Source organism: Copadichromis virginalis, linkage group LG12 (assembly GCF_057382275.1).
Source record: "Copadichromis virginalis isolate Kocher_CV1m ecotype Utaka linkage group LG12, C_Virginalis_male_GT1.1, whole genome shotgun sequence".
NCBI classification, from domain to species: Eukaryota; Metazoa; Chordata; class Actinopteri; order Cichliformes; family Cichlidae; genus Copadichromis; species Copadichromis virginalis.
In genome coordinates, this window is record NC_140629.1 from 33,476,223 (window position 1) to 33,548,001 (window position 71,779).

Here is a 71,779-nt window from a genome sequence, read left to right on the forward strand (position 1 = left end):
GACTGAGAACACCCACTCACATCTGCAGTATCTGCTTTGTGACTCAGTGGATATCCCTCCTATCACAAGCACGCACACACAAAAACACACCCTTTTTCTCCACCGACTCCACCCCCACCATATCATCTTCCCCTCACCCACGCTTATACACCCACGCACTCCCAACTCCCACTCACACACGCCTGTGATACTGTCAAATACTTAAATGCCAGACGACCTTCCACCTACCTAGTGCATCCCACATGCACAGACGAAGTGAGAGGAATACACATATGCTATTCCTGAACACACACAGACATACACACCCACTTGTGGAAACAGACACGTACAATATCCTGCTGTCCTAGGGGACAGGGTTAATCCCTTTCTCGCTCGCACTTTAGCTTCTACTTCACTTCATGAGGCAAAAGATGACCTTTTAATCCATAAAACTTTTTGTCGGGTTACTCCTACGTGCCACAGCTTATTTATCCCTTTTCGACACATTGTTAAGATCTTACTAATGTTAGACTTGCTCAGGGCATTTTTTTTAATCCTTAATAAACAACAAAAACAACAAATAAAACGGTTTAAATTGCTGATCTATTTTATTTGGGTGATTAAGGTTAAAATTATTTTTAAAAAATATGTGAGATTGTCTATAGTGGGAAATGCAAAAATGCAATTTATTGCAAAGAAGCAATCTTTTATTATTATTATTATTATTATTATTATTATTATTATTATTATCATCATTTTTTATACCAGATGTTCCTTGTCACGTTCTACCTTGCCAGAATCTGTTACTTACATTCCCAACAGTGGATACTAACCACTCAGGTAACGTCACTTGAGGCAATTAATCACACTTTGCACTGTTTTCACATAAGATTTTTGATTATTTGAAATGAGTTAAAAAAGAAGACAGAACAATATGGCGAAGAACAGGAGGATGCACTGGAGGCGAATAACAAATGACTGCAGGTGCAGGGAAGGATACATAGAGAGATGGTAAGGCAGGTAAGCACTTGAAGACCACAGGGCCTGTAATAGATTTAATATACATTTACCAACCACATTTTTTAAGGACTACAAATAGACCACTTGTTGAAGTGATTTAAGTGACTTTCAACATGGCATGGTTCTTGGTTCTGGTGGATCAGAAACTGACGATCTATTGAACACACAACATGTCAAACCTTGAAACAGATTGGCTACAACAGCAGAAGATCACACGGGTGCCACTCCTGTCAGCAGAGAAAATGAAACTGAGTCACAGACATGAATCCATCTTGCCTTGTATCAACATTTTGGGCTACTGTGGGTGGTGTAATGCTGTGGGGGATATTTTCTTGGCACACTTTGGGCTCTTCAGTATAAACTCAGCATCATTTAAATGCAACAGCCTACTGAGTATTATTGATGACCATGTCCATCCGTTTATGACTACAGCATAGCCATCTTTTTATGACTGTTTCAAACAGGACAATGCGCCATGTCACCAAGGTCTCGTTTCTTGACCATGACAATAATAATAGTTTTCTGTCACCAGATCTCAGTCCAGTTGTGCTGCTTTGGAATGTGGTGGAATGAGAAATTCATAACATGGATGTGCAGCCAACAAATCTCCAGCATCTCAATATGGATTAAAATCTCTGGGGATCATTTCCAACATTGATGTGATGAGGCTATGTTAAGGTAGAATGCTGACTGGTTGAAAAGTTAGCATGAACAGGACAGGTGACAGTGGAGTTCGTTATAAAGAGAAAGAAGTGTTTAAAAAAACATGTAAATCAAAGATCAACAGGCATGCATGCACAATACAACCACTGACTGCAGTGTACAGTTTTTTTCTGTCATTTCCTTGACTATTATGACTTCTGTCTCCTCTGTGGTTGAGGCTAACAAGGACCAACACCAGCCCAAGCATAAACAAGAGCAGCCCTTATTATCAGGTGTTGTTTTGACACTGCGTCCTGGTGACAATAGGCTGCACAATTACATGCTCTGGTACCTTCAGACAGGGACCTGCAGCAACAGCATGTGCTGTACGCTGATCGCTGATTATTATCACTAGCAAGTGACATGAACATCACTGATCATCTTGGTACAATGTGTTTCTGGAAGACTCCAGAAACATACATGCTGCTATCTCAACATGTACCAACAACGCTGTGCATAAAGTGGGTGTAGATCAAACACACCCTTTACGACAGGGGTGGGGACTCCAAACCTCAAGGGCCGGTGTCCTGCAGATTTTAGATATCACAGGGTCAGCACACCTGAATCAAATAATTAGTTGATTAACAAGCCTGGAGAACTTCAAGGCATGTTGAGGAAGTAATTCAGCAATTTAAATCAGCTGTGTTGGATCGAGGACACATGGTCAAGAAACAAGACCCCTGCAGGATTCCGTCCCTAAATTCTACCATCTAGGAATGTACCTGAATAAGTCCAATTCATGGAGAGTTTACCCCACAAGACCCAGTGGATCTGGTACCGGATAGCCAAAGCTCTTAGATGTTTCACTTCCATTATTCAAAGGGTCAGAGATTCTTCAGTCACGTGGTGGAGCCACGTATGGTTGTAATGTTGTGGCTGATCGATGTATGAGCAATAGATTGTGGTAGAAGTGGCAGCTGGTAATGGCAGAGAGAGACTCATTTCCGCTACGTGTTACAAGTGATGAGATTAGTCTGCTGTGTGTACGAGTGTGTGTGACAGAAGGAGGGAGAGAGGGAGACAGTATAATTGGTGGATTAGAGAAAACACTGTATATTTTTGCACGAGCTTGAGTTAAGAGAAGGAAATTGAAAAGCAAGTAGGTTACGCGATGAGTGCATACGTGTTTATTTGTGAAACAAGGAGGAAGGCCCCGTGCTGAGCCAGACAGGCAGACAGCTTTCCACATCTCCCTCTAACAACACCTCAAGGTCAGCTGAGGTTAGAACTGCTGAGGCTGGAATCTGAGTCGTCTACTGCACAACCAATATCTGCTCAGCTTTGTTCCTTTTTTTTTTCCCTATCAGCACTGTATCCCACAATCCTCTGCAGTGATTAAACATCTGAAAGGGAGTGTGAATTGGGATGATGGGATAGAGAACGACACCGAGTATTTGAGTGTGCGTGTGGGTGAATATTTTGGGCCATGTGTGGAAAAAAGAAAGGAGGAGGCAGATCTGCAGACAGAGACAGATGTGACTCGATGGTTGTGAATGCCTCTGTTTACATTTAAAAATAGTCTTGTACACCTCAGCCACACCTCATTGCTCCTTTCCACTGCAGCTATGTCAGTGTAAGGAGAAATGTCAAACCAAAGGTGACGCAAAAAGGGAGGGAAGCAACCAGAAAAAATGTTTAAGCATATTGCAGAATGATTTTCTCTATATGTCACTGTCAAATGAACAGAGATAACCATCGATTCTGCCATCTCTCTGCCCTTTAGCTCCCTTTCTATTCTTATGTGCAACATCACACATCAAATCAGCTTTTAAAGCCTTAGATGGACTTTTTTTCTTTTATGTTTCTCTGCATTTAAAGAGAAGAGGATCAGCTCCAAGAACATATTCTCTGGAGTGTGTGCCTCTACGCTGATGTTATTGAATGAGTGATTGAAGTTCATCCATCGAAATCAGTACATTACAGCATAAAGAAGTCTAAAAGTTTCACTAGCTTTGGGCCAAGCTATAAAAACAGTATGTTTAACAGCTAAAGTTCTCACTAAACTATGTTGAAAGCAGATGAAAATCATTAGTAGTATTTCTGTCTGGTTATGGGGGCTGCTGAGTCTTATTATTCTCCAGGCATGCAGCAAGATAATCAGAACCTCTTGAGATGACATTATTATTCACAACCCACCACTTTTCTTCTGTCAACATTAAAATGTAGGTGAAATGTTATTTGATGTCACTCATGAATAATAATACAGCTGTACTTTTAAAGACTATATTTCAACTTGCAATAAGAACTGGATGACAGCTTTCAGGTTTTCAAGATTACTTTTTGACAAATAGTAAAAAAGGGAGGAAAAGTTTCACTTTGGTGTGACAAAAGCCTTTCTTTGCTGCTCTGTGGCGTATATTTCAAGACCTCATTGTAGTTTCCCTCCTTTGTGGACGTAAACCATTTTACTTATTAAGTATCTTTCTTCATTAGACAACACGAATCAAAATAAAAAGTAATAAAGGCAGTGGAATTAGAAATAAGGTATAAAATAAATGAAATTATTACTTCTCAACAGCACTTCTAAAATACTTGGGTCTTGAACTTAACCTCCTAAGACCCGAACTCTTCCACGGCATGCATTTTTAATTTCTCTTTGATATTTGGGCATATTGGGACCCGATGAATGTAAAAACAAAGAATTACCAGATTCTTTTTTTTTTTTACCAGATTTTTGGTTCTAAGAAAAATGAAAGCCACATATGAGGATATTTGTTTAAAATTTCGATAGAACAGTAGCAGTATAATGTCCTCGTAAGTGGATATCAGGCCCTTGTAGAGCAAAATTGAGTATTTTGGTCTAAATAACCCAAAATGTGATGTCCACATATGTGGACGCCAGGTCCTAGGAAGTTAACTGTTTTTTAAGCTATTCACAGAGTCAACACATTTCAAGTCTACACCACTACCTACAAAAGGTTTTGAAAGGTCTACATGTCACAAAGGGTCACAGTGATAATGAAAGAGTGTTGGCATAGTGTTATTTTCTGGTTAGCTTGGGCCTTTCTCTTTCCTGTATCTGTAAATCCTGTATAGGTCCTCTTACAGTCCAAAGACATGTTTGGTAAATTGGTGAGTGTAAGGTGTGGCTGCAAGGTAGATAAATATTTAGTGCAGATCAATATATATGTGAATATATGGGGAAAAGTTATACCTAGCTTAAAGTGTAAAGCTCTTGTGGGGATGAACAGAAAAGTATTTTATCAGCATAATATAATCTGCAGTATGATCATTGCTTTAACAATGTAACAGATAGCTTTAAGATGGCCTTAAGATGTTTATGCATACAAGTTATTATATTAATTTTGTATTTCAGGTGCAGTTATAACTATTTTATACATATTGCATATCTGTGCTTATTTGAGTTGATGTTCAGGTTCTTTAAAGGTCTTAAGCTTCATCTAGTGAGAGTGTCTAGGTGATACATGCTGAGGGAAAACTAGAACATAGAAGGAATTGCAATACATGCTTACAAAACACTTATATCAGGTTATTTTATATTAAGGTTTTAGTAGAGGTTCTTGGTTAAAACATTTATTTAGTAGAAGACATACACATAGTCTCAGTGAGCTTCTGGTCTAGTGAAAGGTCAGAAGTGCAACAGGTGAATTGAGAAAGAGCATTTGAGGACGAGACACAGACAGTAGGAGGTGAAGAGGTGACACAAAGAGCATGTGAGGTCAACACATACACACACATTAGTTAGATTTATTTAGAGGAGAGATTAGTTATGTCTCGACAAGAAAGAGGAACAATTCACTTTAAGATAAGAACGGAAAGTACCAGCCATGAAAATAGAAGATGATCTTCTAGGTGAAAAGTCATTCTGGTGTTGATCTGATCTATGTATAAAATGTACCGGTGACGCATGAAGGGGCGTCAGTAAACAAACCCTGATGTTATAAAATAATTGTTTGTGCTTTAGTAAGTCGAAGATCAATTGCTGTTTCCAGTGATCTTCCCACGTGTGAATTAAAATCTTCGTTTGACTTCACCCGGCCGGACCAGTGTGGTTATTTTTCGATCACCTCTTGTACCCTTTCTCAATTTTTGAATCTTAACACTCTCTGAGTGATCAGTGAGACTAGAAAAGCTCTATGAAGGCCATTTAAGCTAGATCTTTAATGGAGAAAGGTGTGTGGTTCTATAAGGTAATCACAATTATTTCGAACTAGAATCTGAATTTGACTTGGAGGAAAGAGTTTCACAGGACCTCTTGGTCAAAGCTTTTGCAGACTCATTCTGAATCACTGCTTAATAAAAATCCCAGGATGGTTTGCAAACTGAGAAATTAATTAAAGCAGCCTAAATGAAATGGAAAAAAAGTAGCATGAATAATCACCTTTGTCACAGCCTGAGTTTCTAAATATCTTTCACATGCAAAAAGAAGAAAATCTTACACTGTGGTGAGACCCCAAGAATTCTGACTGACACTTTCCTGCTACTTGGTGTCACACACGGACATAAATAAAAACCTCATCGTTTTTGTATCACATTTTACACAATCATTTCTAATTAGACATATTACAATGGTTAAAGGTTTGTAACAATATTTTTTACATACCACTCATAAAAAATACCTTTCAGTTTATGCTCAACTGCAAATGATTACCAACAGCAAAAGTTCTATCAGAGTGTCATGATGTGAATGAGTGTGTGGTATTCTTCCATTTGAGTCCTGTGAGTTCCTGTGTGCGCCCATGTGGATGAGGCTCTGGTTCCTCACCTGCTTCTCTCACCTGTAATCCATTGACAGCAATCAGCGACTCTTAAGGCCAGTGCAATCCTGCACTCTTTGCTAGTTTGTCAGCTACCTCATGGTGATAACTAGGCCTCCTTGTCTCCCACAGCTCATGGTTTTTGTTTGGTTTGGTTTGGTTTGTTTGGGGGGGGCCCTTGTACTTACTCCCATCTCCTTGTGTCCCTAGATCTCTTGCCTCCGATTAACCTCACCTGCTGTGTAATGTCCTGGATGCTGGCCACACCTGGTAACACTCTCCAAACCTGCTCGAAGCCCCTTTCCTGGAAACAGCACTACTCACTGGACTCGCCTGCCATCACTCCTGGATTCCTGGAGTCACAAGGTTGGAACCTCACCTTTCACAGACCCCTTCATTCAGCCAGACGCTCACTCGGCTACTCTCCCGAAGCCTCTCACATCCCACCTGAAAGTAAGCCCGAACCGATTAAACTCACCTTCGACCATCCGCACCACAGCTCTGGATCTAACCGCCCTCTCCGACAAGAGGAATGTAGCAAGGGTCTCTGACACAGGTCAGAGACCCTTGCTACATTCCTCTTGTCGCCTTTTGTACATGTTTCCTGTGCACAATAAAACCTTGTTAAATATCATCTTGTTTTGTCCATCGAGTCTGCTTTTGGGTTCCACTCCCACGTACTAGCCTTCTGGCCTGTGACACAAAGAGAGACAGAAAAGGAAAATGATGGCTGAACCAGAGATGCTTGCTGTTAGTGGATCAGAATACTGCGATTCGCATAGTTTTGAGGTTTGAAGACGACTTCGAGATAAGGGTTGTTTTGAGACTGCAAAGGCTCCCCCCCCCCCCCCCACCCCCCCCACCCCAGTAGTAACAGAAGGGAGACATGTTTAAGATTGTTATTTATTACATGAATGTCAAATGGGGCAAACTAGGGTTTCATAGAGTTGTTTATTCCATCTCACTCATGAATGTAAGTATTTTCTGAAGATTTGAAATACATAGTGTAGGAATTACGTGGGATAATATTGTCTTGATTATTCATTATCTTATTTCCAATGAAAGGAAAATATTACAATTTGCACATGAGAAAACAGCTGCAGCAGGTGATGCAGAAATAATAAAACTACTATTAGTATCAAAGGAAAATTTTTAGATTTCATCTATTATTGGAGATCGGAGAAGTGTCTAGCTCTGGCATCACTGGCCTATTGTTCAAAGCACCTTTTAAATGAAGAACGTGAACTCAGAGTTCAGTGAATTTCCACAAACTAACACAAACAAATCTTTGTGAGAAAGAACAATTGAGTCAAACTGAAAAGCTACAGAAAACGTAGCAGTGGAAAGGTGGTTCAGGATGTAAGAGCTAATTTCACACCAGCAAATCAAAGAAGCAAAATTAAAAGACAAATCAAATAAGACACATAACACATAGAAGAGGGGTTTAATAAGACAGAGTGGGTGGACAGAGGCTACAATCATCCTGAAAGTTTGCTGGTAATGAGCTGAGCAGAGGAAAAAAAACCTTCAGAGGTCTAAATAAAAACTGGAAAGATCTGTGAACTATAGCCTCATGAATTCTAAATTATTCTTGGGATTTTATTTGTAACGCTTAAAGCTGGAGTTTGACACACAATATTTCTGACCTTCTGCCTTCAAACGTTTCAGTTTGCAGTTTACTTATTATATGATCAATATCATGCACATGTAGTAACTTCAGCACATTAACAATTTGCATAACAAAGCAGTTAATCTGCTATGCAGCTGCTATCACGGAAGAATGAATTTGATCCAGAAAGTGAGATCAAGGGGTGAGCTTGCTGTAATGCCCACTTGGGAAACAGAAGACTGAGAACAATGGGTGTGAGGGAGAGGGAGGTCTGTGAAAGTGAAATTGTTTTCCAGAGACAGATTTGTAAACCGCTGGAGCAGCTTGTAAGCAGCTTTCACTCAGATGAAACAATACCAACAGAGTCGTACATCTGCAGGCTTTCAACGCACGTGCTTTCAGAGGATGTTTGTGTTTCACTTATGGCTAATATTTGGTGTTTTTTCCTGATGGAAGCAAAGCATCAGACCTTCTCTTTTTATGTACAGTATATGCCCTTTGCTGCTAGTCGCAGCCTACAGTGTGTCTCAGAGCAGTGTGGGTATTAGCAGTGAGCTACTGGAGGGATGTAGGGGAGCCATGCTAGGCCAGCAGGGCTGTAATGATGATCTTCACCATGAGTGATAATGAGTGCTAAGGTAATCCTCGCCTGGGACCACAAGCAAACACACAATAAACACACCATTCTCACACAGTCATGAACACAATGTCACCAAGATACCGCACAAGCACTTATCTGGAATCACCCCCACACTTTGCCTGGACTTATCAGTCTGGGTACTGAGCATGCAGGGAAATCGGAGGCGCACAATCTTGCCCCTGAGGGAGGGAAACTTATGGCACCCCAAAGACTGTTATGGTGACACCCCCCTCTTGCTTCTTCTTCTCATCCTCTTTTAACAGCTTTATTCTTTTATCACACAGGCAATCAGATAGATAGTGGTGTCCTGAAACCCTTCGTACAGCTCAGTGATTGGGGACTGTAGACAGTGGACCTCCCTAATGCAACCCTTGAGCCCTGAGGTTTTTAGCTGGAGCCACCTCTGAAAGAAAAGAAGGGGAGAAGTATGAGAAGCAGGAAAGATGAGTGCTAGAGGTTTGTGAGTTTCTGTGTGCAGAGCAGAGAGTGTGGACAGCAGAGTTTCAGGTGTTTTTTACAAAAATGGATGTGTACATGAGTGGGTTGTGCACATAGAAGAGATGCTAGTAGCACAGATAAAAGGAAAGAAAAGCGAATCTCTTTCCCATGTGTCATAAGACTGTCTCTTTGAATGAGAGTTAAATCTATCAAGTCAAAGTGGAAGAGCTCCGTCTCTCGCTCTCTCACCTCCCCAACGCAACGTCCTCCCTTCCCCTTTGCTCATTCTCCCTCTCTTGCTCTCTCTCTCTCACTTTAACTTCCTCTTTGATCTGATTGTTTCTCTCCCTCGCTGGACCAAATCAATCTGCCACCCACACATCATGTTATCACGAAAAGAAGACAAGGACACGTGTGTTTGAGCCGGCCCGCATGACACTTAATGGCTGTTTGCGCATGTCCGTCTGTGAATGTGTGTAGCTTAAGTGTCCCTTCACAGGCACGACAGCAGTCTTCCCGCTAAGCTTATGAATAAATATGATATTAATCCTTAAAATATGGAGGAGGGGATTACTTTGTTTACTACGTGCGTTTCTCCTGAAATGGAGTGCTACCACAGAGTGATGGTGGCATTTTTGCTTGTCCAAAAAGCTTTATGAAAAGGCATAAAAGAGTAAAAAAAAAATGAACGGAAGAGGAATAATGTGTAATATTTCTGTGTGTGTGGATGTTGGCTGTGTGTGGGTGCATAACTGCCATATGTTCTTTAGGCAATTCATGGAAAATAAGAGATACGTTGGGTATTACAGCTCTATTTTTAGCACAGGCAATCTCAAACCATGCTCCTGCTTCCGTTGCTTTTAAATCTGCTCCAGCAACTTGCCAATATTTCCTCTGTCTTCTCAAAATCCTCATCATGATAAGAGAGAATATGAGTGGGGGAAAAAAGAGGAAAATTTCAGAGAAGCTAAGCAACCAATCTCCCAAAATAGGTCAGTTTGAAAGCACGATGAATTTTCATACAGCCTTTTAAAAGGCTTTTTAGGACTGAGGACTGTGGAGAAGATGCTGCTGAGGATCCCTTTCTCTCACACGCGTACACAGAGCTGGGTCGAGGTTCACTGAGGGGGCTTGAAGACTACTACTGCCCCCTGGTGTTTGCCTCTGTGGTAGTGTGTTTTTCTTGGGCGTACATCCAAAGGCTCACCCCTACTGAGCATTTGGAGAGGCAAAAACGTGTGGGTTCAGTCTCCTCATATAGAAATCATCTCACCGAGGCTTCAGTCAAGGTGTGGGTGTTAAACACTGAACGAGAACGGATGAGATGTCCATTTGTTCCCCTTCACACGCCTTCTTTATGTAGTGGAGCCTACATAAACACATGGGAGAAGAAGAAATCAATAAAGATGTGCCAGACTTACCCACAAAATTGGAGCTCTCATAAGCTGCCACCTCACGTTCCGCCTGTGGTTGCATAAGAATAGGGAGGGAATCTCTGACTCATCATCCCAAAATAAGCCAAGCAATTATTCATATTTTAGGATCAAGTGAGTTAATACTGCTGACAAGGCTCTCAGCTCACCTCCAATCGCTCTTCTGTTCAACTCCGTTTAACGAATCTGCCGTATCTCTTAAAACAGCTTCTTCACAATGAAAGATTGGACTTGTGGTTTAAAATGTTCCATAAAAACTTGTTTTACTTATCATAAAAACTAATTTATTTAACTCATATTCCGAGCCTTTTCTACACAATAAAATTCTGTATTGCATTGTAGACCATAATTGTGTCCTTTAGCTTTCTGTTCAGATTTTATTTCCTGCTCCTTCTCACCCAAAAATGAACAAAATTAGATCTTGAACATTAGAGAGAAGGAGCATGTGCCTACCACCGCAAGAGGTCCTTGATATTTTAAGTACCACGTAATACTTGCTATCTTGCTAGCTATTTGCGTCCCTGGATTTTTGGTGCATAAGATTTTACAAGACTGTGTTTTATCTGTTTATTAAGAGCATGTTATTAAACCAAGCAGACCTTGGGGACTAACTATAGCTAGTTGGGATTTAAATATGAACATGTTGTGTGCATTTTAGATTATTATTATATGAAAAATGATGCAATGTTTATATGTTTAGAGACTTCTGAGTCCCATAGTGAGTGAAAACTGTATTTCCTGATTTTAGAATGGGTAATGACACGAAATATTTAGGGAAATAAATGATCTGTGATGTTTCAAGTAATGAGGATAGACAATGCTACATGTTATACACAGAATCAAATATTCTAGGTCTTAAATGTAGATATTATACAGCATCTTTGAAGGCATTTTTGTACCTACCCATATGCTGCCAATCTGGAGCTACAAAAAAAGGCAGGTTGCAGAGACTCACAGTGGATTATAATGACAGCATGAAGCTGTTGCTCAAAGCCGCAAGAAACTCCAGCACAAGCCAGATGTTTGCTAATGTCGGTATGCTCACCTGCTCTGCTGTGATAAGAAATCTTTCATTTAGATACATGCAAAGGTTATCGAAATCTGCAAACAATATTTTGCCTTAAGCAATCCTCAACCCAGCAGTGGCTTTCTGCCAATTCATAAAGAATGAAGTATTTTACCAAACTTTTAAAATGATTTTTCCTTCATAATCCCCATTCCAGTCTCATGTTCTGAAAGATGTAGGATAAACGGATAAAAGTCACTTATTACGCTCTCTGGCGAAACTGAAACATTCATGATCAAAAGATTGCTGTTATAGGTCACTTGTCCGACAGTACCTTTGAAGTTTTTCTTTTTTTCTTTTTTCTTCAACGCAACAATATAGTGTCTAAAGGCAACTTGCAGTTCATTCTCAAAGTTTCTGAGTAGTTTTATGAGTATTTCCCCAAAAGGCTGAAAAACAGAGAGAAATAATTTTAAGGAGACAGAGGTGGCAGGATTACTAAATGAACTGGAGCTGATCTGGCTCTGAGGGTAAAAGATTGGTTTCATCAATTAAATGTGGGCAATATGTCTTATTTCCCCTGGTATCTAGTCATGCTGATTGGGGCGGGGAGAAGAAATAGCCCCATTTTGGAAATGACTCATAAAGTTCAGTTTAACATGGTTAACTACTGCTGGCAAAAAGCAACTCGATGTTATCACCACCGAATCCTAACACCAATCTGGTTGATCGCTGCTTGTCTGCTCACTGCAGAGCTGCAAGATAACCAGTCTATCCCCTGCACTCCTTCTGCTCTCAGCATCACTGGTCATGTAAAGGTTCCTCCTACTGTTTCGGCACTTTAATTTGATCCCCGAACCAAGAGCCACCATGCTGTGTTTGTTTGTTAAGATGCTTCTTTCTCTAAAAAGATATAAACATGTATCATCAAACAACCTGCATACAAGTATGTGGGGGATTTTATAGGGAATGAAAAATATCTCACTCACTGTACAAATTATAAAAAGATCTTGGACACAATTTTGTACACAGTGGGGGAATAATTCCCTGAATTTGTACATTTGCTCACTTGCAAAAAATGAACAATCTGATATTTTTTATGGTAATTTCATTTTAATAGAGAGAGAAAATATCAGCTAAAAATCCAGAAAAACTACATTAAAGTTAAATTAATTACTGGAATGAAACAAGTATTTGATCTCGTACAACCCGCAACAAATTTACACTGTGTGCTGGCTTTGTGCCCATCAGACAGATTACAATCAATCAGTTACAGAAACTTCTGATCTCACACCTGTCCACAGAATTGATTCCTTCCATTCCAACCTCTTCACCACAATAGGCAAAACCAAAGAGCTGTCGAAGGACAACAAAGACAAAGTTGTAGACCTGCACAAAGTTGGAATGGTCTGCAAGACCATCAGCGAGAAAGTGACAACTGTTGGTCCGATTATTCAGAAATGGAAGAAATAACCATTAGTGACACTTAGTCTGAAGCTTCAAGCAAGAGCTTGCCTCATGGGGTAAGAATGATCATGAGATAGGTGGCAGATCACCCCAAAACTACATGGGAGGAGCTTATTAATGATTGATACACTGTCTCTCTCAATGAAAACTAAACTAACATAAAAATAGAAACTGTTCATTTCTTTGTAAGTGAGGAAATGTACAAATTCAGAAGGGGGTCAAATAATTTTTTCAACCAATGTAACAAAATCGAGTTCAGTCACCTCTAGTGTCTCTAGCCTTAGCAGTTTAGGGAATCAATTATTAACATCACACTATATCTCCTTTTCTTTCTACAAGAGGTCAGAAATCACAAAAGAACAAGAGGCCAGAAAAGTAGAAACATAAATAGTTTAAAGATTTTAAATAAAGCAAATGTAATTTTATGTATAATTTGTAATATCAGTGCTTCCTTTAGAATAATGTCATGGCAGAGCAAGAATATTAAACAATGTAACTATCAAAACTTTCCTTTCACAGAGAAAAACTGTAATTGTGTAAAAACTGAGTGATGCGTAAGAAAGAAATGGAGTCTACCACATGACATATTCACACATGCAGTTTCTGCTGTATGATTTTTCTACTTTATGCAATACCCTTATCCCACCTCTGTTGTAGATTTCACATAGATTGACAGAACAAAATTCTAATGCATGGAAGCACACACACACGCACACACGCACACGCGCACACACACACACACACACACACACACACACACACACACCCCAGACATCAGGTTCAATCCATCCTGTGATTGGGAATTGTTCTTTTTCTTATTAAAAGAACAGGTGGCCATGAGATAGCAGTCTCATTTTTCACTGCTGCTGCACTCCATGAGTCCAAACTAATGATCAAAACACTGAGCCGCTCCAAATCATCTCTCACCCCACACTGATAGATGTGGGAACTGATGGGAAGAAAAGTGTGGGTGCCTGCGAGTATTTGTGTGAACCCACAGCCGGTACACGATTGCGTGACTTTGTTTCCATATCTGCTTCCACACCTATATGTATATACATAATTGCATGTGCAGGTGTGGTAATACCAAGTGTGTTCATCTGTTTGCACGTGTGTGTGTTAGAGGCAATAGTGGGATATCTGTGCTTTCAGGGTAAGAACTGGAATGAGGCTGTGAAGCCAGTGGCTGTGACAGATCACTTGCTCTGCTCCTTTTCCACACTGTTGGTATTCTCTAAGCAGTTTCCTCTTCAACACACACAGAGAGCTTCCCATCTTCTTTCCAATTTTCCTTTTTTTTATGCAGTCGTCAGTCATTCGTGCTGCACCGTGCTTATCACTTACAAAGAGAAACCAGCATACATCTCAAAGGGAGAAGATGAAAGTGGTTTAATAATCTGTAATGTATGGGTGCCATTCATTGGCACAGAATAAAAGGAGAAAGAGGAGATGGTAGCAACAGTAAACTCTAAGAAATCAAGTCACCCCCTTAACTGGTGACTTTATGGGAGAGAATTTGGAGGTTGCTGTCAGAGCCATTGTGTTTTTAATTCTTCCTGGGCAGCTTTACTCGCCTCCAAATGAGATTACTGAAAACACAAGCCAGTCAGTGATGACAGAGTGACTGAAAGAAAAAAATTAATTTCAGCGATGTGTGAGGCGTGTGATATGTTATCTGCATGAATTTTCATCCCCCCCTGTCATAAAAACTGCGATAAAGGCCGACACTCTGCCACATAAGCCCACTCAGGAGATGATTTTTTTTTTGTGATTTCAATTTGATAGCGCAGAGATGACACCGATGGAAGTGGGAAGACGCGATGCTTTGGTGTGTGAAATAAAAGTGTTTTCCATGATCCAAACTTGACAGCAGGCAAGACAGAAAAACACAAACTTTCCATTGCTCCCTTCTTTTCAGTGTTTCTGATCATGTGCCCCTTTCTGCCACTCTATATGGGCCAGTGAAATTAGTCATCGAAGGTCCCATCTGTTGTGTTTACGACTCATTTGTTTACTCACTGGTTCACATCAGAGCTTACTGAGGCCAGGGGGGATTCCTTCAGTGTGGGACAAGGTCTGGGCTCTAGGGTCAACTGAGCTCAGTGATTCATCATATTTTTCACTAAGTAGCTGTGATGAACACAGATTCCTTTCATTTCCATCTGTGATGAAAAGCAAAGTAGTGGAAAAATGTCACTAAAGAGCCAACGGAACAAAGACAGAACTAACCAACAGTTGGTTGGTCAGGTCAGCCAACGATTTCACTACTCATAGATTTAGATAATTTTCAAGAAAAAACAAACAAGTGCTCATCGTCCAGACGCAGTTTGGTAAAAAATGGTTTGTTGGTGCTTGCTGCCCATGGGGAAATAGCTGTGAGCATGAACATGGGTTGATAGAACAGGTGGTGATGTTAGGTAAGACTGCAATAAATTCACATTATGCAGATGAGCAGTAAAGACAGCAGAGGCAGCTGGAGACATTCACAATCAAAACTTTGCTGAAACTCAGTGTTGTCCACCAACACTTTTAAATATATGCCAGACTGGGAATTACCTCTTTGTCTAAGCTGATTTCCCCAGGCTTGCCTATCCATCCCTTCATTCATTTTTATACCCACTTATACTAATTCTGGATAACAGGAACCTTGTGCTATCCATATATTTTGCTATGTAATTCAATCTTCATATATCAGTTCTTTGCTATCAGTGATGACATATACAAAAGTGAAAGATGTTTTCAATTTCAGGCATAATAGCTATCTTAGACTATTACACAGAAATAAATGCAAAAGTGTTTTGTGTATAGTGTATCGGTACAAAATAATGATTTGTTTTTTGGTATCCCAATCAGTTAACCTCCCTCTATATGTAGCTCTAGTTTTTCATGTGTCATTTCCCAGCTTGTCTTGTTCTCACCAGAGTTTTTCAGGCATTATTCTGTGTATCTTCTTTTATGGGTTGCAGATGAACAGTTAATTTTGCTTAGGAATGTAACTCAAATAAAAGATATGGAAGTATTTGCATGACATTGGAAAGAACAGCTGGTCAAATCTTCTACATTTTTACGAAATACTCCCTTCAGTGCTTCCCTTGTTGCCTTCCTTATCACTGGACCATCTTTTATGGAAGGAAAAAAGATAATACTGTTCCACAATTCAAAGCACTTTTCATGAAAACTAAAAATCAACTTCACCAGCAAGTCATACAAATCATGTAAATTTTGTTAATAGTGGGGTTTTCATTTTATGCTATTAATAGCTGATATATTTTGAACCTTCAGTGGCAGGTTAGCTATGAACATTAAGCTTTTATTATAAAATCTACGAATTACAAACATTAAGCTTCAACAATAAAATCTGCTCAGTATAAAGTTGTTGCCTCATGTGAAAAAATATTCTTAAAAAACAGGCTCTGTATAAATATGACCTATATTAAAATGCATGAATATTCAAAGTGAATATAAGGTTTAACATAATTCAGTTAACACTAGTTATGTCTGCTGTATTAGTATGTTAATAGACTTTGGTATTATTATTAATTAGTTTTAGTCCAATTATTACTCCCTTCCCAAAGTTCATGACCATAACTAAGTTCAGGTGTAGATTGATTGATAAATTGACAGTTTTGCTTTCATGCTAATCTCTTTACCAAAATAGACCAGCTCCAGTGCACACCCTATAACTGGAACATACCCTCTGTTCTCACTTCTTAAACATGGGAAACTACGGAGCCCCGCAGGGGACATGGGAGAAAAAAAAAATTAGGGAGAAAAAAAAAATTAAGACGGACTTTTGCGAGATCTCGCAAAACAAACTCGGGATCTCGCAAAAGTTGAATTCCAACAATGGCGGCAGCTACTTAGTTGTAATATTACTCTTTCTGGGTCACAAAATACACTTTTAAGATATTTTGAGGCGTGAATGTAGTTGTGTAAACGTCAGATACCTGCTCGGTTTACAAGACATCACATATTTGCAAAAGTGCTCCGACGTTTTTGGAGATCTGACACCCACTAGCTCGAAGCTAACGGGAGGTCGAGACCTACTACAGCCGGGAGGAACACCGCTTTCCCGGCACATCGTGCCTCGACCTCCCGGTCGGCTTCGAGCTGGCGGCCTCCGAAGAATGCGGCTAAAACTTTTGCGAGATCTCGCAATACTTTTGCAAAATCCCGAGTTTGTTTTGCGAGATCTCGCAAAAGTCCGTCTTAATTTTTTTTTTTCTCCCTAATTTTTTTTTTTCTCCCTAATTTTTTTTTTCTCCCATGTCCCCTGCGGGGCTCCGTAGGAAACACATTCCCATGGATGTTGCAAAACCATTCCAATCCAATTCCAAGACAACCCAACAAAATCCAGGGCCTTAAGGAACTAATTATGAATTTTATCTTCCCCAGGGCCTATGGAGTTGTTTAACTACCTCAGTGTCCTCACCTCTAGTGATGGGCACATCATCCCCCTCGACCCTAGGCTCTGCTTCTTCTATGTAAGGCGTGCCAGCGGGAACTGTAGCTCAGGTGGTGGAGCAGGTCACCTATTAATTATAAGGCTGGTGGTTCAATCCCAGTCTACATGCCAAATATCCTTGGGCAAGATACTAACCCTCCACAACCCAGTTGGGTCATTTGAGCCATTTCGACGGCAGACCCATGTCAATAACATTACTACAGAGTGTAGCTCAAGTACAGCCGTGTGGTTCAAGTCCTTATGAATTCTCCTTTATATCAATGCATAACATGATGAATGATTAGGAAAAGACATGCAAGGTAATTTTGGGGGGCTGTTATGGACCGTCTAGGGGTGGCCAGACCATAACATAAGGGTGATCCATCCCCGTCCGACCCCAAGAAGCACATCACACAATTAGTACAGTTTGATGGTGATTTATTTACAATGAGTGGATTTAAAACAGGGAAAGGAGCAGACTATAACTTTAGGGTGGACCTAACAGCAGAACAGCAAACAAAAAGGAGCCTATCTCAAGGATAAATCAAACTTGCCTACTCAAAAGAATTAAACCAAATGACAGCAACTTACCTCCCTAACTAAAAAAAACTTAAGAAAACTGTAATTAAACAAAAAGGCAGTCCTACGTGCTCCTGTGTAAAACAAACATCACTAGACAGGTAACAAAGTCTGCGGGTTGGGATGGGCCGAGGATGAATGGCTGGCCGTCCATGGCGGTGTCATCAAATACGTTGCCAGTCCGCAGGAACCGACATTAAGACAGTCGTAACAGGGGCTGTTTGACTCTAGTCTTGATGTTTGTTTTTTTCATTATCCTTTTGCATAAAACATCTGACCTATTATTTATATATTTATTATTATTAGTATTATTATTTTTACTATAGTTCTGCTATCATAATGAATATCTTAAAAAAACAAACACTATCAGCAGCATTTGTTTGTTATGATGACTGACACCTGTGTGTGTGTGTGTGTGTGTGTGTGTGTGTGTGTGTGTGTGTGTGTGTGTGTGTGTGTGTGTGTGTGTGTGTGTGTCTGTCTCAGTAATAAAGTCTTTTTTTAACTGCACCGTGTGGTAGTTTTGGTTTGTTTCACTAGGGGTTATGAACTGAACTGTTTATTAAAGGTCGTCTACAGAGCAAATAAGCATATAATGTCAAAGTACATTTGTAAAATGGATGCAGACTATAGAGCATAGCCTATTAAGTATTTTTCAGGAACCATGTGTGAGGTATTCATTAATTAGGACTAAGCAGCAACGTTTCTGGTTTGTTGTGTTTCTGTAATTACTTAGGATTTTATGCATACCTTCTTGTTAAGCATTGCCAATTATTTTACCAGGAAATGTCAGTGTCTTGCAGAAAGTTAACAGCCCTTCCTCCTTGTTAGACATTTGAGCCAACTTTGTCTCAGATGTTGTTATAAAATATTGACAAGATGTCATGCAGCATTTTCACTGATGCTGAGTTATACTGTGCTTGTCATTCTGACTGGCCATGTAGAAATGATCTTGTGATTATGGTGCAATGTCAGGAAATAGAGTCTATTGTCTATTCTTGGAAGTCTTCTTTCTGCACTTTTCTCTATTTCCACTTTATTAAGTAATATTTGTATGGAAGAAGAAAACAATTTAAACACCATAGCCAACTCATCGGCCTTCAAACTAATTAAGCCTATAAACAGCTAACTTAATTTTACCGTTTCCGCTTCGCCAACTTTTGGCTGACCCAGGCAATTAAAATTGTGTAAATGTTAGGTGTCAGGTGTTACGACAAACTGCATGTAAGGATTTTACAAAGATAAAAAAAAATTAAAAACTCTTCCTACTTTCTCATTCAGAATGACTTTTTTTAACTATTTATACTTTACAATATAGTTTTGCACACTTCCCCCGAAGTTTACTCTTAATTTTAACATTATCTTAAAATTGAGGATATGATTAGAGATGTTGAAGTTAATGTGCATTGGCCTAGTTATCTATTTTGTGCACTGTGAGCCACTAATCTCTCAGTTTGCTGTCAAAAGATAAAAACAAACCAAAACATAATACTCTTGGATGGCTCAAAGCCACCATACTGTCACTTTATCTATTGGCATACAAATCCTGATTAGAGCTTAAGTGACGCCTAGAATGCGGCAACAATCCAATCTAGCCTTTGTTCTACAGAAAAACAAAACTTTTCAAAGTCACACCCCTGAAAATTGATGTTCTGTATGTATTTAAACAAAACCTGTCACATCGTAAGTAGTCATTATTTGAAAAACCCTGGGCTGTTGTGTTCCAAGCCAATGGCCACAGCCAAGACACAAACTTAGGTCCAAAATGGTAGAAACAAGAGCCCAAAGAAGCCAGTTATGTATGCCACACATCACATCTTGCATAATACAATGTCAACATTCATTATATAAAGTAAATTAGTCTATGCTGATGTTATTACATTCTTGTGTGCTTTTAATGTAGAGAGAACTGTTGCTGTGCTTAGAGCTTTGCTGACCTAGAACTTGGGTAGAATTTTTCACTTCTTAATGTGTCCTCTGAATCTACTCATGCTAACCAGAAAAACTCCACTACCCTATAAGAAGGGATTTATTGGCAAATGTATACTCAAAGGCACATCTTACATCAAAAGTAGACTTGATTCTTAATTAAACTGATAGAACACAGCAACGGTGACACCTCTGCGGTGCTCTGCCTCAGTAAAACTGAACAGCCACTAAAGTTTCTTCTGAGTAATGATTAATGCATCCAATTTCTGTGATCTGTATTGAGCGTAGCATCATGGGTAATTAAATGATGGTCTACAGAGCACCGACTGCTCTCATAAAATGACAAGGCCATAATCATCATGAAGCTTGGTTACCCTCTGACTCAAATACTAATTGCGCATCAATAACCAAGCAGAATATGTCACCAAATTAAAACCTCAAACAACTCAAGCTGTACAAACAGTTCAAAGCTATAGCATTTCCGTCAAGGACATCAAAAATATGCATGACTTCACATACTTTATATTCACATATTTAGCAATTTCACAAGCATATTTGGTAAGATGCAAATTCAACAAATACATTCTGAGTTAAACATATTTACATTGTCAAAAATCAGAATTGCACAGAGTTGTCTAATGTAATAGATAGTGCTCCAACATGCTAGGAGGTATCTTTGTTGTAAGAGGTCCAGTCTGTCAGACAGACCAGAAAAACAGATATCAATGCCAGATTCAGGGGGCTTTTAGCCTCTTGAGACCAGATTTAGCTTGCTTTATAGACACTCCAAATGGATAAGGGCATGCTGTAGATCAGTCAAAATGGAGAAACAAGACAAAGTGCCCACATCAACAAGCCACAAACAACGAGAAAGAGCCTCAACAATTCCACTATAACAGAGACCCAGATTTAAACGTTCACTTCTCCACCAGCATGGCATCAGTACTCGGCCTATTAACCATAGAAACAGAACCACAATCACAGGAAGGGAAGAAAACTATTAATAGGTAGGAAACTATAACGGAGATACACTTCAGTGATAAAGCCAAGAAAATACTTAATCAACCTTTTAAGACTAATAGGATGAAATTATTGTTGATATTATTGTATTTGCTTTACAGTTACAAAGCTCATCATCAAAAAGATTGATCAAGAATTAAAAACTATATGTTTAACAATTACTTATGAGACTGAGCAGACAGATGGTTAAGAGATCTGGGATTGATCTGAATTAAGTTAAGAGTTGGATTTAAAATCAAGATTTGGACATGAATTGACCAAAATTGGGGAAACTTTCAGTCTGAGTATAGAACACATACTGTGGGCAAAAATATAACTTCTCCTAGTGAATATAATAACAAGGATGAAGAAGAGAGATGTGCTTTGATGAGGCAGTTATACTTCTTCATGACACATAAACTTGTATTGTTTTAAAAATGTCAGTGCAACCTCAAAAACAAACATACAGTACTGAGAAGCACATATACAGTAGATATACCTATATAGTTTACTTTGCTAACATTTATATCAAGCATGTTATTCTTATGATTCCCGTTCTCCTTGAAAATAAATAGAGCAATAAAAAAAGATGCCCAGCCCAGTCTTGTTGACATTTTAGGAAGTCCTTCTGGAGCAGTAAAGTTGCCCATATGATGGATATTAGAGCTCTACAGACAGTGGGAAAACAAAATGAGAAATGCTTATGGATGTAGAGGTGCAGAACAGAAGGAGTGAATGGAGTGAAGGTGGATAAAATCCTGCAAGAGCAGAATGCTGAAAAACACTAGTAGGAAAAAGAAAAACTAGTGACCTATGTAAATAGTCCATCAGTAAAAAAAAAAAAAAACAACTTCAAAATATAGATTAAAACAAGAGATGTGCTTAAAAAAGACAGCACAGGCAGCTATGATGATGGACACTAACCAAAGAACCAGATAAAGAAACCCTCAATAATCTTTACTAAATCTTTTGTTCTTTTCAGTACACTGGTTTGTAAAGAAGCTCTCCAGAGGCAAGTCTCCGTTTCAGCTCTTTCCAAAGCAGTTCCCTCTCCTTCTGGGCCCCCTTCATGAAGCCTCGGTTCTCCTGTGCTCTCCGAGACAGGTAGGGCATTACCTCATTCACTGGTCCATAGGGAACATACTTATAGACAGGGAAGCCTGCCTGGCCTGGAGTGAAACAAAAGAAAATGGGATTGATAAATGTAGACAAAAACGATTTCTCTCTTTATTTGTCAATATTATGAAATTCCTTTTCATAAAATATCATTTTGACTGACTAGTTTAAATGACAGGAGAGTATACTTTTTACAGATTATATTGGACAAACTCTATAGAACCACAGCATGAGCATCATCTTGATTGGTTTCTCTCACTGAATGTTTGCTACGATCTGTGTAATCAGACAAGACTGCAGTATTTGCACTGACATCCTCAGTTTACAGCATTTCTATTTGAAGATTTCCTCTCGTCTGTCAGTTAGGCTCGCACACTGTGAAACTGCTTTGCCAGGGCTTAACTCTTTAGCTCTGTCGAAATAAATGTTGTTTTAACTAATCCATCCAAAACATTATAACATGATACAATAAACTCTGCCCTGACAAGCACATCCTGAGTAACAGCTTATCTGAAAACTGAATTATAAAAACTAACTAAGGTACATTTGGTGCAGTAAGTGATGGACAAATAATATGGGTCTCAGCTCCAGTCTGCTTTATTTTATGAAACAACTTCTTTATTGTTTCAGGATTCAAAAGCAGTGCTGGCAGCTCCATCCCTCAAAAAAGCAACAAAGAAACACATGCCTGTCTCTTTACATCAATACTGGTCAAGGCCATGTCAGCTTCAGCCTCACATTGACAGACAACTGCCTGCCACCACTATGTCTAGCTTTGACTGACAAACAAAGCGCTGAGATCCAGCAGAGGCACTTCGTTAAGAGGACTGTTCAATACTGAGGTGTCTTGGCTCATATGTCATGCAGAGTGGCTTCTACATGTGCACTCCTTGGGGCCTGTGAGGTACGTTTGTGCAACTTAAAGGTCTTATGACAGAGTTGAAAGCATCACAGGGTGTATGGCCTGTCTGGCTGGCACTGTCAAAATTATTCTTACTATTTATGACAAGACAGATTGGTACCTAGACATTGCATGGTTGTGTATTTCTGCTTCTGTACTTTTCTTACCCAGTGGGAAGCTGATTTGATCACACATGCCCAGTAGCTGACCAAAGTATACCTTGTTTTCTGTGGGAATGAGACCCAGCTCATTCATTCTGATTGAGAGAGGATAAAAATATAAGCATGTTTATACAGATGCAATTTTGTATGAAAGAATTATAGTTTTAAGTTTCAAGTTACTGGATACAGCATAAAATTTGCCTTGTTAAGGTGTGTTTCACTGTGTCTTCATTGTGGGAAGCCACCATTACATTTGCTTTTCTGTTGAGTGCAATCTCATCCAACACATAGTCCAAACACCTTGCACAAATACATGACACACAACAGGGACAATTTAGGTAGTCATAATAATAGGTTTGTTTGTCTTTCAAGTAGGAATTAGTAACTTCTTTTATATTGTTCACTATAAAATATGCATTTTTATTCTATTGTGCTTACACTGTTTCATGGCACATTGAAATAAATCAATTTCATCAGCAGATCACATTTATTGTAAGGTGTGGGACTACTTTTACAAACCTATACTCCATAAAAAATCTCTATAAACATCAAGTATTCACAGTATGTAAACAGAAATCTGGCCCTGTTCATTTGTTTCTCTGTTAGTAAGGCTATATTAATACACATATTCATAATCACCATCTGCATGTTCTGAATCCACCTCATGTTATACTGTATCCAATTAAGCATCCTGAGTTTTTTCTTCATTGATTACATTATTCCATCAAAATCTTCTCAAACTCTTGAGACGAAAGACTCTGTCCTTTGTGGTGTTAACCGGTGCCTAAAAGGTTGACAGTTTAATTCTGTTATTTAAAAAAAAAAAAAAAAAAAAAAACGAAAAAAACTACAGTAAGCAGACTGTTCCTCTCTGAATATGATAAATGAGAGCTTGGCTAACAGCAATCAAACTCTACATGTGTAGATTTATGCAGAACAAACAGACTGACAAGCCTTGGCTCTTACCTGTGGTACATCCTATTGGTTGACTCATAGTCAGGGTTAATAGGGTCTTCATATCCAATCTCTTTGGCCCTTTCTCGCTCCTGATACATGTAGGCCCCACGCACCAGCTTGGCAGCAAAGTGCCAACCCTCACGTCGAGACAATTCTACATCCATAGTTACATTGTCATAGGCCTCCTGCAGAACAAAAAGGAGGAGCACCGAATCATGAAAATCAAGTCCTCTAAGTTTAGGTACCAGTTTTAAAACATGTTTTATATACAGAGCTGACCGCATTTCCATGTTTATTACAAGTAGAAATGTGCAATGATATACCTGCTTTATTTTTACAGAAGGATTAGTCAACTTAATCTGGGTTACCTGTCCTATCTACCTTTACATAATAAATAAAATGACGTGTAAAAAAAACAAAAAAAGAACTATGGAAGACAAACTCTGTAAAACAAAACAACTATCCAATGTGGAGATGATGTATAGCACCACAGCATATCAGCACAATGGCAGGGCCGAGGGTGATGATTTGGGCTTGGTTTGCAGCCACAGGACCTGGACACCTTGTATTCTACGTATGCGGAAGGATTTTAGATATGAGCTCATTAGTTAGCTTGGATCCAAAGGACAAAAGAAAATATTTTATAAGAATCAAGGTATTAACCTCTCGATCAACTCGAGACCTGTGCCTAAACAAATGCCCACTAGTGAACCAAAGTAACAACCGCATAGTGAAATGTTTTAAAATTCCTCCAAATGATTTGAGAGACTGCAGAAGTCCTACAGAAAATAATGACTTCAAGTTTTTCCTGTAGGCGGCTCTATAAACTATTGAACTATGAGGAGTATTTGGTTTTTCACAGGATTGCACAAAGCTCTTCTTTTTTCATGACTGTAAATGCCAGCAACATAAAAAATAAAACACTCACAATAAACCTTGTAGTTATGTTGTAACCAACAGATAATATTCTAAAAATACAACTATTATGAACCTATTATGAACCTATGCACTTTTGATATCATAATGATAATAATAATGCTGGGAAAAACACACAAAAAATAAATCACCATATTTCCACCACTATTGTTTTCTCGTCTTTGTCGCGTCACTCTTTCGAGCCCAGCTTGGCTGACTAATAGAAATCTGTTTACATGCTGGCATTTGGACCTGTCACAGCATGTTTTCTTCGATAAAAATTACAACGGCTGTGTCAATGGATCTCATTAATAAAGAGAGGAATCTCCATCTGTTTTGGTTTTATTTGTTTGGGGTTTTTTAGCTATTTTCAACAACTGTTCATTGGATCTATTTCAAACACACTGAATATATTACTAACCTAAAGAAGCACATTGTCAAAACTTGAGGTTTCTTGTGAGCTGAGAACATGGATTTAATCACTCAGTGACAATAACAATCCTCCCATTCACCACAGAAACATTTTGCATAAGCAAGGCATTAGTAGAAGTTTGCAGCTTTGAAGATCTGTTTTTGTGCCCGCTGTAGGCCCGACCTTTAGGTAGCATTGATAGGTGTTGAAAATGACAGGCTTTTCTCCGTTGTAGGTCCTCTGCATCTCCAGTGTTAGTCTGCTAATGGCTGGCTGGAAATAGGTTTGCTCTGCATCCACCATCAAACGAACACCACTCTCTAGGGCATGCTGAAACATGAAAGATCTCATTATTTTGGTGTAATATCATCTAATATCCTAGAGTTTCATTAAAATAGTTTTCAAGGTTGAATTAATGAACATTTTTTATTAAATAAATGAAACAAAAGAATCAGTGATTCTTAACACAGTAATAATAATAATAATCCCTGTAATTTTTTTAATTATTATTATAATTATACCAGTGCAGCTTTTATAGACTATAGTAGCTATATACTTATGGGAATTATATCATATTTACAAGATTTACAAATCTCATTTAACCGATACACATAAAAACATCTTACTAATCGCATATAGTTGATCTATAGGTGTTTATTCATAGTAGTTAAACAGCAAATTGCCTCTAAGTGTGGGCATGTTCATGTATGGTAATCAGTCCTTGTGGCTGGTATGTAATTACCTTCGCCAAGACATCTACACGCTGTAACATCCGCTTCATTTGTTGATCCTCCTCTACAGTGAACTTCCCCAGCAGAGGCTCCAGCTTACCTAGCTATGAAAACAACCCAGGAGAGAATCCACTGTGAGATACTAATAAACCAAATATCACACAGCATGACACCTATTAGTCTTCCCACTTTATGGCTTCTTCTTAACCCAGGGCTAAGTCATTCACCCTAGAAATTCCAATGAATGATGCAGAAAATCTGCAGTTAAAGGTTGCAGACTTTAAAGTAAATAAAACTCCAAATGGCTGTTTACGATTTGCAGTGTAATTGAGCTGATTGTGTTCAAGGTCTGGTTATAGTAAAATAACTTCAGATAAGAACATTTAAACTTCAAAAAGCACTTCATTTTCACTATAGCAGCCAGAGAGCAAATGACCATTTAGTAATGAAATCCTTATTTTAAATGTCATCACAATTAATTACTAATTTTGCTTCAGTTTTTCCAGTTGCTTCTGAAATGAACATATTACAACAGGGAACAAAAATAACTGGATCAATAACAACAGCCTATGGCAGCTACAGTACATTTGAATGAATTGCTTAGAAGTCAGAATTAGCTCAGCAGGCACAGCTGACACTTAAAACTCTCCTGCCTGCTACAACCTGAAAGCATGCCAAACTTGGAGCAGTATTATCTAAGTCAATTGTAGTCTCCAAGGAGTAATGGTAGAAATATATTTTAAAAGTGTTTCTTAATTTTGAAAACTGTTTTCTTTAATCTATTGTGTCCCAACAAAAAAATCTCTCTTTTTCAGGATTCTATGCTACTGACCTCTACATTTGGAACAACAAGCAGATCCGATATCTTTGTTCTGTCATCTATTAGGCTGTTCCAGTCAAGCATGTCAATGCATCTGTCAGGAAAAAGGATGGAAAGTATTACAGGAACAGGGTTTTGGTGAAACTATTACCAGTATCTTTTTGTTACCAGAATCTTTTTTTGTTTTTTTGTTTTTTTGTCTTACTGGCCACTTTGTGGATAATTATGTTTTTAAAGTCAAAGACATATTTATAGCTACCCCCTTTTTATTATTAATCATTACTTTTATTACTTGCCGAATTTTGTCAGGTTAGCAGAAAGGAAAGTGATGATTATTTCTTCCATTTTTTAGAAGTAGTAACATATATTAAAGGGATCGTATTTTATAGTATTAAACATTGTATAAAATAAATTATCAAATGCATGAACTAAGAATATCTTCTTTAGTTTAATTTACTTTATGAAATTAATATTAGTTTAAAATTTCCATACAATTTTTTTTCATGAATTACTTCTTCTGCAAAACTGCTTCACAACTAATGAAATATTTCTCTGTGTCAACACGTCTTTTATAACTATTTGAGAAGTCCGGTCTCACTTACCCTGTCGAGTCCTCTTTCCTTCCTGTAAACCAGCCATAGAAGTCACCATTTGCACCCAGTTTGGTCATGAACTCCTATGAAAATAAAGAGATTTAAAGTTCTGCACAACACACACTAAAAACCTGTCTTGCATTATCCCAGTTGTGCATTTATGGAAATGTAAAACCTATCTGACATGTTTAGCACATATTACACAAGTATCACCATAATTCATCAATGCGAAAAACATGGAAAAAGAAAAAAAAATACTACCTGCAGTTGTGTAAGCTCCAGCCTCTGCTCTAAGGCCTCCAAGCCATCTTTACCCTGCTGTGACGCTAGGAAGGTGAAAAACCGCCGCCATTTCACCAGCACCTCTGAGAACTGGAGCTTTTGTAGAAAGAAAGTAGTGTCATTCAGCAAAACTAAAAGCTTACACTGACTTTTTCATCGCTCTTTAGTGCCTACCAGAAACTGAGGTCGTCCTAGTGCAGTCATTTTGATGGCAGAAAAACCATCCATTGAACTCCCACCTACAAGTGGCACATAACATTAAAATAAATGAAATGACAAAAAACTAAAGATAACAGTGTGATGGTACGATAGAATGATGTCTGGTGTCATAGACTACAACTTCAATGCAAACACATACAAGTGTGGCTTCTCCTGTGTTTGCCTACCAGACGCTTTGATGCATTTGATAAAGGTTTCCATATGTTGGTCACATTTGGCCTCGTCAGCATAGAAATATGTGCGGGCTCCGGTCACTCCCCCACGGCGGTCGCTGAATTGTTTGTGCGCTTGATATTTTCTCTCTCTGTGGTCCTTGCCTGTGAGTGAAAAACACATTTGCATATCATTACTTTTGATTACATCTCACAGTACAGTTTGTCCACAAATGAGGGAGAAAAATAAGGCAGCTTACCTATGTTCTCTTTCTCTGCAGCAGACACACATGAGCTAAAACAGAAGTTATATGAAAGGATAAAAGATCATGGTCATGAATTTAGGCAACTTCAAAAATGTGAAAACTTGCACTATTTTCTGTGAACATTGTGGCCTTGTGGCAGTGGCATGCTCGAGGCTGCAATTGTGTTTACTGATGCTTTGCTGAATTTCAGCTGCTCACCCTCTGCAGAGGGGAGTTGCAGCATCACTCCACACTTGACCTATTCCCCCCTCATCATAAGGCACAGGGGAGCTCATGTAACCAAACAGATGACTAAACAGTAAGCATCCTGGACATCAGAGACATCAAGAGGCTTCAAAGCCAGGAAAACTAAAGGGAGCCATATTCTTTTAACTTTGCTTGCTTTTGACAGGGACTCTTTTTAAAAGCAAAATCTACAATGGAGTCCATCTGACATGGTCTAAAAGTGTACTATTTTAAATGTTGTTTTTTTTCTTTTGTCCTTCCCTTGCATGATAGTGTTTTATATACAATCTGCTTATGCTTAAAAATGAGAGATTTACTATTTCCTAGATTTTTTTTTTGCTGTCGTTCAGATACTATTGATTGATTTTCAGCCCTAAAAAATAAGACGCCAAATCTCCAAAAATTAAATTGAATTAAACAGCTTCAGTGGACAGTGTCTGTGTCAAATAACATTTGTGTTACGCTCTCTGTGTCACATTTGGGATATATTTTATCGCCAGCACAAAACACTGGCACCCAGCTGCTTTAAAAAGCATGCAAGCCTTCAAAAGCGTGCATTTGTCAAATCTAAAGTGTAAAACTGGGAATGTATTTTTAGTATAGATGGTCTACACATCCAAAGGCTGTCACTGTAAATATCATGCGTTCAACATCAAGCTAGGATTTGCTTCTGTTCCTTATACAGCATCTTCCTTCTTTTGGAAGAAACTGACTAATGTTGTTCCTATCTTGACATATGACTGGAGAACTTGTCAAACCTGCTGTCTCAGATCAAGCTGGCTTAATGTGCCTTGTCCTACAGTCTCAATGTTTGAAGGTGTATGTTTGGCAAACAATATCTTTCTAGGCTCAGATTTGATACCTCGCTTGATGTTTCTAAGCAGGCATCCCCCAACACAAAGGATATCAAAGCTGTGCCATGACATCTTGTTACTAGTGATGAGGTCTAAAAAATATATGCAGTTAAAATAAAAGGGAGTTTATAGCAAAGAGCTTACCTAGAAGTTTTATCACTTTACAGAATGTGATAGGATGACAAAAAATTATGTCTGGCTCAAGATGTTATCACTGTCAGCTGTTACTCTATGTCAACAGACTTAACCATAAGATACCTGACTAGAGGTAGCCCCATTTATTCATCACATCTGAGCTTTATAAAACTAGAGAAATTCTGAGAGTTAGAAAAGGTCAGTCTTTTTTCCTCAATATTAACTTTTTTGCTAAGTATATCTGACAAGTACATTTGTCATTTTTACTTCAAAGAAAAAGGAATCAAAATATTCCCTTTTCTCTACTGATTTGTCTCTGGAACATCTCCAAAGGGGACCAAAATGGCACTCGTGCATTACTCATAATGCATGAATGCCCAAAGCTGAAACTAAAGTAAAAGTCCTGCTATTGCCCACAGAGATACTGCTTGCAAAAGGTTTGCACTGTTGTCCAAGTTTACATCATCTCACAGATCACTTAGGAATCCCGTCACACGAGCTGCACGAGGCAATACCTAGCAAGTGAGAAATTCTCTTCAGCCAGCCAATTCCACACTAGAAAGCCACAAGTATGCCAACAATTCATGGTGTAAAGAAGATCGACCTCCTGGCTAAAATAAAAACACATCTATATTTGGTATTAAACTACAAGAAAATGCAAAAAAATGTGCTTTTGCTTTGTGTTGTTTTTTTAATCTGTAATATGTGTAATACAGACAAGCATAGCCTGAATTCAATGTGTCTTTGACAGTAATGGCATGCAATTTTGGGCCTGAACCAATTGTGAAATTCTAGGTCAATACTGATATGTAAATAAAAAAAAGGGTATAGATGATTTTTTTTGTATTCCCCATTTTGTGCAACAGGGGAAAAAATCATTATCAAGAAATAAATTTGAGTTATTTCCTCCTTCACCACATTATAGCTGTTCTCACAAATGAATTCCAGGTTAAGTTAAGTCAGGGCACTGTCCACAATTGCCCTGCATCCTGTACAGCATAACAGGAGATAATACCAATCAGAAGTGTTCATAAAACTGAAATTACTCACTTTGGTTTAGGTGAGAGCTGCTGCATGGGTAAGCAATTGTCTGTTCTATTCTCAGATGGATGCATTAGACATTACACCGACATTTTACCAGGGCGCTGGCAGGGTAAAAACTGTTAAATGTGCAATTCAGCTGCGTCAACCACTTGTTTTCTCACATACAGCTCCACTGGGTGGTTTTGATAAACGTTCAGGGCTGCAGTACAGGTGTGAAAACAAACAAATTAGGGACAAGGGATCCAAGAAATCAAGACTAGAACATTATTAGGACACAGCAAATATCAGCCACTGCAATAGTTGAAGGTCATTTAAAATTAATAAGCTGATGGCAGTCGGCAAAGCAAATACTGCCTAATATATTGGTACATCACTGTGTAATACCTTTGACCTTATCCAACCAGATGTGGTTGGATAAGGTCAAAGGTATTACACATTACAAAGGTGAGGTGTGGGGGGGCTGGAGCCTATTCCAGCTGACACTGCGCAGGAAGCAAAGAACAGTCTGGACAGGGCACCAGTCTATTACCCATGCTAACACATTCCAAACCTTCAACCAATTTAGAATTACACATTCATCTCTGGTGCATGTCCTTGGACAGTGGAAAAAAAACCGTGAGCCCAAAGATGTGCACATTAGGCAACAAGCATGTCAAAACCCAAAACCTTCCTTCTGTGAGGCAACAATGGTTATCACTGTAACGGGGTTGAGTCTATTGTATTATTAAGTAAAGCAATAGAATTTTCATACTCCATTTCTTTCCGCTCCGCTTCCTCCTGACTGATGTCTTCCTCAACACTATAGTCCAGGACAGCGCCAACGCCGTAGGAGTGGTTCTTCTGAATCAGTGGCTTGATGTCATTGTGGTCCTCACCAGCCACAAACTGACCATAAAATGTCATCTTCATGAACTGGTCAAAGGTTTTCTGGCCTAGAATCTTCTTAGCCAGATCCATTACCTGGGCAAAAAGGGAAGGACATTACATACATTACATTTCTGATTAGTAATTCTAATATGTTTTGGGCTTTCATCATGTCTTTTACATCGTCCCCATTGATTATGTAAATATGTGTGCCATGCTGGATGTGTTTTAATGCACTCTACTCCCATGTATATAACACATTTGCTTAAAAGTCTTAGATGAATGGAAACTGCCTTGTGCCCTGATAGATTTATACAGCAGCCTGTATGCTAACAGTACACTACAATAACAGGACAGCTGAGGTTATGTAACATGGACTGGATAGCTGAAAAACAGGTTGCAACTTGAGAGGTGTGCATTGCATTTAAGGGTGGAGCGGAAACTGTTAGGCCTGTCTTCATATGAGAACATATATAGCCTACAGTACATTACTTTACATACAGCCTATGGTTGAGATTTGATCAGCTGCTACTTATGGCTGACATAAATGGGAATATTCCCATATTGTTTGAAAAGAAATTGTCAACATCACTGTCAATGCTATATCTATTAGTAAAAAATAACATAGTAGCAATTAAATTGTATTATATAGTATATAATATAATATTGTATTATACTATACAATTTATCGTCCAGTGACTTGCTTACACCTGTTTTCTTTGATTGTGACATCTCATTTGCTTGTTATGCGAACGTTTCACATAGAATTCAGTATTTATGTTCAACTTTATTTTTAAAAAACTGTAATTAGAAAGTGATCTGAACACCTAAAGGCACATTAACAAACAGACTTCGTGTTAAATTGCCGGGCTGCGCGGTGAGATAGCGCCTCATTACCTCTTTGTTCTTATCAACCAGGAAGTCATATGAACAAAGTTTGAAAACCACCAAACTTCTGAGAAGCTCTAATGAGTCTTTGCTCTTGTAAGCCTCCCGGGTCTGCTCAAAGTCTACGGAGATCTCATTAGCAGCGGCGGCGGCGGTGCCTTCTCTCCTTCTCCCTCCTCTCCCAGACAGTCCGGGACACTCTGACCCGCCGCGGCTTCTGACACCGTCATGCTCCGTCTGGGCCGTCGAACTGGAGGTCACGGTGCAACGTACTGCTCGGTTTAAGACTAACCGTTTAAAGTGGATGTCCGCCCTCGCCCGTTTGAGGGCTGGCACGGTTTTGACGTAAAACATCAGCGGATAGCTGGCCCGGGTATCAGCGCTGAGGTGAAGCTAGCACACCAATAGTGTTTGCTAGCTGCGCGTGCCCAACTGTAAACAAACTCGGGCCCGAACGGGCACATTATCATCACTTGGTTGGTGGTTTGAGACGGTGACGCACTCACGGCTTCCTTCCCGAAGTTTCCCGCATCTCTCCACCAGCGCGTTTTTTTTTTCTTCTTTTTTTTTGTGAGCACGTTGCGTTGTTGTGGGTATTTTTTTAATTGGCAATGCTGTCAACTTCCGCAGAAAACACGAATTACCATGACGTGTAGAGGTACAAAAAAAAATGCTTGTATTACATTCCACTTCACATTAGGTATTTTCCTAATAAACATTTTGTTTACTATGTTAGACTCAAGGATTAAATGGCAATTTCTTAGGATATAACTTAAAACATTAAAATAAGCTATATTGGTATTTCTTCAGCTTCTGCAGTTGAATTTGCCATCACTTTGGTATAGCTAAATATATCGCTTCGGCCTCCTTCCTCTGCTTGTTCTCAACTACTACGTCCGGTATCTGGAAGTCACACAGGTCATTCTTATCCAACCTTGGGGGCGTATCCCATTTTGACCTCGGGACTTTCAAGGCCATACACTGCGCAGATGAACTATGTCAGCCACTTGGTTATGTAGTTGCATGTATGCACTGTCTGCTAGCATCGTGCAACAACACCGTCTGCATACATAGATAAATAGTACCCATATGTTATTATCCAAATTATATTAAAAAATTATGCTTTATTATGAAATGGGCGCATTGCACGATCATGATCATGTCAGACCTTTACTCAAGTTTTCTTGGATAAAACTTTGTAAATTAGTATCCATTTGGGCGTTTCCATCCTTTCAGTAGTGGTTGTTTTCCATTTTTCGACGAAGCAATATGTTGTAAATGTGTAGGACACAACTTAGTCAAAATTAGGTTCACAGAAGACACTGCTATATAGACAAGAATGTGAAATGCGTATAGTGCTGCAGTTTGTTAAAATGAATTCATGGATACAAAATCACTCATACAAAAGTGATATGTTCAACTTACGTGCGACGCACTTAGAGGATTTAATGCAGGGTACTGTCTATCAGCATCACTACGTTCATGTTGACAGATGGGGGAGCTATTGTCTCAGTTGTGGGTAATACACTGCTGCCCCCTGAAGCCGCCACACAAAGGCTCACACAATAATAAAAAAAAAAAACCCAAAAAAACCCCAACTACTTTAAAATACGGTTTGGTTGAAATGCGTAGTCTTCTATAAATTATACTTATAAATCTGATAAGTCAACGTCTAAGATGATCTATGTACATAACTTTTGTTAATAAATATAATATTTCCACTAAATGTCATATAGGTAATTACCTCTACTGTTTGTTAAAATCTAAGAACGGAGCACAATACATTTTTTCTTTATTTCTTTTTAACCCTTTTCCTTCAATCAGACCCTGTTGCGCATAGGCTTATGTAAATTTGGTGGCTCACGCATGGCGCACTGAGCCAAAGATAGAGTAACAAATCAGGAATTTCCCTTCTGCCACTCCTGAGAGCGCAAGAGAGGACCAAAGTTAAGGATTAAGCGCGTCTCATTCGAGAGGAACAAAAGCGACATAGTGACACTCTGCTTTATTTTAATTTTATTTTTTTGTAAAGATTATCAACAGTCTACACATTCCCAGAAGCTCCGAGGACACATTTTGGCAAGAGAAAAAAATATTTGATTCATTTTGAATCTGGAGGCATGTGGCTTATGACCTCTTTCAAGGAATAAGTAACACAACAGGAGAAAAGACGTTCACTAAGACTACTGCGATTGCAACTTTGGCTTTATGACTTTTTCTCCTTTGCGGTTGGAGCTGCCGTCGCTGGTCAGTTTTGGAAAGTTTCTCGATGGCGTAGGTGGTGGCGAGACTTTTTAAAACACCTTAAGGATTTATTAGCCTATTTAAAAGGGATGCGCATTCGTTTTATGTGCATTAAAGAAACTGGAGTGTGCAAAGAACACTGAAACCCAGCCGTCGTAACTTTTGGATGAGGGTAATGCGGCGTAAATACGGCGTCTAGAAGGATGATGCTGCTTGTACAATGGAAGTAAAGAACTCTTTTACTTTTCTTGCGTTGGTTTGTCTTTTCTTCTGCTCCGGTTTCAGCCAAGAACTCAACCCCAAAGGCAGGAATGTGTGCAAAGTACCCGGGTAAGCATGCAGGGGGAAAATGGGAGCTATTCGATTTGTTGTTACTGCAAATCAGCTTGTACAATAAGATTTGCAATAAGATGACATTTTTTTTGCTTCTTATTCTCCATTTTCGGGGGGATGGGAACTTCCTTCAAAAAGGTTCCGCTAGAGTTGGGAAATAAGTAGTTATTCAAAGTGTTTTTTATTTCTTGTTTTGTGGAAAAATGCGTAACTTTATAAATTTGACGTTTCCATTGGTGACCTTGTGCGTAAATAGTGGTCCTCCAAAGTCGCCGAATATTTTGTGAAGCCATCCGCCGTCTTTAGTATTTAAAAGATACGTATTTTAGGTCAGGAGATCTTAGAAACACTTTGTTTTTTATGCATTATGTCACGTCGACCCACCACCCCCTCTCCCTTACATATAACGCGCTCCCTGTTCAGTGTAGCCATAGCAAGATAGCAAGAGGAGGAGTCCACTGAAGAAAAGCATAGCTATACAGATGTGTGTGCTACATCTGGAACCGAAATGTTTTTGTTGCTCTGAAGAGGGCGCTCTTACAGACCCTTACAGCACTCGTGGCACTATTTAATAGTGTGGTTGATAATGCACTTTTAAGAACCAGATTTTGGAGGAGTTAATGAAACGCAAAACTGATAGGATTTAGGTTAAAATCCTGTCATAAAAGCAAAAGTAAGTGATCCTAAAGGCATTTCTTGGTGATCTCCTGAGCCTTTCAGTAACTTGTGTAAAAGAAAAACATCCAAGCCCATAATTGCTGACTGTAGTATCCAAGCTCGAACTGATGTTTTGAATTTTGTAAATTGTGGTAGGCCAGAAACAGCAAATGTAATCCAGGGATCATTTTCCAGTATGTTCTAAACAATGTGTGATAAGTAACCATATACTTGTAGCTGATTACTTTAGGATGGATGAGCTTAAAAGTTATCACTTACTTTTTTTATGTTGAAAATGTTATCGGACCAAAAATAGCTTATTTGAAAAAAGAGAGCGAGAGAGGGGGGAAATAGCTTATCTGAAAAGCCACACACTGTATTTTCCTGTGCACTCAGATAGAAAGTCATCAGCAGCTGCTCTTCAAAAGCTAAAGCTGTGCTGTCATCTTGCCTCACTGGGCAAAACGTTGTCATTTGCCAGAAAGGAAATTCTGTTCTAGAGTATTGTTATGCTCTATGAAGTTTTCAGCATGCTGTACATGACCTCTATTGCTCTACAAGGTTGATATTGTGCCCCTCTTTGCACTTTTCACCATTCATGACACTGAACTCACCATTAGATTGTCTTTTTTTCCCCCACTATCCATTTATTGTTCTATTTTTATAGCCCTGAATCATATGAACAGAGGGAAGTAGTTCATTATTTATCACAACTAGTCAGCATTCCAATATGTCTCCTCATAGTGGAAAATCAACTGCTGAATCTGGCTTTAATGGCAATACATCCTAAAATCATTTGCCGGTGCCCTCAATAGTCATTGTTTTCTAGCTTCAAGTGTTCCTAACAGTGTTTTGAGAATGCAAAAAGTTGCTGGCTTTGTGATGTTTTCAGCACTAAAATCTTCTTTTCAAATCAGTAAAAAAGCAGCAATTGAGGTCGTCTGTGAAAGTAGTCCGTGCATTCTTTCTGTGGTAATGAAAAGCACACAGCATGTAAAGACCAAATTAATTCCATTAAACAGTGAAGGTAATTTCTCCTTCTGCATTCTGGCATGGATTGGATTAATGTTAATGGTTAACAAAGGGTCGATTATAAAGGGTTGATTACAGTTTGTCCAAATTTGGTGTGGCACACCTGAAAAAAACAAAAAACAAAACACAAAACAAACAAACAAACAAAAAAATCTAAACAAAACTGTATGAAAAAGAAAAAAAGAGATTCTTTGGAAAATTTCCTTCCATACAAGTCAAGTAATTCAAAGGTTTGACCAATGATCTTGAACACGTGCCGGTTTTGGCAGGATAATAGAATTTTGCTACTCCCTTCCCATCAACTGAACACAAACTGCCATCTTCAAACAATTTAGGGCAAGCTGACGTGTTGCAGGGGCCCCACAGAGGTCACCGGCATGGGAGGAAGAGGACATGCAGCCGTTCTTTCCTGTTAGGCCCAATACTTGTCTGCAAAACTTTGCCTCTGAATATTCACACTCCATCACAGGCTGGGGGAGGCAGAAAAGCCTGTAGAGCTTCAGGAGCTAGTAGCTTTTGAGTGTATGTGTCTTGTAGAAATTGGAATGAACCATATTGAGGTAATTATACAACAATGTGCTAAGCATATGTGTAATGCATATGCTTAGCACATTCTGCTTGCATTTGCAGAATTTGGCAACAGCTGCATCAGTAAGAAGCACAAAGCCAAAGAAGCAGGAACTTCGTGTGAATGTTGTCACTTGAAATATATTTGTTTTGCTTTATTTTAATCAAGTGCTTCATCTTTCCCCCCTTTCATTCTGTACCTTTTACCCCCAGATCATCAACACCAGTGTGCTGCAGTGGATGGGGGCAGCTAGGAACTGAATGTCTGACACGTATGTACCACACTTAGAGCTAACATTTGGCAGTATGTCATATGGCTCATTGTGCACACCAATAGAATAATATGGCCTATACTTTTCACCTCAGCCCTCTGTGAAGGAAACTTCACCTGCAAGGACAATGAGGTGTGTGTCAGGCCAAATGAATGCCGCTGTCGTCATGGATACTTTGGAGCTAGCTGTAACACCAGTAAGAATTTTTTTCTCACTTTATTTTTCATTTTGTGTCATTCCTGGTATTAAGCAAATACATTTTACATGTTAAATATAAATGTTCCAGTATAGTACTCTCGACAGTCAGTTTTTCAACATATTGCTTATTGACACAACAAATATCTTAAAAAGTTGGCAAAGGCTAGTCCAAAAAAACAGGTATTCAGAATTCATGTACCTTCAAGATTTTGGATGATGACCAAATGACCAAATACATGTATAATAAATGGCATTCTTTATGCATCAGCTAGTTCTTATATTTCTCTCAAATTAGTTATCATAACATGCTTTTACACAAAGTTCCAATGTCAGTGTTTGTAGCTCAAAGCACTACTGCGCTTAAGTACAACCTTCCAGTTTTACTAGTATTTGTAGTCTTAGACTCTGTAAGAACTTCTCCTGATTGCATTGTCTTTTAACAGAATGCCCTGCAGAGTACTGGGGACCAGACTGCAAGGGAGAATGTCACTGTTACCCCAATGGCCAGTGCGATGATTTGACCGGCGAGTGCACCTGCAACCACAATCGCTGGGGACCTAAATGCGAGAATGTTTGTCTTTGCCAGAAGGGCAAGTGTGACCAAGAAACAGGAAAATGCACATGCTATCCTGGCTTCTGGGGTCCTCAGTGCAACAACAACTGCTACTGCAGCATCAATTCAATCTGTGATGTGATGACAGGGCGATGCTTGTGCAACCCTGGCTGGACTGGGAGGAACTGTGCACTCCAGTGTAACTGTAACAATTCACCATGCGACCAGTTCTCGGGACGCTGCCAGTGCAGGGAGAGGCTTTGGGGTCCACGCTGTGAGCGAAACTGCCAGTGCCTCTATGGCAAGTGTAACCAGGCTGATGGTTCATGTACCTGTCTGCCTGGGTACCGTGGGAAGTTCTGCAGGGAGCCATGTCCTGCTGGATTTTATGGTCAAAACTGCAGGATCAGGTGGGATTATTTTTTTTTTTTTAAAAGTAGGCAGAAAGCAGTGTACCATTATTTAAACAGGAAATTCTGAGCTTTTCAGATGCATAATGTTGAGTTTCCATGCCTGGTCCATGTGATATTGCAGGTCTGTGGGTTTTAGAGGATTTAATATCTAAAATCTTAAATCTAAACATGTCTAATTTAATGGAACAATGCCCAAGCGAGATTCAATGGAAATTGGTATTCAGGAGGTAATGGTATTCACATTGTCCCACAATCATTGTCACAACACAAGAAACGTGCAGTACAATTGCTTCAAGTACTGCTACGGTTCAGTGTTTATCGCCTTCAAATGATTAGAGCAAGAATCTAAAGCAAACTAATACAGCTGGTTTCATGAAGATTTTGATCACTGAGCTGTCTCATTACATTTAGATAAGAGGAGACAAAAAAAACTGTGTTTCATTGGCTGCCACCAGGTGTGGGCACTGCAAAGGCCAGCAGCCCTGTAAAGTGACAGGAGGAAGCTGTATTACATGTGAGAGAGGATGGAATGGGACTCGGTGTGATCAGGTCTGCGCCAAGGGCTTTTTTGGTGAAAACTGCCAGGAAGTGTGTCCTACGTGTAAAGATGGTCACCACTGTGAGCCCATCTATGGCAAGTGTTCGCACTGTAACCCTGGCTGGATTGGGGACAGGTAAAAAAAAAATGCACACACACGCACGTGCGCACATGCAAATGTGTAAAGAAAAGAGCATGCTGTTTTGTTGTTTAGTATTCCTTTTAAATATTTAACTACTAGCTATTACGAGACTATTTCTGGCACTGTGGTAATGACCATGACTCATACTTCTAAGCTTTAAAATGACATTATGTGTAATCAAGACATTCTTTCTGTGTGTGATAGGTGTGACGTGCGCTGCCCCAATGGCACATATGGCGAGAACTGTGAAAACAACTGCAGTCATTGTTTTAATGGCATCTGTCATGTTGTTACCGGAGAGTGCCTCTGTGACCCCGGGTTTTATGGCACATAGTAAGTTAAACGACACCTCAAAGATAAAAACAGCCTTGTTTATACCCTTGACAGCTGTACAGTATGCAGTGGCAAAGGGTTGAACGTGGTGATATGATGTTTGTAGCACATTTATATATCTGGGGACTTAAAAGGTTGAGTTTGTGTTTTGATGCATGTGTTTAAACGAATAAAATAAAATTTAGGAACAAAGAAAGCAAAATTCTCTCAAACACAGCAGAAACGATTGGGATATGGAGCTAATCCCAGTTATCCCCTTCTTTCTTCTTTTGTTCCATGTAACATACTGGTTACTCAGACACAACATTAAGCAGATGTTTTCTGTCTCTTCTCTGTTGTCAAGCTGCAATATGACCTGTCCAACTGGCCAGTATGGAATCAACTGTAACCAGACATGCTCTTGCCATGACAAGAACTGTGATCCTGTGTCTGGTGCCTGCTATCTCCGTAAGAAAATCTTTATTTTTACTTTTAGTTTTTTATGAGCTAACTGATGTGTTGCGGTTAGCGAGTATGTCAGAAACTAGTGGGTCTTTTTTATTCTCCTAACTTGAACAGATATTTCTTACTTTATACTGTACACACCAAAAGAATTCAAATGCTCTGAACTGTTTATTTGTAAATTACATGCCAGCAATACTGCCTGCATATTAAATTTCTAATAGTTGGCTGTATATGCTGAGTAGCAACAAATACATCTATTTAGGTCAGTGTGTGTAGTGGGACACCAAAGGGCCTTGATTGTGTTTCCAGACCTAGACCGGTGTCCTTTTTATGGCTGTGTTTGTTGGCTCTGTTCCTGTCCAGCCGCAGAAGAGAGAAAGGAAGGAAGAAAAAAAAGAAAGGGATAGAGGAAAGGAAAGAAAAATGAGAAACTGGAATGGATACAGAGAATAGAGAAAAAATACTGTTTGGAAAGAGATTATTGGAGGCAGACGTGGAGAATATCACACACAAAGACTGCATGAATTTTGGCTAGTGAACATGATGGGTGGTGGCAAGTTGGTCAGTGATAAACTAACCCTTTGCTACTTTTACCTCAACTCCATTCCAAATTGAGGGTGACAACATGTCAAGGACAGACCACCCAACAACCAGAGACGTATGTGACAGCGTAAAACCCGAGGCTCATTGCTTTTTTACTCCTATGTGTTACTTCTCTTCTGGTGCTTGTCTCTCTTTCCCAATACTAAATGGTGCCCATAACTGTACAATACACCACTGATTGTCTTTGGGGTGTATCAAACTTCAAGTGGGAGGAATGCTAATAAATCTTTGAGTTGTGATGAAGGGTCTATAACAAAGAGGGTGTGAGAGGAGGAAGCTAATTGCAGAAAATCAACAACAAAAGCCCAATTGGTTTTAAAGGGGGGAGCGCTATAATCTACAGTTATTGTCAAATCTGCCAGATTAACAAATACACGAGTTAAACACTATATTATGGTATCTTCAATGCGATTTCATATTAATTCGTAATAATGTCCTACATGCCACGCTTTTTTGTTTTAGCTATGACTGAGAGAGCTATTTGTTGAAACTGGTATTCAGACTTCACCAACACATTGTGGCACACCCACCATTCCCTGCATTTTGTCTTTCAGAGCCCAACCAGCGGATGGGTGTGATTGCAGCTGGGACCTTGGTCTCCTTTTTACTGATTGTCCTCCTCTCACTGCTGTGCTGCTGCTGCCTCTGTCGGCACAAAGACAACCACAAGTGAGTGACAGATAGGTGCCTTCACCTCAGCGGTCCACATTAGGGGCTTGAGTTTCTATTAGGAGGCCTGCCCTGGTTATAAAAACAGAGAAAAATATTTTCTTTGTACATTTTCTCACAGGTTGTTAAATTAATAAATGCACATAAATTGTATTTCAAGAGCTTTTATATATTGACATTATATTGTGAATAGCAATATGAGCAGTCCCTGAGCCCTCAAAAGAGGCAGAGGGCCAGGTTTAAAATGCCTAGTTTGAATGATTCATTTGGATTTCCATGGCGTCATCCCTTTTCAACAGCAAAAAAGCCAAACGGATCTTGTGTGGACGATTCAGCAGAATCAGCACTAAACTTCCCCGTATTCCACTGAGGAGACAGAAACTGCCCAAAGTAGTCGGTGAGCCTGAAAACTATTTCTCATATACCACCACAGTGCTACCAGAAGCTTCTGTATTCTCTGTAATCGTTGTCTTTGATTCTTGCACAGTCTGCTAAAATGTATATTTTTATTAGATTCAGTAAAAGCCAGTGAATGTAATGATATTCTGTGTAAACAGTATACGTAGATGGTATAAAAGCTGTGTTTTAGTGGCTATCAGTGCTTTCAAATGTTTTTAATTTTAACGTCATGTAGACAATGACGCTAATGTCTGTCAATCAGTGTAAGCATTTTCTTTTAGTGCTACCTTAGGCTGCTGCCTAGAAGATGAATAGGGTTGAAAAGTGTATGGTGGCTGCCAGGCGAGTATGAGGTTTCATTTGAAAAGAATGCACTGGTTTTAGAGCCCATTATTATTCTTGGCACTGCCAAATGCCATGTGTTCATATTATTACGACCCTAAACTTGGGCTTTTTTCTCCCTATTTTCTTTACTCTTTTCCATCATCTTCTTCACAAGAATTTTTTTTCTTGTGCTGAGGAGGAGGGTGTGTTATTAAAAAGAAAGCCAGTGGTTGTTGGGGGCCCCACATGGTGGTGAGTGACGAGCTATCAAAGGCTGCACTGTTTGGGTGGACGCTGTAGTTCTGCTGCTCCATGTGGAGGTCTCGTGGTGTGTGACAGATGTGTTTGTGACCCCAGGCTTTGGGTTTTTTTTTTCGTTTTTTGTTTTGCTTTTCTACAGATGTCAGACTAGTCAACGTATTATGGCTATTTGCTTTGGATTTGGAGTTGTTTAAATTTTAAAACACTAAGGTTTGTTATCAAATCATTTCCCATTACCTATGCAATAAATACATTCATTTGTGCATCATATCAGACAGCAGAAGCGATATTTGCTGCGCTGTTAAATGGAATTTCCAATATTTTCAAGACACTGACTTATCCTGACATTTTCTGATTCTAAAATGATAAGTTAATCTGTCAATCCAATCATCTCTCTGTATTTTGTAACATTTTGCAGACTAAAAGCATATATGGCTGGTCAGTGACACAGATGTTCCCAACCTTACTTTGATTTGTGTTTTCTGAAAAAGACAGATGCTTTAAAATGTGTTTTTGAAGTCAGTGTAGTGCATAAGGGGTTAAATCATAATGACCTGGTTTCTTTTCCAAGTCTGAGCAGCATGTGCTTTCTCATTTTTCCAACTGATTATTTAAGCTACAATCTGTCCACATTATGCCTCATTTGAAAATACAACACATGGACTGTGTTGCCTGTGTCATCCTATGGGACATTAATGCTTATTTGTGAGTAAGTGCAAATCATGTAGGTAAAAGGATTTCTTAAGAATGCAAGTAAAGAAAAATCTATTTTTAGGCCTTGAAAAACTAAAGTTTCAACAGTTTTAGACAGTAAATGTGAAAAATGTTGCAGTCAGACTTGAAGGCAGACCCTCATACCAACCTTCATCTTCTCCTTCGTTTGTCCTGCATAAATCTTTGCTACCCTGCTTGCATTTGTGCTACTCACAGAAGCATGGTTTGCCAACATTTAGAAACTCCAGCTCCGACTGAAGCCACACAGTCCTGCACACAGAACACACAAACACACACACATTCCAGAGGGGGGCCATAGGGCTGGAAACAGGAAGTGGTCAAATTTACCCCAGCTAGTGTCAGAAGTGTGATTTATCCACATCAGGGTCAGTGGCAACAGATGTGGTAAGACCAAATGATAATAAAACAGGGGTAGGGGAGATGGGGGCTGGGGGGTGTTGGCTCTCACCTAAAAATTAAGTTCCCATGAAACTAAATTCAATTTTCAGTTTGTTTGTAGTATTTAAAAATGTTTATAGTCAGCCTATATTTGCCATTTGAGTTCTTGCTGTCCTATCAGTCAAATGTAATGGTCTGATAAAGCAGAACATGGTGAAGAAATATCTAATGTGGTCAATGTTTTGAAATGGTATGTTTATAAACAATAATAAACAATCAATGAAAATTAAGCTAAATAAACATCTGGAAACACATGGAAGTTGAACCACAGTACCCTAAATGAAAATCTTTTACATTATGCCTCCATATGCCTGCTTTTTTTTTTTAAATATAAGACTTTTTTTAAATCAATTTGTCTTTATTTTCCTGAAATTGAAAAATGCAATATTTATCAGCATGGGAACTACATTTTAGAAGTCAGGGATGAATTAAAGGACAGCATTTAGTCCTAGCAAAGTTAGACTCAATAAAAAAAAACCTATATAAACACACTGTCACCTATTTCCCTCTTGGTGAAACTAATGCTGTTTGCTTGCATTTTAACATTCCTTTCTAAGCATATTTACTCCACACCCTGCACATTCGTGTCTGTCTGGCATTCCTTGCCTCCTCTATATCCAAACGCTTCCTCATGGACGGATGCTAAGACCAGCTGCTTTTTTTCTTCTTTATTTATCCGGGCAAAGTTTGGCTGGTATTGCAAATGTGTTTGCTGCAATACTCACAGTGTAGTTGGGAGTTGTCTAATCAAAAAGTCAGAATATTTTCTCAAAGTCACACTTTGGCTTTTACTAGAATGACCCAGTTACTGTTATACTGCTGTATATATTCATTCTTTTAAAACAGAAGTGTCCAAATGGCTGTAGGCTGTACGCTGGCTTTGTATATGAGAATTTACATGCAACGTTGCAACATATGTCCATATGCTGTTTTAGGCTGAAGTATATTTTTATTTACTGTTATTACTGGTGAACCATATTATTATTCAGTGCACAGTTTTCTAGAGATGGACCAGGTGTTTGATCTATCAACTTTCTTGTTGTATCCTCCAGACTTCCACCACCCTACTGAGCAGCTGTGGTGGTGGAGTTCTGTTGTGGAGATGGGTCAATAATACCCTGTTGTGTGTTGGCCTTCATGCAGAGAGGGATCACAGTGGCGTCTAGTCAGCATAGCGATCTTCCTTACTAGACTCACAGTCTGGACCAAGCAATTTTTAAGGACAGCAGTTGTTCATCGCTGCATACATCACTTGCAAAATGCCCATGTGTTAGATCGCTGACTAACATGACTGAAATCTTTGCCGTTCTACATTCCTTTGTCCTTCAGTCTGTGCCTGTCTGCCTGTTGCTACACTATGAGGACCCTGCATAAGTGGTGGAAAAGACATATACAATAGCTTTTTTCCTGTATAATTCAAATATTTACTTAAGCATAAATAGTTTTCGATCTTACATTGAAGTTCCATTCTGGCTTCAGATTTATTTTTATAAATTAATTAATATAAAACATAGAGATAGCAGATTGTTATGGGGATATCTTAAAATGATACTGGAAATGTAAGCCCTCTGTGTTTAAAAATACTATCTTGTGACCTCTTTATATATACAAGTAGTTGAGACAGACATGTTGCAACTGTTTTGACATTCACCCCTCAGTGCATAAAACAAGACAATAGAACCCCAAAATCAAATATTTTGTTCAGGGAGTTAGACTTCTTGTTTTGATGAAAGAAGGAAACCTTTTAAGGAACCATTTTAGATCAATGTAAAAATAACCAAGTGAGTCATATATCTAAGGGAAAACCTTGACTTTCAAAACAGATTGAAAGGGGCAACGTAAAATTAAATTAGAAAGTAGAAATTCAGATAAAATCCAGCAAACTAAAGGGGAAAACATGACTCAATCATGTTGTTTTTGGAGAAAAAGTTCAAAGCACAAAAGGCTCAACAGAAAGTCACATGGTGTGAGCCACATTGATTCACATGGGAGGCAAGAGAATAAACTTCAGACTGGTTTAGGGTGACAGATAAACCAGACTTGTTTGCTATAATGGGAGAATATAAAAACAGCGTCTAAGCAGATAATCTGCTGGATTTTCTTCTTTTGTAACATTTTAAAAGTGCATCCATATCAAACACTAATACAAATGCAGCAAGAATATAGAGAGATACATTTTGCAAGTCAGGCTGCAAAAATCTAGCTGTAGATCTCTTAAACTAGCAAATCGTTTTAGGCCAGTCTTGGCCAGTGTCCTGGTAGTTAGGGGATTCCTTCCAGAGATGGTTTATCTAAGGTCTAAACAAACGCATGGACCCATGTGTCATCAGGAATATAAACAGGAGCATCTGATGTGGCCGGTCATGCAAGTTAACACCCAGTATGGTTTAGTCCGGTTCACACCAGATGGGAAGATTAAGCTTAAGTACCCTTCAGAAAGCGCAGCTGTCCTGAGACTGAAGGGTTAGCAGAATGCTGTAGTGTCTGAGGACAGAAAAATGAGAGAGTGAAAGGGAGATTGTGAGAGGGAAACATGACTTGACCTACTTATTGTTAGGGAGAGGACTCCGTGGAAGATGACGATGAAGAACCCATTTGTGGTTCATTTTGCTGAACCCACAAAATACTAGAAAAGCCCAGCAGAGACAGTAAGCAACCACATAACATTGCAATGTTTTATCTCACCATTCAGCTCTTTATTAGTATACTGTATATTATAAAGAGCGTTGTTTGTTGGTTAAGATTTTCCAAGCAAACTCTAAAGAAAATCTGAATATCGTCAGCTGTGGGAATTCAGCTCCAGCTAATAAATTATAAATGGGTATGAAACTATCACCATTTGCTTTTAGAAACTCATAGTGTCAGAGCCTTTGTTAGCTCACATGTAAAACCTATTTTTCTACAGAGTTAGTTAAACCAATGCTTTCTACAACTTTGCTGTGAGACTGAGTAAGAGCAGACTGTTTGTCCTGTAACACAGTAAAAAAAAACCTCTGACTGACCTTTTGACTTTTGCATTTGTTTTTTGTTCTCAGTAGCCCACCATGACCCAGAGAACACCTTCAACTGCAGCTTCATTGAGCCCCCCTCTGTGGCTGAACAGCACTCCCCCTCCTCCTGGTCATCCCAGGGGTCCTTCTCTTCTTTTGAGAGCGGAGATGAGGGGCCAGTTTACTGTGTTCCGCATGAAGGTGAGTAATCATGTAAAAAAAAACAAAAAAAAAAAAAACAGTTCAGCTATCTTGTATGGACACACATGCGAGATAATCATATTCCCCAATGTGACTATCCAGTGACTCACTCACTTCTCTAATAGCTACATAATAGTTGGCATTTATGCCATTTAAATTTAGATTCTCCTTTGAGAACAAGAAGAGCATAAACAGGAAATGGAATGGTCAAGTCAGCATATTGCACACATCCAAACAGTGACTAAATCCTTAAAGTTTGGTGGAAAACACCCATTCCGTCAGTTTCTAATCTTGAACTATGAAATTGCAAATGATGCTTTAGCCAGTTTTAGTCTGTTTCTCTTTGATGTGGGTCTCTTTACAAAAATGGATTTTGAGTAAGATCATCAAGTTGCCGAATTGACCCAGTTATTGACCCAGTTATTTTCAGTATAATTGAACAACAGCAAACATGCAGTAAACGTAGTGATCATATCAAGTAATGTAATGCTGCAACAGCACGTATAATCAGGATTGAAATAAACAAACACCATTTTTGAGTAGCATCTCTTGACCTGCCAATGATCCACAGACTCCATGAATGACAAGCGGAGCCCCAGCCCTGCAGCAGAGAAGCCAGAATCTGTCCCTGATGAAGATGACGCTGGTGAATACACCTCCCTGAAAGACACAAGTGTAACCAAAACAGAAGGTAGTGAGCCACAGTATGCCTTGGTCGCCCGCCTCTCCAAGCAGTCGAAGGAGGATGAGAACAGTGGCAAGGATAGAGATGGCACTCCTATATTAGAGGCCAAGCGCAATGGAAAGCCACCGCCTTCACCTGGCAAGCCCAAACCCCGGCCACCAGACCCATCCACTAAACCCAAGGTGTCATGGATACACGGGAATACCACAGGGTCTCCCCAGCCTGAGCAGCAGGGGGGAATTAAGGCACTTGCAGTGTCAAAGGAGAAAAAGAGAAGTTCAAGTGATGGCTCATCTAAGAGTGAAGAGTGGCAAAGAATAAAGGAAAAGCATCATGACCGACAGAAGATACAGGAGGGGCAGGAGGCAGATGCCAGTGGCTCCCCTAAAAAACACAAACCTCTGCGAGGAAAAAAGTCTGGGGATGAGCACGGCAGTCCCAGTCACATGGAGCACATCAATGGTGTTGTTCAGAGTGCCCTCAAGAAGATAAGTAATTTTCACTGCTCCTCGCCTGAAAAGAAAAGTGTTGATAGTTCAAAGCAGACCCCTAAGGAGCCACCCAAGAGCCCAAAGGTCATCCATCCTCATATGAACTCAGAGGCTGCTACGCTGCTTGCCGCTCAGCTCAAGGAAAAAACCCAAAGCATCAACAGGAATGAGGGAACAGGGCTGACAAAGACCAATGGTCTCTCCACACCAAGGGCAAACCGGGAGAAGCCCACACCTCCACAGAAAGCCAAAAGAACCGGCTCCACTGGATTGAGCCAGATTGAGCAAGGCTCCACCAAACCCCAGCTGCCCACCTCAAGTAGCCTACAGAAAATGGTGGCACCTGTAAAAACCAACCTTGGGACCCCTGAAGCCAAGAGCCCGGAAAAGCAGGACTTGAACGGCTCCAGGACAGGGGACCCACTGGATCCTACACCAAAGAAGACTCCCATAAAAAAACCACCCAGGAAGAAAGGAAAGGAAGGTACTTTGGATACATCTGAAAGTAAAACACCACAGCAAAAGACAGCTATTATGCCACCACAGGTTGTGAAATAAGTGTTTTGAACTACAAATTGCACAAAGTTTATGATGGATTTGCAAAAGACTAAAATTTGTTGGAAGTTTAACCACAACATAGTTTTTCGGTCAAGGAATTGAAATTTTACTGTTAGAGTTTAGGGTGAATCCAGGACCAGTCAAGAATAAGAAGTGCTTTAGATCAAGAGGAACAGTTGAGTCATATTGGTAAGGTGTATTATAATAACCTATATACATCATTGTATTCGTTTCAGGAGTCCTTTTTTTAAAGTAACAACTATATATCAACCTCACACCACAACCTGTGCCTAAACTGGACACAACTGTGAGAACAGTGGTGCAAAAGCATAATCCAAAGTTCATTCATTTCTTTTACTCTGCAGTATGTCCACCACTATACTTTGCTTATATGCTTAGACATCCATTAGATTTTTTTTTCTTTCAGTTCTACCACTGGCTTGTATGCCAACCCGTACACTGTATCATAAAAAGTTTTGAAAAATTAAATTCTGTACAAAGGGGCAGAGAATTGTCCCTATTCAAAGTTTCATCTCAGTGAATAAACACTCTAGGACCACCAGCTGGTCAAACTGCAAGATTTAACCTTTAAAGTACATCCCCATTTTTTTCTCTTAAAAAGGTATAGTTGAAGTTTTGGGATTGGGTTGTCTTCAGAGCATGGTGTCATCATTATCTGTCATGTGGTATTTTTTTTAAAAAAGGCTTTAAAATTGACACTAAAAAACTTAGTAGTAAATGAGTTATTACATGCATTTTTTTTAATTTAAGGGCAATAAGTTTTCATTTGATTTATTAAAAACCAAAAAAGTTCCATAGACTTGAGACCCCCTTTTGAAAAACTGCGCTTTATTAATATTTTTTCAGTTTTTCCTACCTTCAGCAAAGTGCGTAGAGATAACTATACACCAAAAGTCGTGAGATTTTTTCTGTGCCTGTTTATTGCAGTCAATCAGAATTTTCAAACAGGAAATGAAGTCATAACATAACCAAAAATAAGGTTTTACAACCTTCCAAGAACATGGCCACTGAACCTGGACACACCTATAGCGTGACACAAAACTTGGTGTTAGGACTTCAGGTTATCCAAAATTTAATTTGCATAATTTCATGACTGGGGTACCAAATTAGGCAAAAACACATTTTTCATACGTGACCTTGCAGCCACAGACTTAGCATGATTGGATTAAATTGATATAATGTCTCCGGCCTATTTTACTGTTTGACCGCCTCATATTTGCCTGCAGATATATTCACGAATTGAATATGAATTGCTGTTGAGGTTAGAAAACTAATTTGCCATCCAGGTGTCAGAAAAATAGCTATTCTATATATGCTCTCCACAGGTACTAAAGGTACTAAAAATAACCAAAAACTGGTCCTCGGAGTATACCAAGCCACTCCCCCCCAATTAGATGTACCAGCACACAGGAATACAGATCTGACCTGAATTAGTTTAGGATATAATCCTCATCTCTTTTATGTATTTTAGATAAGGGTCTATTTGATGTTGATTCTTAAAAGAAACACTTTAATTTATGCTGTATTTGCTGCAGAACAGCATCTCTAGCAAAAGAAAGTCTATCTTAAATCTTAAAAATCTTACTCTCCAAGCTTTTAATGATGTTATTCTTCACATCTAAATTTGAAATTTTGACACACAGGTACACGTGAAATACTACATTTAGAATCATCTAACGAAATTATCCGTACTTATGAGACAGATTTAATTCCGCTTTGAGCATTATTACTGCTTCTTTTTCCATACAGAAATAAAGTATTTAGGGATTTTCAGCCTTTTGCTCTCCTTTGTCCAACTATTTCATATACATGGCTTTTCCATACTTCTGCTTAACCCAAGCCAACATAATGTGCTCTTACTGTATGTTTTATTCAATCAGCTAAACCACTAAACCAAAAATGAAACCCCAAAGCACACCTCATTTTATTTCATGCTTATTATTCACTTTGAATTCACTTACTTTCTGTGTGATGAAGTTTTGTATGCTTTATTTAAAAAAAGCATACCATTATATGGTATCCTCCTATTAATCAGAAGTAAAATATAGTTTTGTTGAAATATTCACCACTAGTGGCATTCTTTGCAGATCAGACTACAGAAGAAGTCTGCCATGTGTCTCTGTGTACTTTCAGTTTAGTCAAAAAGTGAGGTTGATATTGCGTCAAAGGTATTTTCATTTCAAATTACGTTGTGTTATGCCACCTGGGTACTTTCTGGAACTAAATCTTGACTAAGATCTTTTCTACCTTAAAGGATCAGATTATCTTAAGCTATCAGAACCATGCTAAAATAAAAAGGTGTAGACTGTAAGACTAGATGGTACTCGGGTCTTATAATTTGCCTCAACTGTGGATCGGTTTAAGTGAAAAAAGCTATTTTTGCCTAATGTTATTGCCAGTCTCTATTTTAACTGCTGATCCTAAAATACATACACAAAAAAATGGTATTGCAGTGAAATACTCCATCTTGAAAAATTCAATTTTTCTTCAAGATACACACGTGAAAATAACTGTCATAATATGAGCTATAAATAATGGATAATGAATTAAAATAAGCAGAAAGTTATACCAACGTGCCATGGTGTGTTTCCGTCTGAAAAGTCCATATCGCACCCTCAGCTAATTTCGTGAACCAAATATTGCTGTTTTGTGTTTTTATCAAGGTACAACATATTTCTCTGGTGATTTGTTTTTTCAACATTGTATACATTGTGTAAATTTTATTATCTTTGTAAGCTGTGCTTATATGACCTTTTCAGTGCCTATATGTTTTCCTTGACATCATTGAATTTACTTTTATGTTGCATTCTCTGTTTTCTTTTGTTGCTTAGTTTGGGCTCTGAAGCAAACTTGGAGTATCAGTGCTTTCCTCCGGTCAAGTTTACATTGGCTTTGTAATTGTTCTCTGTTGATGTTATGTTTATGTGAAACTTAACTGCATGACGCAGAGTGTAATTATATGGCATTGATAGCTGCAGAAGAACCTTGTAACCTTTGTGCTCCTTCCATTTGTTATTATTGCCTGCAAAAAACGAACTCATACAAAAAGGGTTGTACAGTCGTACTATAATACCACTCCTGAAGCAATTCCATATACTTTTGACCATAATGTTGTGTAATTAGGAAATGACCATTTTTATCTGACTGGTCTGTGCTTTTTTCTTTGGCTTACAGAACATTTTTGTAGAAAAGGGCCTGAAAAGCTGCAGAAAACATTACTGACTGTAAGGTGTATTTTGTCTTTTGTGGTTCTTTCATAGCAGTTTTGATTTGTTTTTCATTTGTGTATGGTTATTTGGTTGGTTTTTCCTCATTTACTTCTTTGGAATAAAAAAGCAATACATGTAGCTATAGAGAGCTTTAAAAACAGTCCTCATTGAATCAGTTTCCTGTGACAATCATTGTATACCGTTTTGCATCTCCTGGACATTTTAATGGGATCATGACCTCCTATTGGCTTCTTTTTCTATTGCCTGATTCCAGTGTACAGTCCACTAGAAAAACAACATGGTAAAGAAGTATAAATTTTGTAATACATCATGTATTGTATTCTCCTTAACAGATCCACTTTTATTTTATCCATTCTTTTAAGTCTCAGCTGTTAGGCTACACAGTACTGCGGATGTTCTCACAGTCATTCGGTCATAGCGGCTCTTCAAAGACCCTGAGGGAACCAGGGGACTGTCAGTTTGGCTCCTTCAGGAGGGGACAAGCGCTTCTTTCATGAAGGAAAAACAGTGGAAACTCTGTGTTAAGGAGTTAATCACGCGCTGCATATGTCTCGTCTTTTGGAAGGGAGAAAAGGGGATATAGCCAAAACTGGGCCACAAGGCAATGAAGGAGGATGAATGGTTGTATATGAGGATGGACGGATAGGTCATGTGATGGGTAATTGGAACCAGAAGATGAAGTGGCTTTGTTTAGGTTTCTGCTCTTTTGACATGATGTTCTACTTACAGCTGTACATATGTGTTATGCATACAGAAGTTTTATGCTACATTTTCAGAGCTATAAAACATAAGCCTGGTTTCCAATACTTTTTTATGGAGATAGCAGTGTGATAAAGCTTTTTACTGACACTGACAGCAATAATGTTGATGTGACCTTTGCAGAGCACTCTAAAAAGATGTCTTTTGTAGAGCAGAGCAAACAATTTAATCATTGTGGTGATGGTTTCCTTATTTGTCATACAAGTGGCAAAGTGCCAGTCACACCGCCACTTTGCTTTGGACTTGAATGAATTGTAACAAATTAAACCATGAACGAGTTAAATTCATGGTCCAAAGAGGATGAACCTTGATGATTCTGTTGCATCAGTATTTTCAGACATTATGCTACTTTAGTCACGATGAAGATTAAATACTTTTATTTTATTCTATTTGCATTACTTTATTTTTGTGCATTGAATGAAACCCAGTGACATTTGGTGTTGACATATATGGTGCATGCATGTGGAGTTTTAATAGCCATTTGGATCATTCATTTGGCAAAGCCATTCAAATTAAAAACAAAATTAATTCAGTACTTTAGTTTTTTGGTTCATAACCAAATATCCGCCTAATTAATGCTAATTAGCAGATGTTAGCCTGCTGATATTGGCATTAGGCTTAAAGAATCCCTGTGTAGAGCTTCACAGAGCTGCTGACCATACTGAAATGTACACTCTCACGATGAGCACCCCCCCCCCCCCTCCAAAAAAAAGTCATACCATCTTTCATGTGACAACAGCCTGAAGTCAGATTTACTGCTAGAATAGAGAAGAATGTTAACACAACTGCCTCCATCTGCCCATCCGCAACTCACAGATGGAAAAGATTCTCAGCTGAGGATACCGAAACATGTTCTCTATCTTTTCATCCTTGACATGCTGTGGGAAAGTCACAGATTGGAAATGAACATTGCATGTCACCATTGCACAGAATCTCAGGATCAACCGTGTTGATTAAGCATGTGTACAACTTTTGATGGATTTCTGTGCCTGCTGCTCGTGAATAGAACAGATTTACAATTACAGAACTTGTCCTGTTTCATATCAACTTAAAGTAATTTTTTTACTCATTTATTGACTTGGCATTGAAGGTTACGTGTAGCACTGCAACATAAATGCACAAAAAGGAGCTACTACACTGGATAATGCCAAGCTTGGTCAAAAAGTCAGGGGTAGGCGTGTGGGAAGGGGGTTCAGTGACATTTCGGCTGCCAGTCTAAACATAACTTGGAGCTGGGGCGCCCTCAATGTGCCATGTCTATAGGAACAGCGAGGCTTTAAAACTCAGGCCTATGAGTCAGCCAAAAGCCCTGGACTCAAAAAACCTATTCCAGTCCCTGTGTCTCTATGGCAACAGGAACAGATTGGAACCACATCTGGTAGCCATTTCAGTCCCTGCAAGGAAAGGAAGAAAGAAATTTATGAGTGAGGGGGAAAAAGACAAATATTTTCTGCAATGCAAAGCAGAAAGAAAGTGGAGTCGAGTTACACTTGAAAGTGGTTGAAGATTATTAATTCAAGCATGGCCTGAGTCACGAGCCGTTTTTCACTGTCCGCGTAAGTTCAGGACAGTGGATTAGGTTCAGTAAGAAGTATTCAGTGTAAAGAGACGTGTATCGCCTCTATGCAAAGGCATGCACCAGAAACAAAGGCAAGAAAAAGAATATTCTATGTAAATCTCTCTTTTGATTTTGAAAATCTGATATTGAAATGTTCACGGTGTGAACACGGTTCATGAACTTTGCACAAATTATTTCTCATAAAACCTCGGTGTGATGTAAAGTTTGATTGAAGTTCAAATGAACAGTTGCTCTTTGTTCAAGTGTTCAAACAATGTCTGACATTACTGTGTCTGCTGTAGTACGATTTTTCTCAAATGCTGTCATTCCCCTGGCTGATCCATTGCATCAGACATGGCCAGAGGAGATTCAAAAATGGGCTTTTTTCCCCCCGTCTCTTATCCCTGTCGACAGGCTGTCTGCGAGAAACACTGTCTAATTGCAGTCTTTCTTACACATTAAATGTTGTTTCTCAGCCCTGTGGAAATGCAGTAACTATGAAATGACATTTACTGGAAATGGAGCTGGTGCTTTTCTTGAGCCAAAACCACTGAAGACTGTGGTCAGCATGCAACCAGAAGTGGGGAGGCAGGGGGGGCACCAGCATCAAATGTGTTTATAGATTTCCAGTGACATCTACATACTCTGCGATTTAAGACTGTCATTATCATAAACCCAAAACTTCCACGCGTTGGCTCAGAGCTAAAATAGGCCGCTCTTAATGCACAAATTAAGAGCAACCGCACAACAAGCCGACCTCCCAAATAGATGCCTAGACAAGCTGGTAAAGTGATGAAACTAGGTCAAGAGAGTTGAAACTGGATGAGGCTCAGTTTGGGATATAGTAACATATCAGTATTGTTCTTTAAGTCAGTGTGAAAACCCATTTGCTCTATCTGACACTTTCCACGCTACTTTGAGCTCAGTGCATGCATCTTGACTGCAGCGGCAGAACTTCAGAAAGACACGCGGTTTTCCTCACGCACTATTCGTACTCATTTGCGAAAAAATCAACCAGTATAAATAGTGCAAAATATAATTGATCCGTAGCCTCTCTCTTACTGTCCAGATGGAGATTTTTCTTACTCTTTTTTCTCTTCTCTCACATGGAAGGGTGTGCAAACAGTTGTCTGGGACTTCAAATTGCCCTGAATTTTCCCCCTTTGTCAGCATAATTTAAAAGAACTAGCATATTAGGGGAAATGGTTTGGATGGCTAATAAAAAGCAGATCAGTCAGATTCTTTTTTTTTTTTTTTCATTTTGTTCTTTTTCTTTCTTCTTTTTCACAAGCTCTTCTTCTCTTGTATTTGTGCCCATAGCCTGTTTTCCTTCTCCTTCAATTACTCCTTCCCCTTTCTCCCCTTCCCCCTGTCCCATCTATCCACTACCTGAGCAGTAAAGTGGGACTACAGACTTCATAATATGGTTTGGGGTTTCAGCTTTCACATAATTCCACAGACTGACCCAAAATTTTTTGGGTTTTTTTCCCCCTCACTGCTTACTCAGTTCATCATAGAGCCGCAAAAAAGAGATACTGGGATGGAAAATGAGCACAAGACCCATTGTGTCCGCCCAAACCCAAGGAAAATAAACAGATGGTTTATGTTTTTGTGCAGTGAACCACAGCTGTCCCGACAATCAGTCCTGTCTGTGACCAACAAACTGTACAGCTTTGTTGTTTGGGATGCATCCTCTCCATTTTTAAGTAAATGCAGTCACAGGAACAGGCCTGTACCCTGCAGAAACATTTTCCCCATTTTACAACCCCCATCAGATTTGTTTTATGACATCTCTGTTTTTGTGAGTCAGAGGCCAAGTCACTGATACTGGCACCACTCTTATCCAGTTGGATAAACACACTTTAGCAACAACCTAAAAAAAAGGAAGAAATTTTCGCCTAAATGGATGTCAGGATCTATTTACTTTATGTGGCTGCAGTTAGCTGGCATGTGAAAGGAAGTGTTAGCTGTATATTTTCCATCATTCTGACTCTGTGCTTGTGTGTATACACATAGGTGACACACATATGTGACCCTTACAGCCTTCTTCTACTTCATGGGACAACAGTGGAGTCATTATAGGGAGCCATGTGTTTCTGATTACTGAGGCACAGATTAGAGGGAGGGGAGCAGTGCTTGCTGTTTGCTTGCCCACCAGCTCCTCTGATGTGGCTAGTAACTGGACATTGATCGGGGCAAATCCTTTCACCACCCACACCCCATTTCCCACCTCCACGACAAACCATTTCCCACATCAGTCATGATTCCTCTACCATCTATCACTTTATCCGGTTTCCAGTTGAATTATGCAAATACAAGAGGGACCGTCTGTGAAAATATACCTACTTGACCTACTTACAATTCCAAAAGCTCTCAGTACTTTATTCTTGAAAATGTGTTATTGTTGCTAAATCGTAAACACAGTTGCCTTTTACTACAGAGGACAACAGTATGATGTTTTTGTTGCTTCGGGAGTGTGATATTTGTTTGACCTCCACAAGGATTTTTGTTTTTGATTTCTCCCCCTCGAGGGAATTCAAGGTCAGACACACAACACTGTGTGACAAATTAGAATGATTATTCTCAAGGACACCAGTTTGAATAAAGTTGTATTCAGAGCTTTACATAAAGTCATCATGGGCATGAATATGAGGTATTTAATGATGTTTGTATACTATACATTTTAAATGTCTTTAAGACATTATTCTTTTTCATTTTCTCTAATCCACATAGGTGGATTATATATATATATATATATATATATATATATATATACACACACACACACACACACACACACACACACACACACACACACACACACACACACACATACACACACAAGCTCAAATATATGCAGATATCCCCACTAATATTTAGCAAAATGCCTCTGCCATTGTAAAAGCAGACATGTCTCAAAGATTGTCCAATGTACATCCAAAAACAGGACCATTAAACTCAAGAAATAGAGAGGTCACAAATAATGATTGTAGCATTTCAGTAATTAATCAAGCTCCATTTGCCTCAACAGTGGTTCTCAGTTCCAACAAACCAATGAAGAAAGTTTTCACAGGAAATTCCAAGATGATACTCAACTCAGCTCTACTTTTCTTTTAATGACTTCAAAAGACTGTACTGAAACCAAGCAATAGAGAAATGCAAAACTGCTTTTCTCAAATACAGACTCAATTTATTAAATTTTGACTAAATTAGTTGTATTTTGGACATTTGTCAAATAAAAGAAAGAGCTTTCAGAAACAAATCAATGTGGACTGCCAGACATTTTGGGGAAATGTCTGAAGAATATGAAACCATATGCAGCTCTTCACTAACAGTTTCACTTCTACATAACTTGTATTTGCAAACAGTTGTTTGAACTGATTAACTTTGAATCTGCACTTTCTTAGAAATGGTCCTAAGAGACCTTCCTAGTTTTCTTAATGTATAATTCTGCTTTCATGTTCATATTTTCTTGGACTTTCCCACATTGTCCTGCCTATTGGTCAATCCAGTGAGTGCTGTCAAAAAAAGCTAATAATTGTAGCCAATCACAATCACCAACAAGACAAAGCTGAGGGCTGTTAACAGACAACCAGAAAGTTCAGCACCAAGTGTGCATATTTGAGCCCGTATGTATACTTTTAAACTTTCTGTGGATTTGAGAAAATCCTAAATAATTTCAAAAGTGTGCACTCAAGTCTTGTTTTTAAAAGATTTGTGTTGTACAATCATTCCACTCTAGAAAACAAACAATTCAAAAAACTTATTACAAGCCATGGCTATAACATTCATGCCCATGATGAGTGAAGATGTTGTCACGGTACCTGACCCCAAACTGTGGGACCTCAGCACTTAACCATTGACCAACAGGCTACACAAAATACACAAGGAATTCATCATCCATCACATGGGATTTTTTTAAAACAAATCTTTAAATGACTGCATCCAAAAACACAGAGAGAAAAAAATGATGGTGTTATTATCTTGACAGATAATCAAACAGTGTTGGCAGTTTTTCAGCTTTTTTATTTCCATTTTCTGCCAGTGGAGTTTGAGTTTCTGCAGGTGTGGATGTTTTTTTAAGCTTTCATCATCCCATCTAATGAACCAGATGGTGTTTAGATGAACCCTTTCCCCCTGATGCATCACAGAACTTTTTCATGAAAGGAATGATTGAATCTTCATAGAATCACCAACATCCAGGATACTAATATGTCCTGTATGTAACACCACCACAAATCAAGGGGAGTGAAGAAAAAAGCAAAACTATTTCTAATTTAAGAAACAAATGAGGCAGATGCTAATTTAGCTGTATAAGTGTATAGTTTATAAGTTAAAAAAAATTATAAACACTGTTTTAGGTATAAATAATGGGATAGCGATTTGGTGACATGATGTAACCAAGTCAGCTAAGTGAAGCAATTATGGAAATGCCTTGAAGTGCAATGCCACCATTTCAAATAGACTCCCATTCAATAGTCCCAGTCAACTGCTTCATGAAATTGTAAGTAATTTTCCCCACATGTCAATAAGATGTCATTAGCTAAGGTCACTCCTTCCAGTGAGTGTACTAGCTGTCTTCTTCAGAGGAGAGACATATGTCCCCCCAGTCACGTTTCAAGTGTTGCTCACAGTTTCTTCTTCATGTCCAAATACAGCCAAGTCTATCTAATGGAAAAATAAATAAATCAGTGGAATGCAAAATAGGGCAATGCCCACAATGCCAATCTGCTCCAGAAATGGGTGACGTCATGGTGGCTACGTAGTTCAGCTTTCTGCTAAACATGCTTATTATGCTTTTACCTTTTCTGAGTTAGATGTGAAGATTAAAGGCATGATCGTATCCGTCCTTTACTTGAAAACATACAAAACAGTTACCCTGGCTTTGCTGAGGCTATAATCTATCACCACATCCAGACTTCACTAGTTAGTTTATGTAAAAATAAAAAATGAGACTTTATAAAAAGGAGTGGAGGAGTTCAAGTATCTCGGGGTCTTGTTCGCGAGTGATGGGAGAAGGGAGCCGGAGATCGACAGACGGATTGGTGCGACGGCTGCAGTGATGTAGACGCTGCACCGGTTTGTCGTGGTGAAGAGGGAGCTGAGTGTAAAAGCGAAGCTCTCAATTTACCGGTCGATCTATGTCCCTACCCTCACCTATGGCCACGAGCTGTGGGTAGTGACCGAAAGAACGAAATGAGCTCCCTCCGAAGGGTGGCTGGCCTCTCCCTTAGAGATAGGGTGAGAGGTTCGGTTATCTGGGAGGGGCTCAGAGTAGAGCCGCTGCTCCTCCACATTGAAAGGAGCCAGCTGAGGTGGTTTGGGCATCTGACAAGGATGCCTACTGGGTGCCTCCTGGGGTCGGTGTTCCGGGCATGTCCCACCGGGAGGAGGCCCCGGGGCAGACCCAGGACACGCTGGAGAGATTATATCGCTCGGCTGGCCTGGGAACGCCTTGGTGTTCCCCCGGATAAGCTGGAGGAGGTGGCTGGGGAGAGAGAGGTCTGGGCTTCTCTGCTTAGGCTGCTGAACCCTACGACCTGGCCCCGGATAAAGCGGATGAAGATGGATGGATGGACTTTATAAAAACAGAAAACACTATTGAATCTCACATTAAAGTTTTGTGTGCTTGAAAAGTAATATTATGCAGTAAGTAATCACTTCTCTTTATGGCCTTTGTATTTTATATATTTTTAATATTGTTTTATATTACCTCTGCAGTGAAGCAGAATTTTGAGGGTTACAGCTGCATGTATTTACAATTCTAAATACTGCACTGTTTTATTTAAAATGTTCATTTGCAGAGCATTTTTATTCAAAATGTCTTATTAAAAGTATATTAAAGTTGAACCGCTCAGTAAACATCCTTGAAAGTTTAATTCAATTTACTTGAATAAAAGCATTTATCTACACAGAGAGTGTACATTGTTCAAAACAGTCATTGTCAACTTGTAAACAATTAATCAGGTATTAAATACTCAAAAAGAAGCTCTTACTGAAAAGCAGCCATCCTATTTCACTTTCACCATCACGCAGCGAACAAGCTCCAAGAACCGTCCTTGTATTTCATGCCTGTACAAGATAGATTCTCTGCCAAGGCCAGCAGCTTCGCACAGCCTTTTGTGGCCTCCTTGCGTGAAGAAAATTGGAGCCACTTATTTTAGGTCGTAGGTTCAAGCTAAACCACAAGCTAAATCAAACTTGGTGACTCCCTTGAGCCGTAAATTTGCTTACAGTTACTGTCACGCATAGACATTTCCCTAGGTTCTCCTGTTTTTATTTCCTAATTCCCTCTTATAGTTTTTAAATTGAACCTTTAAGTTGTGTTAAGCTGCCCAGCGGTAATGACAGAAGCATCGTGGTGAGCAAGTTCTGCCAAACTATTTGATGCTACTGTACAGCAAGGTTATTGTATGTTTGAAGTGGAGCACACTCATTAGCATTATAATCTTTTTAAAAGTCCTCCACATCCTCCTTCACTTCCTTCAATGCTGCCTCTCTTTTATAAGCTGACTCGAGCACAGCAGGCAGGCAGACATCAGACTTTGCAGCAGCTGCCCCACGGCACCAGACAGATAAGCGCACGCGCGTGCACACACACACACCGAGCGTGCACACACACACACACACACACACACACACACACACACACACACACACACACACACACACACAGAGAGAGAGAGAGAGAGAGAGAGAGAGAGCAAGAAAAGACAGAGCTGAACGTTTAGAACTTAATCAAGATACATTTTTAACCATCTACTTTGCTTATTCTTGAACATACTTATAGATATTAGCATTGGAGCACAGAGGAGACACAAGAGTCAAACATTTCTCACAAACACCCACAAATAATTGTCCACATCATAAGAGAACAGACACACAGAGTAATTGTTGGTTGCCGGCTGGTAGGCAGCATCCGGTGCTTTGGAGAAAAAGGAAGTGTGTATCTTTATAACAAGCTCTCTGAAGGAGGGAGGATTGCAGTGAGGTGTTGTAGCTTTTGATCTTTTAACAGCTGCTAGTGTTGCAATTTTTAAAACTCCTACTGGAAAAAGTTGCTCAGTGCGAACTTTGTAAATGTTTTCATCATCTCCCGTCTAAGCTCCATAACCTTCCAGTTATTAATGACTGTATTTCCCCTTTGTCAGCAGAGTAATAATAACAACAGCCCCCTTTTGGCATGCACCATGTGATGTAAGCTGAAACATGCTGATTGTGAACACATATGGTATGCATCCACACGTATAGACTGAAGAGTCAGCCTCGGCAAGCTCTCCCCACCCCCACCGCTCATTGTGTGCTTTTCTCTCTCTCTCTTTTTCATGTAAGCCATCCTTTTTCTCAAAATTCTTATTTCTCATTCACTTCTTTTGGGTCCAACTTTCATTGTGAAAGAGAGACCTGGAACAGTACGATACAAAGATGCAGACGTAAAACTGCTGCAAGTGTACAAGCCTGTAGATTTACAACAGCTGCCAAGGGGAGGAAACCCTGTTAAAAAAGAGGACTGTTTTATTGCCGTTTGACACATAATCCCAAACAGTACATGCAGAGCGCAAGACTCTGAGCTGCAACGCTCTGTGTCTGGAAAAGACAGAGACAGAAAGATGGTTTTCGCTTCAGCATTCCAGGCAGGAATGGTTTATTTTTGTTGGAAACATAATTGTCTGTGGCTAGGATTTGGAAGTACACGTTACCCGCCAAACTGCCAGGAAGTGTACATGTGGGTGTTACCGCCCTCTTATGGTGACCTAATGAATTGGAGTTTTGCACAATACAAAGCAGTAGAGTAAACTTGGAGGGCCGAGATGTTTTCTTCCCCCCAGGGTGTTGACACAGTGCAAATGTGCTATGCTGTCACAAGGCCTGATTTCATTGAGAGAGCACAATGGAATTAAACATTGCATAGAAAGAAAGTTAGAAAAGGGAAAGTCAGAATGAAAAAACAGTGGGAACAAGCCATATACTGCTTTCATGGATCAGAATAGAGCTAGTGTTTTGTTCAACTACATAACTGCAGGATTTACAAAATATGACTTCAGAAATGTGTGTCAAGAGAAACATTCTGTTCAAAGTCCTAAACAATGCGGAATAAAAGGATATCGCTGAGACTTAATGGATTAGTCCGATGTTTTAGAAAATATACTTAATAGCTTTTTTGGTGAGAGTTACATGTGAAGATCCCTAACACCGTCATGTCTGTGCAGTAAAGCTCCAGAACTGAACGGTGATAGTTTAGCTTAGTACAATGACTGGAAGTAGGGTAAGGCAGCTACTCTGCCTGTCACAGATAAAAGGATGTATTAAGACTCCATACAATCCCAAAGTGGCTAAAACTGCATATACAGCAGGTATAATGAGCATTGAACACATTACCAAATCCCATGCAGACTGTTTTTGTGTGAAAGAATGGGCCAGTGTCACACCTGAGCAATGCAGCTTCATATACAGTAGGCAAACAATGTAGCTTCTTCTTACAGGAAGCTGTCATCACCAACAAAGGCTTTTGTACAAAGTATGAAATACATTTCAGTAAATGTATTCAATATGTTTTCCCTGCGTCTTTTCTCATTATTAGACATAATTTCTAGACATCTATGATTTGATTTCTTTGCATGTGTGGATTTGATGGGTTGTTAATGACAGTCGATGAGAACTTCATGCCAATAGCAGCTTTAGAAATATATTTACTCAGAAAATTGGTGATGTTTTCAATACTTCTTTTACATGCTGTAAATTAGAATTTTTCTCTGTGTCGTTTGAACCTATGCATAGACAGTTGCATTGTGAAACCTTTTACACATCAGATTGAATGGATGGATGCTTTGTCAGTCTCAGAATTTTTGCTGCTGCCCCCAAATAGTGCAAAAAGTTGTACTGTATCTGTAGCAAATATACTCAATATTTGGCATTGAAATGTTCTGTACACTCAGTGATCTTTCTAATATTTTACTGTATTAGCAGTTATATTCGTCTTCTATGTAAATGTAATTATAAAGCTACATTACTTGGAAAAAATGTGACATGTGGAGGACTTTCTGTGTGTTTCGGTGGGTTTTTTTTCTCTTACAAGTCAAAGAAGTGCAAGTTGGGGTTATCAGTTATTTGAAATTGCCCATAGATGTGAATGTGATCATAGGCTAACATTGTCATGTTCTTATTCCTGCGATGGCAGATGGTTTCATGAAGTTTTTAGTCATGAACCAGTTTAGCTGTATTGGGGGAGTGAGTCGGTAGTAACATGTGGTTCTCTGTGACCATTAACCACCTGCAAGTTTACTGCATGGGAAAAACTGATAAGAGTGCAGATGTTCTGTGTTCCCCCAATGACATCTGATCTGGAAGAAACTATAAAATATAAACCTGGGGGCCCCTTTGACATATAGAAAAACACCCTAACAGCTAACTCTGTTGCTGAATAAGTATGTGGTGGTTACCTACTTGGTAAGCTACCAGCCTAATTCTTATACTAACACACAATCTATGACAGAAAATCACAAAAGTGAGATTAACAGCTCAGCCCAGGTGTGCATTGCTCCCCTACAGAGGTGGCCATGGTCTTGTCCACCCTGAAAAAACTGTCCAAGAGTATTAAAGGGTCACTTATCAGTGCTTCAACTCAGAAAAAGGAGCTAAAGATTTTGCCATCTAGTAAAAATGTGGACCTTCTTGGTGCTTACTCTTACCCTCGCTCTTAGGCTATCCGAAGCTAACAATGACACAGTAGGTGAAGAAAAGCTCATTATAGCCAGAGCTAAACTGCTGGTAAGTATAGAGCAAACTCCTGTGAAGTGAAAAATGAAATCTACACATAATATTCAAAAAACAAGTGAGGAAATAGTGTGCATGGTGATGGATAGGTCTTGTGCTGCAGTTTATTTTCTGCTGTAATGTGACACCTTTTTTGTCACCTTTGATCACATAAAGAATGAGATATGTACACTCCTCTTTGTCATGCTGTTTTAACAAATGTCTCTTGTCATCCCTGCAGGCTCCCAGTGTGGTCGGATGAAGCATAAAGAAAATGCCTGAGCTCTATCATTTTCTCATGGAGCGAATGGCTTTATAGTATCCTTGTATTGTTTTCATGTTCCTCAGGATTCTTTGCTAAGCTGTGAGCTTTCCACAAAAATCACTACTGATTTTCTCATGACCTCTTTTGTAAACAAAACAGTATTCCTAGCAAGCTGCCAAGTTCAGTGCCAGCTCTGTGAGCATTCCAAGTAAAAAAAATCATGTTAAGTGAGCCTAAAAATAGCGAAACAGATGGATATGCCTTGTTCTTCACAACCCCCCCTACCTGTTTTCCTTGATCTGCTTTTTCCTGTGTAGCCACAACTTGGAATATGATTCATCGGAAGAGAAGAAACCCCGTCTGATATTCTACAATGAAAAGGATGAGATTGTTAAGGTGAGAAGTGAGTACAGGGACCTTTTATTCCGCTGCCTTGTGATGGAGCTTATCAAGAGATGTCAAACAGGATTCATGTGGGAAAGTTTCGATATTACTTCATGTGATATCAGATCATCTGTCAGATACCAAGAAAGAGGATGTACTTGAATGAGAGTTTAAAGAAAATACATACAGTATATGAACTTGGGGATTCTGAGAATGGAGCAATATTTTTTGTACCGAGACAGGAGAGTTGATGTGACTTTGAAAATTGTGTGCCTTGAAAGCACTTCTCACATGTCATTTATTTTTCCAGGGTAGAAAACCCCTGTTGCAGTTATTGCCCAATTAGCCTCTCCATTAAAACCAATAAAAATGAATTTTCTTAATGCTGGCCTACATCGAAAAAAAGCCAGGTATTACTGCTTTCTTGAGTAAAGCCTTTTAAATTTTCCATCTAAAGCTTCGTTTAGAGGCTAAAGTTTTTCTAATGTGGCTTCTCTGGGAGATTATAATTTGACTTTAGGTAAGGAGAAACAAAAAAATAGCTGGATCCTCTAAATCTGTAGTGGCTAAACACTTCCAAGTAAAAACAGGGGTTTAGTAAATCATGTTATATCTACATATACAGCTAATATACAAGCATTACTGCCTTTAACCACGTTGTGAACCAAACATGTCTGCCCTCCTGTGTATGTGTATGTGTCTGTGGATCAGACTGTTTCTGTGAAGAAAATGAAGGCAGACGAGATCAGCAGCTTGTTAGACTCACTTGGCTTCTACAAGAGGTCCAAGAAAGGGGAAGAGGTGCCAGAGGAGTTTCAGCATTTTCCCCTGCGCGCCCCCAGAGACGAGCTGTGATGACACCTTGTGGCCAAACTCTGTCTCTGCACCATGGTCACAATAATGACGAGTGAGGCCCAAAGGCCAAAATAAGCCAGGCACCACTCTGATGACTCGCTGGCCGGGTGCATTGAGCAGAGTCTTATGTCATTGTGTTTATCTGCAGAATTTAAATAAAAAGACTATAAAATACACCAAAACCTGCCAGAGTGAACCTTCGCTTTAAATATGTGTACAAAGAATGTAGAATTTTCAAACATACTGCAAAGAGTACGTGCAACTTTATCTCTATAAAGTTTAAGTATCTGCTGAATTCCCTAATTAGAAAATCAAATTATCATCATAGATGGACACTAACTTCAAGTAAGCATGCAACTGTTTCAGGCTAATCTTCAGCCCGCCTCCTTCACAATAATCAGATTAGCAGTAGCGTCTGCCAGCATGTGCCTTTATGTGTCCACTTGTATCTCTTCTAGCCTGGTATTGTGCGATTGATTAACTTAAGACAAAAATGAGCAACAGATACTGAAAACATATTTTTGGAACTGTAAACCTCCTGACTCCTTGGCTCTGTCATGATCACCACCTCTGTCAACAATGCCTGTGTTTTACTCGCCTGTTCCCGAAAACCTGCCGCTGGGTCTGGTGTCTATGGGAGGTTCTGTGTTCACAAACAACAGGACAGCAGACAGTGACTTCACCAGGGAGCAAGAGGATGCATCTGGTTAGTTTGTGCTTCCAAAGACTGTTTGGAACTTTAGTTTAATATGTTTACTGTACAGCACAATGCTATCTCGTACTGGAGAATGTAAAGGCAGAGATCAGAGATTGGACAAGACATCTTATGACTTAATTCTCAAGTAAATCACAGTGCGCAGATTGCTTCTTTTTAGATCTGTTGTAACGTCAGCTATTAAAGGTTTTTCTTCGTTTGGTCAAATTTCACTTCAGTTTTTCAACTTAATGTTTTGTGCACTGTTATTTGTCTTGCAGTGGTCAACGAGCTGGTTTCTCACCTCCCCCTTCAAATGCTCCTGTATTTCAATATGTTTTATTTTCCTTGTTGGTGGTTTTCAGCTGTGTTCATGCTGGAAGTAAAGGTTAGTGCCAAACACACACAAGAGAATAGAAGTATTCCTCTTGAAGTCAACAGTTCAGGTTTTGATGAACCGAATCTATTTACTAAGCCCAGTGTATCAATTCGAAAACGTTTGACTTTGGCTCCATCTAGTGGTGTCTTCAAAATGAACACTAAGCCTCCTCACATAAACTCAGAAGAGGCACAAGCAGTGAACTCAACATCCACTGTCTTTTTGAAAAATAAAACTTGTTTCATCAATATTTTGAAAAAAAAGTTTACATAAAAATCTAACATGCCTGTGTGTACACACACACACACACACACACACACACACACTCCTTGATCATGCTCATTAATTACAGCCCTTCACTTTTGCCAGTTCTACTATCTTCCTGGGTACTATCAAGCTCTGCTCATTACTGGGATGATCCTACTAACGGTCATCGAAGTGGTTCGACTTTATCTGGGCTACACTGGCAACCTCAAAGAAAAGGTATTTCAAATTTATATCTTGCACTGAACTACATGAAGCTCTTTTATGAACCCTGAAAAAACACAGAGGAGGAAACTGCGGAGTTTTCTACCTGCTTGTGGCTACAAGTGCCTACTGAGTTTTAGTGAATGTGTGTCTTTGCTTTCATGTGGATTCAACCAGAGCACTTGATGGATGACTGCTGCATCTTTTCATCGTTTGTGCACGCCAACCCAAATTTTCTCTCTTTTCCTCCCTGTCATCAGGTGCCAGAGCTGGCAGCCTTCTGGCTCCTGTCTTTCATGTTCCAGCTGCCAGTGCTGCTGTTCTTCCTGACCGATGAAGGAATTATCATCCTGCCTCTGGAGAGAGCTGTCCACTCCCTCTATCTCCTCTTCCTGCTCGCCCAGATCCTGGCCTCCTTCTTGGCACTTAGAACCATGACCCGAAAGCTCACCCTGCTCTTCCATCTGCGGCAGCTTGGCAAGGTGGACAGCTTCCACCACACAGGGATGAGCCCAGTATATGGGCTTTCTTATCACCGCAGTGTGCTGCCAGTGTCAGCCACCCAGGATATCTACAATTAAAAGCAAACATCCATCCTTTCCTAATAACATAGGTATCAAATCTAGTGTTGTAGGAACCACATATTTGAAACTTTCCAGAAAATCTTCAACAGCTGCCAAAGCATGAGTGTGAGCATTCATTTATTATTTAAAAGAAAGCATTTAGAAACCACCTATTTTGTAAAACTCTGCTCTGCGGGTCTGCGTTTATTATGACTGCATAGAATTCAGAACTTTTTAGGCCACTGTTGTGCTGAAATTTGGGTGCTCTAGATCTTTCTGTATGGCTTTTGATGGTGTATAAAATGACAGACCTTTGAAAAATAAAATAAAAATCACATACTAACTCTGATGCCACATTCTGACATTTACTGATGTTTTTAAAAGATGAAAAACAACATTTTAGCCCAAGCCTCAATGTCAAAACTTGATGCCACGTCAGCCAAACTGTCATGGAGTGACACATTTACAGGGGAGTAAGGTAAAACACACTATCAAACAATAAAATTAGATCAGAAATACAAGGCAGTACAGTGCTTGTGGCTGCTTTCATCAGTATTATAGTGTTTCCTTTTTTTCCTTTCCTTTCTTAATGATGATGGAGCCTGTAGTGTTGGTGGAACGGAATTATTTTGCCGAGGCAGATTACCTTCTTGCCCACAAGAAAAGTTGAGTCTCTCCCCAGGTATATTTCAGCCTATTTCTGGGAGGACTGTGATACTTCAATAAAAAAAGATTTCTAATTTATCTCAGTCATGGCTACAGGATGCCGTATTACAATCTGATAAGTGGGTTGCAGGAATCAAATTTTTTAAACCTTGTACAGTAAAAGAGTGTAAACTGAATTGTAGCAGAACTGTGTTAAATATTTATGACCACACAGTGGCAGTCAGTGACCAAAAGAGGGATGGGGGATCATCTGACAGTGTTGCAAAGTCCAATGAGTATAGATTATTATGCACCACATGTCCTGATCAGGAAACCCTCTGGCAGAGAATTAAAGGTTAGCCCTGTCTACATTCGGAAATGAGGTATTTTTTTAATCGTTTTTAACTCCAAGTCAAGTATACATGAAAATCAATAACATCATTTTAATTGTAACCTCTTACTTCTAATTGTCATTGTATATGCCTGACTGGTTTTTAAAATAACATTGTTGTGTGATTTAATATTTCTTTCCTGGTGAGAAATTATTTAGGGAGTGGTGCATTAAACAGATAAGAACCCGGTTACTTGAGAGACACAGTTTCTGTGATACAACATGCTTATTCCGCTCTACTTTACATTCAGGAAACAACAAGCTGCAGTGGTTGCTGCATGGTTCATGGAGAGGAGGAAATAGAAAAACCTTTAGAGGGTGGAAATTATGCACTGTATGCAGAAGCAGATGCGTAAACGATACCCTAAACATAAGCTTGCATATTACTGCATCTTTTAAAAAAGGATTTGAACCCCTCCCCCCTCCCCTCCCTAAGAATTCAAGAGTTAGTTGAACATAAACTGTAAAGCCATAAGTTGTATTTATGTATTTATGTATTTATGTAACTTTAGAGAGTTTAAGGAAACAGCCATTAGTACTGATAACGAAACAGCTTGGTGTGGTGTTTCCACCACAACAGCAAAATAAAGTAAACCACTGATAAAAACAGAAAAAAGTAGTTTAGTCATGATTTTATTATTAGCAGCAGAATCTAAACCCATAAAAAGGAAATAATTTAAAGCTGCTGTCATCTGCAACAGCATAAATATGCACCACAAAAGTGATTTATGGCCATATTTAAACATGCAAAAATGTGTCCCTGCATCTTTGTAAGCATCTACCTGCACAATATATTTACACACAGTGTTTAAGTGGGGATTCTTTTAAAGACTACAGAAGAAATAATTACCATGTCAACCCTCCGGCATCTTCCTTTTTTAAGTCTAACTAGTGACTTGAGGGGTGATGAGTGTGTGTAACTGAAAGTTAGAGCATAGGTTTTTGATAGGAACGTGCATGGACATCTCCACTTATGCCGGGTTGTATCATTAGTCTCTCACTTCATCACCTGATTAGGTTCACCTGCCTGCCTGCCCAGCTGCACCTTGGTACCCATTAGTTTTTCTCAGTTTTTATACATTGGGTAGTGTTCGGTCCCAACTGTTTGAACTAGTGCTGCAGCTGCTGTGATTATGTGTTCCAGCATTCACACCTCAGACCATGTTTCATGCTTTGACATTTTTAACACTAAAAGTCACTGTCATAAAAATAATCGTACATGAATTCGTTGTGTTTGGCTGAATGGTTACAGTGCAGATCATGCTGAAATTTGTTTCCTTCAGCACTAGGAAAAAAAGAGTTTGAGTAATTTGTCATTACTTTGAATTCCTCCCACATTAACTAGACAATTGTAGAGAGTAGGAGCTGATTGTGGGCTCTATGCTGTTTTGAGTCAGATTTTAAAGAAGAACTACTGTATTACGTCATAGCTTTATAGAACAAGTCAATTCATGTGCACAGTGATAAATCATGTTTATTGTCTTTATTCTCCTCAGTAAAGTCAAAGAGGGACAAAAAGAGAAAAGGTGGACTGAAACTATTAATAAGAGCTTTTTTTTTTCAATGTATGTATTTTTGCCACTAAACATTCACTGTGGCTACTAAAAGATAGTAGTACAACAGTCTTGTTTTCATCTTTATTTTAGCATCATGTTCAGACTTTCCATTCTCCAGAGAGTACTTCATGTTCATCCTACTTCTCTATATATCTGGTTTTAATTATGAACTCCTATTAGGTGCTGCAGAGTGAGATTATTCAGCTGGTGGGGAAGAAATGAAATAGAAATCACCCCCCTGGAGACACAGTGGTCACATCTGAAGCAGCTCCTTGCACCTTTTCCCTCATCAAATCGCCTTTCTTTAGCACGCACCGAACAATAGCCTTTAATAGTCTTGTTGCATTTTCTTTTTCGTCTCACTAAACAAATTGCTTGCCTCATGCTTTTTATGCTCTTCTGCAAAAGTTTTCTTCTTCCCGTCGTGTCCAAAATTCAGCAGCATAGCTCATCGTCAGCCGTGCATTAGTGAGAATGTCATCACCTTAATTATGATTGGGTACAGCTCAGAGGTAATCACAAATGTGACTGACGAGGCTGTGCTAAGCACCAGCGGGAGGCAATATCCAAGACATCACAGGGACATCCTTATGCCTTATTTCAGTAATCCTTCATGGTGGAGAGCTTGCCAGTGCTGCCAAGATGCCTGGAAGTGTTCCTGCCCTCTCAATTCCAGGTGCTTATACAATGAGCCTTACCCTCACAGACTATTATAGTCCAGCTTCAATATAAATTATGGTGAGAAGTTGTTAGTACCAGTTACTAAATCGTTAGGGTTTTTTTTTTTTTTGTTTCTTTTTTTATGCTAATTATTTTCTATAAACATTTTTTGTTGTGATGAAACAATAAATGCTTCTTTGGCTGAAAATACTTTAGTAAAAATGCTCGATATACTGTTGTTTAGGTAATGTCTGCTTGGGTTTGTATTGAAAGGGCAATCAAAACTCTTCAGCCCTGCTGGTGTTGCTTTCTGAATTAGACAAAAGCCAAAGCAAAAAAAAAAAAAGAAGTTTGGGACCGCTATTCAGCACTGAATTAGGTTCAGGTATTACACACACAGAAATGCCACACAATAAAATTTTCAACTTAAAAAGCAAATCCAGCATATATAAAAAAAAAAAAAGGAGCTGTCTCATAGCCTGAGAAAAACAAACCTTTAAAGAACTTTCAAAACACTTCAAGTTTCAGGAGAAATTTTCCTCAGAAACAGCTGAGGACAAGGACTTGCAGGTGTGGCTTATGAAGACTGCGACACACTTAAAGTACTTAAACTGTTTTTTCAATTTTACTCACTTTTTTTTCACGTTCTTGTTTAAAATATTAAAATGTTTAACTGTCTGAAGCCTTCTTGTATTTTGTTTCCCCCTTTTTTTTAAAGACTTGTTAAATAAATAGCACATTAGCAGCCGACCCTCCTCTAGAGCACACCGCTATACCTCTATAACCTGTTTCCATTAAAAATTGAGGGGAATTTCTTTCAAAAATATACAACGTCTAACAGGGGCTCAGTGGTAAATCCTCTGGGATATTTTTCAATCTTGTTTTTTTTTTATTCATTTTCCTAGATACAGTTGGTTAGACCTTAGTGTCTGCAAAGAAGGGGCAATACGGTAGTTGATGGAGACACATGTATGGTTCTGTTATTTGATGCCATTGTGATGACCCAGCTGCTTCACCAGT

At 39.2% G+C, this 71,779-nt stretch overlaps 4 protein-coding genes across 7 annotated transcripts; 3 read left to right on the forward strand and 1 right to left on the reverse strand.

Moving 5' to 3' along the window:
* Positions 1–17,877: 17,877 nt before the first annotated feature.
* Positions 17,878–33,380, reverse strand: prodhb (proline dehydrogenase (oxidase) 1b). 4 transcript variants are annotated; one of them, XM_085476170.1, is made up of 14 exons: positions 32,508–33,380; positions 31,498–31,706; positions 28,483–28,517; positions 28,238–28,387; positions 28,026–28,090; positions 27,831–27,947; positions 27,579–27,652; positions 26,989–27,070; positions 26,168–26,260; positions 25,609–25,755; positions 24,108–24,283; positions 23,343–23,441; positions 23,148–23,236; positions 17,878–22,132 (listed from the first exon to the last, which is right to left on the reverse strand). In XM_085476170.1, exons 1-14 carry the CDS (start codon positions 32,850–32,852, stop codon positions 21,942–21,944), a joined length of 1,872 nt encoding a protein of 623 aa, XP_085332296.1. In that variant the 5' UTR covers positions 32,853–33,380; the 3' UTR covers positions 17,878–21,941. The 4 variants fall into 4 exon arrangements, 3 of the variants coding, with proteins under 3 accessions (XP_085332296.1, XP_085332297.1, XP_085332298.1); XM_085476171.1 differs by lacking the exon at positions 23,343–23,441; XR_014923401.1 differs by lacking the exons at positions 17,878–22,132; positions 23,148–23,236 and adding an exon at positions 23,781–23,925 and having other exon boundaries at positions 23,379–23,441.
* A 1,049-nt stretch (positions 33,381–34,429) lies between these two features.
* On the forward strand, positions 34,430–52,977 carry scarf2 (scavenger receptor class F, member 2). Its single transcript, XM_085476173.1, has 11 exons — positions 34,430–35,072; positions 37,545–37,603; positions 37,698–37,799; positions 38,245–38,764; positions 39,223–39,441; positions 39,652–39,780; positions 40,124–40,227; positions 41,382–41,496; positions 41,796–41,893; positions 46,689–46,844; positions 47,416–52,977. Exons 1-11 carry the CDS (start codon positions 34,963–34,965, stop codon positions 48,576–48,578), a joined length of 2,775 nt encoding a protein of 924 aa, XP_085332299.1. The 5' UTR covers positions 34,430–34,962; the 3' UTR covers positions 48,579–52,977.
* Positions 52,978–63,767: 10,790 nt separating this feature from the next.
* On the forward strand, positions 63,768–65,591 carry selenoe (selenoprotein e). Its single transcript, XM_085474206.1, has 4 exons — positions 63,768–63,914; positions 64,141–64,217; positions 64,482–64,560; positions 65,260–65,591. The coding sequence occupies exons 1-4, from the start codon at positions 63,807–63,809 to the stop codon at positions 65,401–65,403; spliced, it is 408 nt and encodes a 135-aa protein (XP_085330332.1). The 5' UTR covers positions 63,768–63,806; the 3' UTR covers positions 65,404–65,591.
* Positions 65,592–65,689: 98 nt separating this feature from the next.
* Positions 65,690–67,837, forward strand: LOC146697442 (transmembrane protein 17A). Its single transcript, XM_085474205.1, has 4 exons — positions 65,690–66,109; positions 66,379–66,485; positions 66,846–66,959; positions 67,205–67,837. Exons 1-4 carry the CDS (start codon positions 65,983–65,985, stop codon positions 67,523–67,525), a joined length of 669 nt encoding a protein of 222 aa, XP_085330331.1. The 5' UTR covers positions 65,690–65,982; the 3' UTR covers positions 67,526–67,837.
* Positions 67,838–71,779: the final 3,942 nt, after the last annotated feature.

What these genes read in the sequence shown, in the direction of transcription:
- prodhb (XM_085476170.1), bottom strand. Translation starts at nt 32,852, where the DNA reads ATGTTTTACGTCAAAACCGTGCCAGCCCTCAAACGGGCGAGGGCGGAC. An exon ending in GCGGAGCGGAAAGAAATGGA is followed by an intron (nt 28,518 to 31,497) that starts GTATGAAAATTC and finishes CTTCTGTTTTAG; the next exon opens with CTCATGTGTGTCTGCTGCAG. An exon ending in ACCAATAGGATGTACCACAG is followed by an intron (nt 23,442 to 24,107) that starts GTAAGAGCCAAG and finishes TATTTGTGCAAG; the next exon opens with GTGTTTGGACTATGTGTTGG.
- scarf2 (XM_085476173.1), top strand. Translation starts at nt 34,963, where the DNA reads ATGGAAGTAAAGAACTCTTTTACTTTTCTTGCGTTGGTTTGTCTTTTC. An exon ending in GGTCAAAACTGCAGGATCAG is followed by an intron (nt 38,765 to 39,222) that starts GTGGGATTATTT and finishes GGCTGCCACCAG; the next exon opens with GTGTGGGCACTGCAAAGGCC. An exon ending in CGGCACAAAGACAACCACAA is followed by an intron (nt 41,497 to 41,795) that starts GTGAGTGACAGA and finishes CCTTTTCAACAG; the next exon opens with CAAAAAAGCCAAACGGATCT.
- LOC146697442 (XM_085474205.1), top strand. Translation starts at nt 65,983, where the DNA reads ATGCCTGTGTTTTACTCGCCTGTTCCCGAAAACCTGCCGCTGGGTCTG. An exon ending in TGTTCATGCTGGAAGTAAAG is followed by an intron (nt 66,486 to 66,845) that starts GTTAGTGCCAAA and finishes CACTTTTGCCAG; the next exon opens with TTCTACTATCTTCCTGGGTA. An exon ending in CTGGCAACCTCAAAGAAAAG is followed by an intron (nt 66,960 to 67,204) that starts GTATTTCAAATT and finishes CCCTGTCATCAG; the next exon opens with GTGCCAGAGCTGGCAGCCTT.